Source organism: Eucalyptus grandis, chromosome 5 (assembly GCF_016545825.1).
Source record: "Eucalyptus grandis isolate ANBG69807.140 chromosome 5, ASM1654582v1, whole genome shotgun sequence".
NCBI classification, from domain to species: Eukaryota; Viridiplantae; Streptophyta; class Magnoliopsida; order Myrtales; family Myrtaceae; genus Eucalyptus; species Eucalyptus grandis.
In genome coordinates, this window is record NC_052616.1 from 1,492,165 (window position 1) to 1,560,530 (window position 68,366).

Sequence of the window (68,366 nt, forward strand, 5' to 3'; positions counted from 1 at the left end):
TTGCATTAGGTTTATAATTTTTTTAGTAATCTTTCCCCACCCACGATTGTGTCTCTAGACTTCTCAGCCATCACACGTTGAGCAAGAGCGGAAACCCTAGCCCCCATGTCCGAGGCCGTGACAGCCACATGATGCAAAAATTTAATACAACCAAAAGAAAAATTGTAGGGACTTAACTGAACACTTTGCAATAGTTTATACACTAGCGGTGCCCTTTTGTTTCTTTTTTGAATCATGCAATTCTCAACGCTTGTAATGCCCTGGCCACACAGAGTTCATGGTATTTAACAAAGAAAGAAGACGCACGCCACCTGAAAAGAACAATGACGATGTAGTCTTATTAAAAATCTTTGATGGACTGTATCGTGCCTTACAAGCAATTGAATCATTCAACGCACGGGCTGCACATGTTTGTAGTTTTCATTGACTTCAATTGAACCTGACAATATCACTTAGTAAATAAGCTTTAGTAAGATCTCTCCGTATCTCAAGTATTTCTCAAATAGGAAATCTGTTTTCTATCGCATTTTAGCATTGATTCCTCTAAACTACTTGATTTTTTTCCACTGATAAAAGTTTTCCTTACTCAGGATTTGTTTGTTTCGGAAAAAATGAATCATTTGGAAAACAATTTCCTAAAAATGATAACTTATATCTCTTACAAAAATGAATGAATAGGAAATATTTTCATCATCTACAAAAATATTTGAACATAAATTATTGATGATAATGAAAATATTTTTTATTAACTAATTATTTTAAGTAGTATAAGCAATTAATTTTAGAAAATATTTTTTAAATTATTCATTTCTTATGAAATAAATGGAGTCTTAAATAATAAACATTCTTGACAATAATAATAATAATAATAATAAACATTCAAACAACTTACAATCTTTTACGCATGAGTCTCACTTAATTCGAGACGGACATTCACAAATCCCGTCCATCCAATCCCGTCACCGCCGGCTGCCTACCTTTTTAAGGATAAGACTCATTCCAATCACCGCTAAAGGTTGACTTCATGAAAAGCTAAATTGGCGGGCAAGACGAGGGGAGAAGGTTCTCTTTTCAAGCGATCGTCATGCATGACGTGGCAAAAATGGACATTTAAGACAGCTAGATAAGCATTCTAAAGAAGAGAATCTGAATGCGTGACCGTGAAGCCAAAGAAATACAGCGTCCCCATCAGAACACTCTCGGGAACCAAAGTGAGACAGGGATTCGAAAGCTTAGAGGAGATTTCCTCGAGAGGAGAGGAAATGAGGAGGCTATTTCGTGCCATCTTCAGTGGCCCTACTCGGAGGGGGGCATGAATGTAGAGATGCACCCGAGAAGTCTTCCGAAAATGTGATTTGTGGGTCGTTGGAATGGTTGTAATTACTGCTTTCTAAGGGCCCCAATATTAATGGGCTAGTTTAAAAATATGATGGATTCTGAAATTTGGCAAGAGCGATCCACCTGGGTCGGCGTATCTAACAATGATTTTGTAAAATCAAGCCATTGTGCTATAGCTTGAACCACATCGAAGAGGTCTTGAACAGTTGTCGTGATTCAAACTCTAAATATGGTTACCGACATCCGAGGTTTGATCAAGTCTCGTGAACTTTTTAATCAAATCTTTTTCTGACAACTAGTCCTCCTGACGACTCCTAGTTTCGTGTTGTACTTTCGAAATTGAGAGGTCACACACTTTTTGAACAGCACCAGAAGCAGGTAGTTAGAGTCGAAGGTACACTGAGCCTACCGATTTAATGATCAAACGAGTATGAAAAGAGAGGTCTTGATGAATGAAGCTCCTCCATGAAGTTCAAAATATTGTTCGAACCATTTTAATGGTGGGTCAAGCTTTAGTCACAGTTTTGTTCAATCGACTTTTTGAATGTGGGAGAAATGAGATAAAAAGTCCTAAATTTATTGCAATTATGTTAATTCAATTATAAATATTTTAATTTAGCCAATTTAATCCTAAATCTTCTAATATTTACCAAGGTATTCCTTTCAACCAATTTTGACTACTAATTGCTAATGTGGATGTTAATAGTGTTGCCTAAGATAGTCATCGCTTACAAAACAATTTTTATAAATTTTAATTTTTTAAAAATATTTTTGTTTTTATTTTTCTTTTTCTTATCAAGTCACGCAAGGGTCGGCTGGCGCCTCGCCAAGCTCATAAGGAAGAAAAAGGAAAAGAGAAAGAGATGAAAACTAAATATAAGAAATTCTGAATTTTTTTTTATAAAATCATAAAATTTGTTTACATTAGTGTTGGTTACGCTATGTAAAACCATTGACGTTCACATCAGTGATTTCTATCTAAAATTTGTCGAAATAACTAAATTGGTAGTTTGTCAAAAAGTTTGAGATTCAATTGGGAAAAGTGAAAGATTTAATATTAAATCAATATAAATGCAATAAGTTTAAAACTCATTTGGTAATTTTCCCAATAAGATTTGTAACCTCTTCGCTAACTGTATTCTCTCAATTAGAATCGCCCATCTTTTACCAATCCCGAAGTCCTAAAGCTCTTATTTATACATCCAAAGGAAAGCTAGTTATCAATTGTCACGTAAACTGCTGGATTCACTGGACAACTTTTGGATACCTGGTTTGAGCCCTCAACCAGCGTTCGACAAACTAGGTTAGCCTGCGCCGCAAGGGAGGCAATGGTTGTCTTGTCACCGACGGGGGTGGTGACTTGAGAGAACGAGTGGAGAGAGATTTCAATTGGGGTCTCAAGGTTCTTTAGTAATTTGAGATTAAAACTCTAATTTCTTGGAGTGATGACTCAATTTTCTTATTGAGACAATTTAGGTGGGATATGCGATTTACAGCATGCTTGGTAACCTAGGTGAGCGCTAGCATATGGTAAAAACTTGGTGGGAGCATAAAAGTATGGTAGCTTGAAAGCCGGACCAACCAAACTCAATATTTTGGGGCCGGGCTTATTTATTTTATTTCGATCAGTTGGCCCTTTGATCTCAGGCTGATAATGACCCTAGCCGTCTCGAAATAATTTCAAAAAATGCAGGAGCATATTGAGAATATACATTATTTGTTCTCTAGAATACCTTAATAAAGTCATAAATAAGTTAAGACATAATTCAATTCAAATGACCAAGAAGTGATTTTCGAGGCCAAAAATGGCGCAAAATGCCTTTGGCAATTGGAATCATGGCGTTGAGTACTAAATAGGCTTTTGAATTGTGCTTACGCAGCTTATAACTCTACCATGATCAAAAGTTATGTTCTGTTATAGTTGAGGTACTTGGGGGTCCATTTTGTAAATTTGAAAATTGCAGTATGTTAATTACCTTATATTTAGATATTTATATTAGAAATATAATAAATACCCATTATTCATATTACAAATTCAACCATTAGCTTGAATTGGATCGGGTTAATCTCTTACAAGTCTTTTTCGTATGATCGGGCCGACCTTGGAAATTCCACGCACGATCTTTCTAGGCTGGGCCAAGAAATGCCTTGAGGCTCAACCATGCTCAATCTGGTAAAAATTATCATATCCAAGGTTCGTTTGCACACTAATGAGGAAATAAGTCCGAAAAGATGCCCCATAACTTGGGGTTAATGAGATGGAATAATGTTATCTGGTCAAGATAAAGTAAGGCCTAATTCCCTTAAATAAAATCCTCAACTTTCATTTAAGTTATATATTTATCATCATTGTCAAAGTCACTATTAGTCCTCTAACATGGCATGTCATCGTAGTCAACTCAAATGAAAAGAAAAAGAAAAACTGAAAGAGACAAAGAGGAAGGTAAGAAAAGGCAAAAGAAAAGAAAAACTGAGAGCGAGAAAGAGGCAACCATGGTTGCTCAAGCTCTAGGCTCCTGGCGGGCATGGTCGCTGGAGTTTCGAGCTACGAAGCTCACGGCAACCATGGTTGCTGGAGTTCTGAGCCACGAAGTTCACGGACGCCGTGGCCGCTCAAACTTCGGGCGCAACGGCCATGGCTGCTCAGCATGATAACTGAGAAGAGAACGTGACCAAACAAAAATCAGGTTTTGTTTACTACCTGGAGGAACGAGCTTTGTTTTTGTTGTGATTTGAGTTGGTGTGTTTCGAAATCTGATTTGCAGAATGCTCAAGAGGGTATCCCATCATATGGAGTTCAAATTCGATCCATGTTTGCGATATCTGGATTTTCGCTCGAGCCTTGAGTGCTTAACGATCCACGCTACGTCGACAAGCTCGTCATCTAACTATGCCGTTAGCATCCCCAACGGCACCACCTAGCACTACATTGCCTCACCCCACACGCTATCGTTCGGCACCACCTTGCCACGATCCCAAACCCACGCATGCCTCCCTTGAAATGCCACGAACGGGGTTAATGTGGCAGTCAAATATGACATGCCCAGAAGCTGAAAAAAGAAGTAAATGAAAGCCACGTCTGCATCTCTCTGTCAACATCCTAGGTCGCCACAAATTGAAGGATTGACCAAAGCAAATTTCAAAGACGGTGGAAGATTAAAAATATTCAGCCACATCCTTACATTAATTTGCAAGGTGTCATGAACATGTGAGAATTTCTCACCTCAAAGACACGAACCCTCGGAGCTGTCTTCTCCTCCTGCTGCCACAAAATTGAAGGATGCTGACCAAGAATTTCAAAAGCGGAGGAGTGAAAAGATAAAAAGGTTGCCTCACCAAATTTTCATTTTCCCGGACAGCCTCACCATCGTCATCTTCATTCATCTTCTCCTTTCCATTCCCTCACCAGAATGTCCGCCATTCTAAAGCCAAGACTCGACGCCATCCACTCGCGCCATTCCGCTGCTCCGCCACCAGCCTTCATCACCGAGAATTTGAGGCAAGTAGCCGTCTACTATTTGATAGCATGTGGATTCTATTATTGCTCGACAAGACATATTCCTTCGGATTTTCGTATTATTTTTACTATGCACATTGGTAGTATTGCCCAAGACCTTATTCGGGTTCCATCGCTCGCTTCGAAACGTCGCCAACTTGCGATGCGGTGGACGCCGTATCCATCTATACAAGACCTCCTTCTTTATCCCCTTTCCTTTCCGTTTGCAATGAGAAACTAGTCATGTTGACTTGGGGATTCATACTACACGTGACTTGAAATTGTCTTTCGGTTTTTAAGTATCGTTAGTTCAAATGTTGCGGATTTTGGTGCCATTAATTTTGGGGCTTTATTTACATCTAGCGTTACATTATACTACGACTTTGGACTTTGGAATTGGAAGTCTTTTATTTTGCATTAGCAATTAAAAATAAATAAATAATTCAAATTAAATTACTGAATTGCTACACCACGGTATGAATTTGATGGATGCTGTTGATCCTCATGATGATGACGCCTCGGGTGTTAGAATGCCTGGAGGGTGTAACACGGTGCCCTCGGATGCTTGGAGAATATAATAAGGATCCCCAAGGGTCCTTGCGATGCCAGGTGGGGTGTGAGATACTTGAAGGGGTGTAACATGATGCCCTCCAGATGCCTGGGGAATATGATAAGTGCCCCGGAGGTCCTTGCAATGCCAGTTGAGATGCGAGATGCTTGGAGGGGTGTAACATGGTTTCCTTCGAAAGATGGTGGTGGTTGAATCTAGACTAATTGAAGTTCGAAATTTCCATTTGCTTCCCGGTATACCGTTTTCGTGAATTTCTTTTAGAGTCGATGCAAGTTGAATTATTTCGATTTTGTGTATTTTATATTTGGGATTCCGTCGAATGGGTAGTGGTAGATTCGTGTAGTATAGTCTAGTAGACTTTTGCTTGTTGAGTGGTCGCACTCACCTTTAGTGGATTATCATTTTTCCAGATCCGCAGGTATGCCTTTGCAACCCGTGTCCTCCATGATGTATTATGGTGTCCCAATCGATCTCACGTGAAACCAAATGGAGCAGGTTGACCCCGACTTCCCAAAGGTCACATTTATTCGGATTACCGCGATCTTGACTGTCCATGCTGGCCTCCCATCGGACCCTGTGCTGATTGGGTTTGTTGCCCTCTATGCTCGGATTGGTGGGCGTACGGTGGGGCCTCTCCCACTTCTAAACGGTGATGACGATGGCGACAACGAGGTCAAATAGGAGGAGGACCTGGGGACGAGGGTGGCATTTTTGGCGAGACCAAACTTGTTACGTTGGTGGTTGTGTAAATAGGCAGTAGGATGGTCGAGGCAGTATTTTGGATGTAGCCAGGAGAAGGAACCTTTTGACCCTAATGTACCGATCTAGGTTGTCTAAAATATATAAATAAATAAAAGTGCATGGTTCTATATTTCTATGTGCATCGATTTAGATTATAATGTATCGAGTTGTTGTTACATGTTTTAGCATGCAAAGAAAAAAAAAACATTTATAATTTGAGCGTCACGGTAGTCGTGATGTGCTGGGAGTGTCACGGCTCTACCATGACGCTCCAATTATTTATTTATTTTTTGCATGCGGAAACATGTAATGGCAACTCAATGCATAATAATTTAAATTGACTCACATAGAAATATAGAACCGGGCACTTTTGTTTATTTATATATTGTAGACGACCTAAGTCAGTACATCAAGATCAAAAGGTTCATTCTCCATACTATATCCAAAATACTGCCTCAACCATCATATTGTCTATTTACATGACCGCCAACGTAACAAGTTATGGTCTCGCCAAAATGCCACCTTCATCCCCCTGTCCTCCTCCTATTTGACCCCGCTTCGCCATCGTCATCACCGTTTGAAAGTGGGAGAGGCCCCACTGTACGCCCACTGATTTAGACGTAGAGGGTGACAAACCCAATCAGCACGGGGCCCAATGGGAGGCCAGCATCAACATTCAAGATCGCGGTGATCCATATGAATGTGACCTCTGGGAAGTTGCGGTCGACCTGCTCCATCTGGTTCCATGTGAGGTTGGTTGGGACACCATAGAGCATCATGGAGGATGCGGGTTGCAAAGGCATACCTACGGGTTTGGAAAAATGATAATCCACTAAGGGTGAGTACGACCACTCGCAAGCATAAGTCTACTAGACTATACTACGCGAATCTACCACTACCCGTTCGACGGAATCTCAAAACTAAAATACATGAAATCAAAATAATTCAACTTGCATTGGCTCTAAAAGAAATTCATGAAAACGGTATACCACGAAGCAAATGGAAATTTGGGAACTTCAATTAGTCTAGATTCAACTACCACCATCTTCCGGAGAAACCATGTTACACCCCTCCGGGCATCTCGCACCCCAATTGGCATTGCGAGGACCTCCGAGGCCCTTATCATATTCCCTAGGCATCCGGAGGGCGTTGTGTTACACCTCTCTAGGCATCTCACACTTCACTTGGCATCATGAGGACCTCTTGGGGATCCTTATTATATCCCCCAAGCATCTGGAGGGCACCATGTTACACCCCTCTAGGGATCCCGACACCCGGGGCATTGTCGTTATGGGGGTCAACAACATTCACTACATTTATATCATGGCACAGTAATTAAGTAATTCAATTTAAAATATTTTTCATATTTCCAATACAAAAATGAAACATTTCACGTTTCAAAATCGAGGAGAATATGAAACCAAGTATAAGCAAAGTCCCAAAATTTGTAATATTAAAATCGGCAAGATTAGAATAATCATCTCTTCACCCCCAAAAATGATAAACTGAAGGACAAATCAAAAGTTAGTGTTAAGAGTGTCTTATTCTTAGTGCTCCCTGAAGGATATGAAAGATTATTTCATCAACACCACCAAACAAAATTCCTTCGAATCATCTACTACCCACCAACCTCACAAATCCCACGATGATTTCCAAAATCGAAGCACCCAAAGAAAAGAACCAAAAAAGAACATGTAACTAGCCCATTGAAAAGCCACGACCACAAGAACCCCAAAACATTGAAATCAAGTCAAGCAGAAGATCAACAAACTGGCACAGGGAATATCGGCATAGTCCCAACACGAACATATTAACTAATCCATCGCGACAATGGATGGTGTTAAGAAAATGAGGATACCAATAGCATCACCACCGGAATTGCTAGTCTTTAACCATGACCCACTCGATCATCTAGTCACGCCTCATTCCCAATTTCATGTTATACAAGCTGAAATGTATTCAAAATTCATAATTTAGTACCTCAACTGTACTTTCAATATCCATAGTAATCCTAGATGCAAGAAGTTCGGCTAGGCAAAATTTCCAGATTCACCAACGAGCACAATTTGCACAATCCTCTTCATCCTTCTCAATCCCTATAATTGATTCATTTCCTATTGCACCAGTAACTTTATCAATATTCATGGCTGATCCTTCAGACCTGGATATGGAAAATCCAACGGAATACACCTCCTCGAGCAATGATGAAATTCACAAAGTATAGAATAGTAGACATTTACTTGCCTTGTGTTCTTGTCGATGACGGTTGGAATAGCAAGACGGTGTGAGCAGATGGTGGCATGGGGTAGGGGTGTGCAAAAGAACCGGGACCCGCCTAGATCACCCGGAACCGGACTAGAACCGCCTGAAACCAATGGTTCTTAAGGGAACTGATCCGGTTCCCGATTCCAATTTATAGGAATCGATGGGTACTAGTCCGGTTCACGGTTCCATGGGTGGATCAGCCCACCCCCCACCCGGATCGGACCAGTTATATTATAATAATATAATAATTTTTAATATTAAAAAAATTCAAAATTAGCAAATATAAAATTTAGGGCTCTAATCACCTTTTTATCTCAATTCACTACTCTTCTACTCCATCTCGTCTCTTTTAATTCAAAATCTCCTCGAGTTCCCTCTTCCTCTTTGATTCACCTCTAGATCTACTCATCTCCTTTTGAGTTATAGTTCGAACTCGGCGAAACAAGAAGTTAATTCTCTTTTCCTCCCTCGAACTTGAACTCTCTCCCACGTCGTCACCACCTCCGCATTCACTATCACTATTGTCCTTTTCATAGTTGGGCTCGTCTCGCTTCTACCTCCCGTCTTCCTCCTCCCCCTCCTTAGGCTTCTCCCCATCATCCTCATCTTTAGGGATGGGCGAACTCTAGGTCTAAGAACGGCTCATCGTTCCCGTTGTCCTCCTCATTGTTAGTCTCGAGGGAGGAGTGGGAGACGACGGAAGTGGTGGCCAAGATGGTGGAGGTGGTTGAGACAGAAGTGAAGCGAGGGTCACAACCAGTTGAAGGCAAAAAGGGGAAGGCGTGGAGGTTGGACCGGTTATATGGATCCACCTAGGAACTGGACTGAACCGGCAGTCCGGTTCCTGGGTGGATCCATGCAACTAGCGAGTGGTTCCAGGTTTCTGGTTCCAATTTTTTGGAACCGGTTCTTAATGGGCGGTTCTCGATTCTAGGTCGGGAACCGCCTGCTCAAACCATGCACACCCCTAGCATAGGGTGTGTTACTTTGCAATCCTTTTGGGTGTGATGAAGAATCCGAGGTGAAGATGATGAAGTTGTAGGAAATGGTGTTGGTTTCTACTTATATTACCTTCTTCCACCTCCTCATGCATGCACCGTAGGAGATCAAATCACCACGTTTCTGTCAATGTTGGCAATTGAGGAAAAATTCTGCTAGGGGAAAAAAAAAACGTGGCTTTTTGGTGGTAATTTTTAATTTACCACTTGACAGCTCAAGGAGTTTGCTGTCCATTTAAGGAAGGGACCGCTGGAGGCAAACATTGGCATTGCTGAGCAATTTTCATTTACCCCTTTGACAGCTCAATGGACGTGTTCAACTTGAAATGGCCACACCACTCAACTCGTGGCCTTACAAGAAGAAGCTGGCTATGGGTTTGGGGATGTGGTGAGGTGGTGCCGCAGTGTTACGGCAGCATGGACCATTAAATATTTGAGGCTCGAGCAAAAATTCGATATCACAAATCTCCCCCACTTAACGAATTTCGTCCTTGAAATTGAGCACTTTTTACGTCTCATTGAAAAGATGGGGATATTATTGCCTCACTTCTTTCTCGCTTTCCCATGTGGCCTCTTCCACATCGTGGTGTAGCCACAAGACCTTGACTAGTGGGATTACCTTTGTTCGGAGGATTTGCTCTTTCCGATCCAGTATTCGCATCGGCTCTTCCATGTATTTCACTTTTTCATCCACTTTGATAACCTCATGATCTAGTATATGAGTAGGGTCTAGATGATACTTCCTCAATATCGACACGTGAAAGACATTATGTAGATTTGTCAACCTAAGAGGCAATACTAGTTGATAAGCCAAATCCCCAATCATTTCAAGGATTTCAAAGGGTCCAATAAATCTCATGCTCAACTTGTTGATTGGGTTTGTCGCCTTGTACGCCTGGATCGGTGGGCATACGGTGGGGCCTCTCCCACTTTCGGACAGTGATGACGATAGCGACAGTGGGGTCGAATAGGTGGAGGACTTGGGGGACGAGGGTGGCATTTTTGGCGAGACCATGACTTGTTATATTGGCGGCTGTGTAAATAGGCAATAGGATGGTTGGGGCAGTATTTTGGATATAGCTAGGAGAAGGAACCTTTTGACCTTAATGTACTGACCTAGGTTGTCTACAATATATAAATAAATAAAAGTGTCTGGTTCTATATTTCTATGTGCGTTGATTTAGATTATAATGCATTGAGTTGTTGTTACACGTTTCCGCATGCCAAAAAGAATTTAAAAAAAAAAAATTGAGCGTCACAGTAGTTGTGATGTGCTTTGGGAGTGTCACAACGTTAGCTAGTATCTTTCAAGCATGTGAATTGGATTTAGGGATTAACTTGTAATACAATGAAAGGATGGCATCGCTCTCGCTTGCTTATCCGCTACCCATTTTAACTGTCAAGAGAATTGCCCACAGCTGCTCTCACTTTTGGTGACTTCACTCTTACAAATTTAGGCTTGATGGAGAGGTCTCACCTTTGAAGTCTACTTGTAATTCTAAGCTAGCGTCTTCCCATTCTCAGGCAGCCTACTCAGAGCATCAATCAAGCTTGTAAGCTTTCGGGTAAATGGTGCCATATGGCCACAACTGCTATCACCCTTCTTTCTTCCCCCTAGCTCATCCCCATCTCCATTTGCTTGTGTGCTCCGCGTAATCATCATGTGCTTGCGGCTACCATGGCCATGGCTGGTCAAGTTTCGTGCTCACTAGGACTAGGAGCTTGGAACTTGAGTGGCCATAGCCGCTAGGAGCTTAAAGCTTGAGCATCCATGGTTGTGCTTCTTTCTCCCACCCCTCTCTAACACATTTTTTTTTTTTTTTGTTTTTTCTCTCTCTCTCTCTCTCTCTCTCTCTCTCTCTCTCTTTTTAATCTCTCTCTTAGTTTTCCTTTTCCTTATCATAAATTTTGTCGATGTGGCAATGGAAGTGGACAACGAAGATAGAATTGAAACTTAAATGAAAATTGGATATTTATTTTGGCACAAAAAATTCGAGATAGATTTAAGATTAAATTTAAAATTAGGATTTTTTTATGAAATTAAGCTAATATACTAATGAAAAATTTAGAAAAAAAGGAGAAAGAAGGAAAGAAAACATAATCGAATTGAGGAGAGAGAGAGAGAGAGGAGGAGGAGGAGAGAGCAATGACCACGATGAGAGGGCTGCAAACTCTAGGTTACAATGAACATATCATGGTGATGTGTAGGTGTACCTACGCCTTTTCTAATGTAAAGTCCCAACGTGCCAAGTGTCTGTGCTGCTTAATTTACTACATGACGAAAGCATTAAATACAACTTGGAAATTATCTAATTTTTGAAGGCCTTGTCATCCTAGACTAATCAAATTTGATCACAATCGACTATCTTATTTGGCTCGAGGTTCATGCCTAAGGCATAATCGGAGGAAGCAGACACAACCTAGCTTAACTGGTGAAACCAAGTTCGGACTTCTCTTTTACCATGTAAAGGGCTTGAAGTTAAGGATGTTACAATTAGCTATTCCAACGCATCATTGGATTGATATTTCTATGGATTTTGTGTTAGGTTTGTCTAGGTCTAAGCATGGTAGAGATTCTATTTATGTGGTCATTGATCAGTTTTCAAAGAAGGCTCATTTTATACCTTGTCATGAAACCGATGATGCATCTCATGTTGCTGATTTGTTCTTTAGGGAGGTTGTACATTTGCATGGGATGCCTAGATCGATCGTTTTAGATTGAGACTCTAAATTTCTTAACTACTTTTGGAAAATATTGTGGAAAAAAATAAGAACATAGTTGTTATTTTCTACTACTTGTTAGACACAGACCAATGGTCAAACTGATGTAGTTAATAAAACTCTATGGGTATTGTTGCATGCTATCATTAAAAAGAACGTAAAATCTTGGGAAGATTGTATACTATGTGTTGAGTTTGCATATAATAGGAGCATGCATTTTGCTGCTGAATTTACACCATTTGAGGTTGTCTATTGTTTTAATCCGTTAACTTCGTTAGATTTAACCCATTTACCTATTGATGAGCGTGTGGATTTAGATAGAGCAAATAAAGCCGAATTTGTCAAGGCGTTGCATGAGAAGATGTGCACGAATATTGAGCGCGAGACTGAGCAGTATGCAAGGCAAGCCAACAAAGGGCACAAGGAAGTGGTGTTTGAACCCGGCAATTGGGTTTAGGTTCATATGTGTAAGGAGCGATTTCCTGAGCAGCGACATTCTAAGTTATTACCATGAGGGGACGGATCGTTCATGGCGTTGGAAAGAGTTAACAATAACACCTACTAGCTTGATCTTCCATGTGAGTATGACATTAGTGTTACATTTAATGTTTCTAACTTGACTTTTTCGATGCAAGTGATAATTTGAGGGCAAATCCTTTGCACGGGGGAGGGAATGATGTGGACATTGAGTCATATTAAGGAGGAGGTGCTAAGGATCCGTTGTCTATTTTGACCGGTTCAATCACACGAGCACGTGCCAAGCAATTCAGGCAAGCTGTTGGCATTATGGTTCATGACCTTTGGCATGGAGATGACCTTGGATCAAATCTTGAATAATTTTGGAAATCTTGGCACAATTTGATTATTTGGTCACCAAATATTTGATCAAGACAATAAAATTATCTTCTTGTTTATGCATATTCTAGAATAGGAAGCATTAGATCTCTTAAATTGTAATAAAACTAAATTAGGGTTTTGGGGCTAGTTTGGCCAAACTCTAGGGCTGGTTTTAGGGTTTGTGTGGCAGCTATAAGGCTTATATCAAGAATTGGCCGAATTTCTTTGGAGGAGAGAGATTTTATTTTGAGGGAATAAAAATTGAGAGGTTTTTTTTTTTCTATTGTTCTTTTGAGGACTTGACCTTATTAAAGGTTCCATTGTGACGGTCGATTCAACTTATCGAGCGAGATAGCGAATTCTTTTGCTCATGGCATCTATAATGTTGGTTGGTTGACACGAATTCGTCAATAGGTCATGTTCATACCAAGGTTGTCAATCACAGGTTCGATTGGAGGTCGAGGTTCGCAATTCGCATCATCCGGGCCTTCATAGAACGATTTTTCTATAATGATTCACATTAGCATCCTTCTTGGATTATTAATATCCTGATCATCCTATGTGACTTTGAGAAGATTTGCGAATCCACTTGGACCCGCTCATTCTCCTTGTGTACTTTGATCCTGATCATCCACAATCTTGGTTCTTTGCAAAATTCGAACTTGCTGCATCTAACCCAAACCACCACTAGTGTTAGATTGGGGAAAAAAGGGACTGGCATTGATCTTGAAGTGACCTGGCCTTATGGCGCTGGAGTTGTTTGGTTTGGTGAACCAAAACTTGAAGCAAGTTTGGTAGCCAAATTTGTGAACAAAGGAGTAAGAATCCCAGATAAATGATTGGCCATGTGATTAGTCAAATCATTCTATTGCTCTTTGAACAACCTTCTCATGGTAGCCACCACTGTTGAATTAGGGCCATATCCCTCATTGGATCTTTGGTACAACTCCAAATGATATCGCTAGAATCACACCTATGTTGACATTATCAACCGAATTTGTTTCCTGGCTGGAACTTTAAGGACAAACAAGCCTCTCACCCACAAATTGCGAGGATTGATTATCCTAGCAAACGATGGTGCCCTTCTCCTGATTCATGGTTTTTACCATAAATAACTCCTAGAAATGGAACACAAAACATCCCACTGGGCGTGTCAAAAAGATGTTCGCTAGGAAAGTGTTCCCTTGTAGATATCTTTCACTGAAGCGGCGAGTCTTTGGTGTTTTTTATTGGGACAAGGTTTTGTGTAGTTTTGGAAAAGAAGTGAAAAGTTATATGTTATTTAAAATAAATTAAGGGATAGACAAGAGATAAACGTGCAATAAACAAAAAAGACAGCCAGAAGAAAATTGTTCTTGTGTTTGTGGATTTGTCAAAAGGTTCTTATAGCTTTGTTCTTCCGGCTATTTATAGGTTAATCTGTGAATAATCACTCATTGGTTGTTATTAGCTTTTCGAATTTAAATTGCTTATATAGTATAACATTCGCAATTTTCAACTTATAAGAAATGGTTATGAAGTCTGGTGTGCCAATGGTAAGGATTAGGCACGGATCGTTCCAAGAATCGGCCATAAATCGATTGGCCTAACCAGAAGGGTAACTAAGGGATTAACTATGTTCAATCAAAGAATTGGCCATGGGTTGATCAAGGAATCAACCATGGATTAGTCTAATGACCATGCAAGTGGACCTGAGTCATTTGGTCAATGGACGATTACTCGACCATAAAGGTTGATCGAGGGATGGTCATGTATCACCACGGATTGATGGATGATCATGAATCGATTCCAAACAGTCATGTTTCAGTCGTGAGTGATTTCGCTTAGTTATGCACCAACCATGGATCACCATGATTTGACCTGATACGACCGCATGTTGATTGCAGATTGATTGATCTCGAACGGCCACATGATAATTAGGAGTTGGCCTGGACCAAGCCTAGGGTTGGTCTAGGAGCCGGTTCGCTCAGCTAGAGCTAGTCGAAAGGCTGGCCATTAAGCCTATGCCCTGGGCCATTGACCTAATCGAAAAGGCAAATTTTGCCTACAATAACCACACCGAGAATGGCTTTGCAACAAACTTCAGACGTGTCGGATAGTTGATAAGGGATGTACAAGAAAAGTCCTTACCTGGTTCCAGTTACACTTCTAATGGTTATTTTTCCATGTTTGCCATATTCTTTGGAAATGGACAAAAGAGAATATTCTAGAACACCCCAGGTTATTAATGAAGGAAGATGACTTACCACCTTAGGTGCACATTTCTAGATTTGGTAATGATAAACAAACGATTCGCCTAGGGATTAAGTAAAGGACTCTCGACAAATGTACCAATAAGAATGAGATATTATAGGCAATTATTGCTATCCTATGGTCTAGGTGCCACATTATCCTTCATAATGATGACTTGTTCTTCAATAAAGAATCAAGTACTTATGTGGGTTAGTAAAAAAACAAAGAAGTCTCCAAATTATTACATTAGGCCATTAGATTTCCACCTCATAAGTCAAAGTGTGCCACCTTGCAATTTAGACTTGCCACCTCAATTCTATAGCCATGCCACTTCAAGAAAGATGATTGGGCCATTTGGATAAGTAATAATGAGGATGATGCCTATAAATAAGAAGAGCCCCTCACTCATTTCCTTGTCTTAAGGCCTCTTCTCCTCCTTGCCCGTTACACACTCACTTCCTCCTCTTTTGGCCTCACACATGCCTACCCTCTTCAAGCTGCTCTCTCTAGGATTCTTGAGATTTATTGAAGGAAGAAAGATCCCTATTTCTCCTCTAGGATGGTAGACTCCATTATTGAGTTTAATTAGGTGCTCACTCGTTCAAGCCGTGGGTAGGATGTAAGATCTTTTGTATAGTTTTGCTCATGTTTGTGCATGAATGTGTGCTTGAGTTGCTCATGCTCGAAATGATGCCAAAGTTCGCTTGGGTTGAGTTCAACGCAAGGCAAGGTTGCCAAGCCATAAAGCCTCGGATTGGCATTTAAGGCGTGCCAATTCTAAGTCTTGTTCGAAGTAGGGACCACCCAAGGCCGTAGGGTCTTGAATCGATATTAAGGTGTGCCAGTTTTAAGTCTTGATTGGTATGGGGCACCCATGCCCACGAGGTCTTGATAAGGAACTAAAGTGTGTCGGTTTTATGTCTTGATTGGTCCGGGGACATTGTGTTTGGCATTTGAAGCAAGTCACAAACCAAAGATCATTCATGGCATGAAGTATATTCACGCGGGGTCGAAGCTGAGGTCTGTCGAGCTTAGATTCTTCATGAAGCGAAGTGTAACCAAGCCTCGAGGTCTTGGATCAGTATTGAGGCATGCCGTTCCAAGTCTTGTTTGGTGTAGGGATCGATACTAAGTGTTCGATTAGATCAAGGATTGTTCCTAATATGTTTTATAGTGCAATACTAGGATTCATGACACACACATATGAATAAGCTTACCTTCGGGCCATGTATGAGTTGGCTAAGGAGAAAAGATAATAATCGACTTGTGTAAGGCCCTTGTGTGTGCACTTAAAGAGAAAAAAACGTTCATCGTCACATAGCGCTGTCGATGATACCTCATTCATTGAATATGATGTCCTCATTGAGCCAAGATGCTTGGGTTTTGAACTCAAAGGCCTCGGGAAGCTAGCCTTGAGAAGCTTTGGTTGAGCTAAGATACCCTAGTTGAATCAAGAAGCCCAGCAAAAAATTGAAAGCCCTAGTCGAGCTGGGAGAGCTTAGTCAAGCTAGAACAACAATAAAAGAATCATTTTATGAGTGCCGGTTGTGCATAATCATGATATGTTGATGTGCTCATTGTTAAGTCGATAGTAGTTTTGCATGGACATAATGTATTTAGTCAAGGCATAGTAAGTAATTTGCTACTAATATGTCGTTGACATTGTTTGCGAGTGTTGTACTCGCCAGGCTTCAATGATGAGATACTTTCCTAGTAGAGAACTAGAAAATTTACTTGCTAAGTTCTCAAAACTCACTCCCTCATCTTTCAATCTTGTAGGCATGGAGTTTTGGAAGCTGCAGTCATGTTAGAGGAGATAAGAATTTCCCCAGCCTATGTGAAAACTTGTAGTGTGACGTAAAAAGGAAAAATGATCCGTAGAAAAGGGATTTGTAAATGTACAATTGTAATATAAAGTAATGTGTTTTGTGTTATGTATGTCCCAATCTTCCAGTCATTGTTTGTCTGAGGATTTTGTTTGTCCACTCACGCTTCCACATGTATTTATTAACAAGATAAAAAGAATTGAGACGGCGATGAGCTTGGGATATTGCGAAAATAACTTTTTGCTAAAAGCCCTAGAGATGAAGTTGGGGTCATTGTAGTTTTTGGTATTAGAGTAGGGTTTATAATTGGGAATCATAAGGCATGCTAGGAGTCGTGTGATGGGTTAGTGAGGAAAAACGTTCCATGCATGTGATTGCTTCATGGTTTCTCTAGCAATAGATCGATATAAGGATATCTTTCTGACATAGAACCCTCATCCAATGACTAGTGGATTAGCGCAAATTCCTTGCCTTATATATATTGATTGACCTAGAAGGAAAGTTGATGATCATAATATGGGCAGCATAATCTAAGGGAGTCTCCATTCTCGAGAAGTCTTGAAGCAAAGATTTTCCAAGAACGTTAAGGCCCAATGGGTTGATTGGATGAATGATCATTTGAGGCTATGTCCAATGGTCAACTTAGACAATGAGGAGTTTAAAAGGACGTCGTGAAGCTGGAGAGACCAAGAGAGTTTTCCGAAGTCTTTGATTCCAAAGTTCAGAGAAATCCTTGTATTTGCAAGTTCGTCTTTGTGAGCTCAAAGCTATAATTTTTTAGAGGTTGTTAGAGCGTGAAATCAGAAGAATCAATCACATTTACTTGAGTCGGGAGTACTTAGTTCTTATAACCTTTGACATATTCATCTAGTGGAATCAAGCCAATTAATCATCAGCATCGAAAAGTGGACATAGGCTTGTTAAAGCCAAATCACTATAAACTTGTTTTGTGCATTTTTCTATCCCTTATACTCTCAATTGTTTCTTGTGATAGATTATTGCACACCGGTAAGATCTGAGCATTGCACGCTTTATCCCCAAACGTTGTCCAATTGCAATATTAGTTTCAATTTTCTTTAAATTCTGCATATTTACCTATTCACCCCACCTCTAGGTGAAAGTTCTAGTTCTAACGAAGTGAGTGTTGCACAAAAGTTATGACTCTTGTAGTGTTGTTTTTTCTGCAATATGTAGATTTGGAATGTTGATTCAAGTGAGGATCTATAGGATCAGGGCCGCTTACATTTTGCTCCGTCAAATTCCAAAAGTCGTGAGTTCTAAATAACCACAAAGTAAATTTGGCCACGTTGACATAAATTTTTGAGGTTAAATCTAATTATCAACGCTCTAAAAAATTTTTTCCCTTAAACCCCGTTTGTTTCACAAACAATATTATCTAGAAAAACATTTTACGGCATTTGGTTCGCTTAAAAAATAAGTCAACAAAAAATATTTCTTAATTATCCAAAAACATATATTTAAATTCAAGGAAAATAGGAAATCGGTTTCCAAAATATAATTAGCTATTAGCGAGGCATAGAAACCCCAACGCTAGTTCTAAGGTCCTCGGCATTCCTGATTAGATCTTCAGTACTTGAGCTTGCATCCAACGAGGTTAGACAAGTGACCCCAGTGCCCATCCTCATGACCTTGGTACCTAGGCCGAGGTTGTGGTAAAGTCCTAATGCTCGAGTCCACTAAGGTCGAGCGCGGGATCTTAATACTCAAGCTCAAATCCCTAACATTCAAGCCGGGTCCACAAAGGCCATGTTTGGATCCATGAAGATCATGTGTGGGTCTATCAAGGTAGGCCCGAGAACCTAATGCCCTTGCTCAAGTCCATCGAGGTCAGACCCAAGACCAAGGTATCATGCCCCAAACCCCAACACTAGGGTCGAGCTTCGTTGTGATGTGACACAGATACTCTAGTGCCCAAATCTAGTTCTTCGCTAGCCATGCACATGTTATTAGGGCCTGAATAGCATCTATTTAAGAAAATTAAATTATATTTTTCCTATCAAATGATGAAAATTGACCGAACATTGGAAAATATTGGCATTTTCCTGAAAAATGGCTTCCTAGAAAAAAATTTCTAGAAATGTTTCCGCGAAACAAGCGAAACCTAATTATTTTTTTAAGATCCATTTGTTTTGAGAATTTAAAAAAAAAAAAAAAAAAAACTAATTGGTTATATCGCTCAAAAAAATAGTTAATGAAAATTGTTTTTTTACCATTGATGATAATTTATGTCTAAGCAATTTCACATATAAAATTATTTTCATCTATTTATTTTTATAAACAATAAAATCGATTTTTTTTAAATATCTTTTCAATTATAAGTTTTTCGTGAAACAAGCACACTTTTACTATGATATTTCCTCCGCAAATTGTTAAGATTTGGAGCCCAAATTGGAATGAGTGTGAATTAAAATCAAGTTGAATTGGGTAATGTATTGATAAAATTATATTTCATAAGAATGGGTAAATATAAATCAAATGAGTAATTTTTTGATCCGTCGAAATCCGACCTGATCAAGCCGTCTAATGCCTCCCTAGCAAGCAACCCTCCCAGTCTCCGACCGTCTACAAGCTCAACTTCAACTGCCGTCTTCTTCAAACGAACACTCCATTTTTGACAAGACCGCCCTTTCAAAATTCTCTCGATCGGCCCCTGAAACCTTCCCTTGACCCAACCCCTATTTTTGACGTACGCTGATTCCCATTTCATTTTCCCCCCTCTCTGATGACGACGTACCGTCTCAGAACCTTCATGCGCAACACCGCGCCGTTCCGGACCCGCCGCCTCGCCCCTCCCTCCCCTCCGCCGCCGCCGCCGCCGCCCTCGCCCTCCGCCGCTGGCCCCGGGCCGCGGGAAGGCGAGCCCGGCGCCGGGAGCGCCGTGTACCGGCACGCCCTCCGGTTCCAGAGGCCGACCACCATCCGATGGCAAGAGCAGCTGGCGAACTCCGGGAGCTTCATCGGGTCGGTCCTTTTCCCGCCGCGGCGGGTCTCGACGAGCGACGGCCGGTTCGGCGTCTTCACGGTGCTCCGCGTGCACAAGCCTCGCGATTCGGGGCGCGGGTTTAGGTGAGAAGGTTGCGGTTGTTTGATTCGGTGTTGACCCAGATCATTGCGTTGCCGAGGTTTTGCGTAGAATCCTAGGATAGGTCGTTGATTGGTCGTAATTCATCTTACCTTTTATCATTCCTCTGCGTGTCCGGTTTTCACCCTCTTGTTACTGGTGAATTACAAAGCGTTGTCACCGAAGAGCTTGAAGTTTGTGTGCGGTTTGTGAACAGGATATCGCTGAAGATGTGGGACGAGATGGCTGAGATATCGTGGAAGCATTTGAGGCCAGAGGATTTCGTTTATGTTTCAGGTCAATTAGGGAGCTACGAGAAGGCTTCGGAGGGTGGACAAATGAGAACTTATTATGAGGTAGCTATTCAAAGTATGATGACATTCTGTGACCAATTTGTTGGTTGATGATCGATGCTTTTGGATTATCACGTTAATAATGTGAAGCTAGATATCAGAACATGGAGGGACAAGAAAGAGGGTTCTTTCAAGTTCTTACTTCTTGAGTGGAATAATGGTTTGATTCTAATGGTTTAGCTTAAGTATTTCTGCAATTTAAGGGACAACAGATAGAAACATGCATGATTCCTGGCATTTCTCTATCATTTCACATGCTCGTTCTTATTTATGATGTCATCATAGAAAACCTTTGGAGTCTTTTGCTTTTGCACAGACACATTAGGACTAGCAGCAGAAGGTCGTTTTGAGAGAGCATGTTTGACTAATAAAACTGTCCTTTTTGTCTGCTTTCTATAGGTAATTGTGAAAGAGTGGAACTATGTTGCTCAAACTTGTAGAGACCAATGTTTACCCACATCTGCAGAATCGAAATCAGGTTAAGTAATGTCTCTCTACTTTTTGTTTGATACTTTCTTTTATGGTGGATCAAAGGTCAAGTTCTGGTTTTGAGGGATTATTAATTTGGCCAGGACAAAAGGTGAGTAGAATGTTCTGCAGCGATTTAGCTTTTGTTGGTACAGTGTAAGCAAAATATCCTGATTTTTGGGCTTCAGTAACGAATGTATGGACCTGACTTGCTTGATTACTGAGGAAACTGGGTACTGAACATCTTATATATGAAACTTTTATCTGCACCAAATATCAGTTCTGCAATTGACAATGGGCAGTTTTTCTGTCTTGGGGGATTGTTACTAATTTCTGCTATTGGAGTTGTTTGTTCACAGATTTCTCAGTTTCTTACCCTCTGGATTGGAACTGGGTCTGGGAAATAGAAATTCTAACTTGATTTAGCTGGGGCCTTAGCAACTTTTTAATCCTCTGGTTTGGATTTGGGTCTGGGAAATAGTAGTTGCTCATTTTAACTGGGGCTTATAACATTATCATGCTGGCCTACTCAATAAACCACATCATAAAGTGTCTGACCAAACAGTTTTTTTTTTTTTTTGGTGAACAGTAATTGTATTAAGCTCAGCCAATATGTCTGACCAAACAGTTTATACTTTCAGAATTGAGAGTTCTTTGTTATTGTCAGTTGACATTGTACTTCTCTATTCATTTGTGCACTGACCTATCTTCGATTACGAATATAGGATCTTTATCTGAGAAGCGCAAAGATCGCCTGCAATTGTGGCAGATCTTTTTTGCCAATCCATATGAATGGTGGGATAACAGGACTAGCAAGGTTAACCCAAGGCAACCTGATTTTAAGCACAAGGATACAGGTGAAACACTGTGGCTGTGCTCAGACGATCCTCCGTGGATTCAAAGACAACTGGAATTGCTTGATTCACGAATGGGAGGAAAAGGCCTCCTAGGGAATCAATTTCCTCGCCATATCTCTCCATGGGTGTATGATGAATAGGGATTCTTTTGTTGGCCAAGCCAAAGTGTTAACAGGGACTTGAGAGGTTTTCCACCATTCAACTGAGTGGGTAATGTCTCCTAGAAATTCTCCTGTGGCCCTGAAGCAAGGCCTGTCCTTGGAAGCAATGTTATAGGAGCGGCAAATTGCCATTCCCTTATGGAAGGAGGTACATCTATACATTTGACATTACTTCTTATAAAGTCATTATTAGCATATCCGTTGCCCTTGAAGAGACTTCCAGTTACTCATTTCCAGTTTTATACATATACTTTATGTTCATATAAACTTGTTATAGCGATATATTAATCATTTGGAAAGTTCTGTTTTGCCATAGCGTATAACTTTTGCAGGTCATAAGTATCTCCCGAAAGTTGAATGATGATTCAGCGTCTCCTTATTTCTTGTGGACATAATTGGACTGGACTGGTCAGATGATATTTTCTGAAAGATGTATCTGGAAGCACTGAAGGTGTCTAATATGGAGCTCATGATGGTGGTCACGGAAGAAGCGAAGAAACTCAATTATGAGTGGTGATAATCTCTGCATTTCTCTGATTCCCCAAATTTTGTCTTTACTAATCTTCAATAGATAGTTTCCTCTGTTGATTAATTCCTCTGTAGTGCTTGTGATGTCTATGCAATTTACTATCTCGACAGATGAAAACTCGTATTAATTTTTGCTAGTCATACATGAAATTTGGTCATCAAGTACCTAGAGTATGTGAGAATTTCGTCCTTTTCATGTTGAATGTTGAGTTATTGTTAAATGAAAAAGGAGTACCATATTGGTAGACGGAGTGTACCATAAGAAAGATTTGGAAAAGGAAGAAACTAGGAAAGGGACGGGAAGATGAGACTAAAAGCCAGCATTTAGGGATGAGCATCAGTTTAGGGTCGACCTTGAGCTAACCCTAGATTGGCCCAACCCTATCGGTCTTGGTCCGATTCCTAGGAAGATTGGGTCAGTCCTTGGTCCTAGGATTCCTGAATCAACATTGTGCGAGTTGGTTCTTGGTCTTAGGAGTTTAGGTTCGGTCTAACTCGAACCAACCTTGACTATATATATAATTTTATTTATAATTTTTTATATAGAAATCATAAAATAAATGGCGTCAACAATATTAGACAACTTCTTAGTGAGGAGTTTAAGTAATTTTACATTATTCTTTAATAACTTAGATTTTTAATGTTTTTTACATCATTAATAGTCATAATTTACAAATGAGGAAAGTGTTTTTGTTAGAAGTCCTCGCGGCGTCCAAAATGGTGTAAACAACTTCTCACGGCATCCTCCTTTAGTACTCGTTCTTTTCTATCTTATTTGTCCTCTTAACTTCTCCGCTCGCCACTCGCCTTACTTGCTTTGGATCATTTGTGCCGCTTGTCGCTCGATGTTCTCGTGGCTTGTTACTCCCCACTCAACACTCGATGCTCACTATACTCGACACTCACCCCACTTAACGCCACTTGCCTCTCTTAACTGATCTCGCTTGTTACTGAATCCATCGAATTAGTCTAGTCCTTGATTGTCTTTTAAAGGAGTACAAAAAATAAAATAAAAAACTATTGGATGGTCTCGGGTTGACCCTGGAGCTGGATCGAATCCATTGGGTCGGTTTGCTCCTCGATCATTTTTTCAAAGACTACAAAAAATAAAAGAAAAAAATTATTGGTTGGTCCCGAATTGATCTTGGAATTGGAGCAAAACTACTAGGTTGGTCTAGTCATTGGTTCCAAGCTCAATAGGATCGGTTTTTAGTCCCAAAAATTAAGAATCAATACTGTGCGAGTTGATCCTAAGGTTAGGGGGTGAACCGGCTCAACTTAGACCATGCTCACCCCTACTAGCATTAACCAATTCAGACAGCCGCTTTAGTCTCCATTAGATGCTTGTATCAATAAATGCATACATCTAGGAAAATTTCAAAATGGCAACCACGATGATTCTCTGTCGTTATGAGATTCGTGAAGCTGACTAAATGGAGTGGAAGTTTCAGGTGGATCCCAGCTGTCGCATGTAACCGCTGGTGGCCTCCCTGTGATACTCCATTTGGTCATCTTCGGACGGACTCAAGTTATTGAAATCATTTTTCATTCCGATTTGAAGTAACTCTTCCAAAATATTATCCTTTATGCTAAACTTGTGATTCCTATTAGCTAGACATTGCCTTGGGAAGGGAATCCAAAGCAATGTCATCTAAGGGTTCCGACAGATCACTTTGGTCTCTCGTTTGGAGACTCGTATGGCATTGCGCATGCATGACTCGGCAATACCCCGAAGCCGGAAAGATTTGGTTGGAAGCATATTCCTAGGTCTTGAACGGGAGTACAAGGCAGTGTTAAGGAGGCTATCATCAATCTTTGGCACCTCTTCTATCCTACACGGTTTCGAATTAGATACATAATTGAGAAAATGATCTAAAATCTCTAAAATTTATTGTATTTTTGTCAATTCAATTTTAAACCTATTAATTTTATAAATTGAGTTGGAAACCTTTTCGTGTTTGAGCTAATCCAACTAATTTTGGCTGAAAATCTTTAATGACATGTACACAATTTTTAATAATATCTTATTTTTTAATTTTTTAATTTTAATTTATTTTTTTCCTCTTCCTTCTAATGGGTTGCCCAATTTAGGGACCAATGAGGGTGACCTTACCCGGTTGTTTCCTTTAGCTAGTTGCCAGCCATCACCCAAGCCAGGTGACTTATTGGAGGAAGAAGAAGAGAGAAAAAAATTGAAAAAAAAATGTGTTTTTTTGGTAACCTGGGAACTCCCGTAGCCCGGCAGCCAGTGAGGTAAACCCTGGAGCAAGTAGAGTCACCACAACCCTTGCCTGCCGGGTAAGTCATGGGTTTCTTTCCAACAATGCAGACGACACAGTGAGTCGAACACTGGATCTCTAGCGAAAGGAACAAGTGCTCAACCAACTACGCCGCCACCACAGGTGGTTAAAATTGAAAAAAATGTTAAAATGTTAAAACATTATTAAAAATTGTTCACATCAATGTCAATCGTGTCATATAAGGTGCGTTTGGAAATACTTTTGAGGAAAATCTTTGGAGAAATGCAAAGGTCGTTGAGTTAAAATCATTTTTCAAAATACAAATTGTGTTTGGTAAATTGTATTGTAAAAGTTCATTGCAAAGTATCTTTGAGTAAAATGGTGTTTGGAAGAATTATATTTGCAAAAGGCTTTTGTTATTCATTAAAAAAAAAAAAAGTTGGCCGGCTAAGAACAAGTAGTTGCCGGCGAGGAGCAGGCGATTTGGCGAAGGGCAGGCAGTCCGATGCAAGCCGTCTGGCAGACGTAGGTAGTCCGGCGAGGGTTGCACAACCCTTCGGCCAGTGTCGCCGCGACCAATGTGGTCGCTCCGACCCTCACCAAAAGGTCGGCCAAATTTGGTTGCCGCGACCCTCGCCGGAGGGTTGCAAGACCCAGATTGTGCGGCCTCGTTGAAGGTCGCGGCGCGTCAGGCAATCCTTCGGCGAGAGTCGCAATGACCTAGATCTAGGTCCACCGGAGGTCGCATGACCTCACGGCAACCAGATTTGGGTTGCGTCGGTCGCCGTGAGGTTGTGCGACCTCCGGCGACCCAAATCTGGGTCACGCCTAAGGTCGCGCGACCCAAAGCTAGGTCATAGCGACGCGACTCGTGGGCGATCGACGCGACTCGCAAGCGGTCGCCGCGACCTCGCGGACCTCAGCCATGATCTCGCCGGCCTCTCGAGCTCGTCTTTGATCAGCCATGCCACTAGGGAAGAATATGATGAACAATAGACATGAGGCTTCCTTCCGAGAATGCTAAAAGCCCAAGGTAGCCTAGACCTGCCTTGGGCTTTTAGCCTTACAAATGCCAGCTTTACCTTAATGAGACTTCCAAAGCAGTTCCCAAACACCTTCATTTTGGCCCAAAGGCCTTTAGCCCCCCAAAAATACTTGGCAAAGTGGTTCCCAAACGCAGCCATAGGATGACATCCATATCATTGATTTGTAGCCAAAATTAAGCTTTATGCAACAATTAATGCAAAATTGCTTATAGGTTAAGTTCATCTATTACGACAGATTTTTTTCTTATGAGATTTGATGATGGTTTCCTGCTCCAATGTGGTCTCATAATATATGGATGGAGAGCCTTAGGTCTCTAGTCTCAAACGAGTCAAGTTTCATGGAATATGAAGTCTTCCAGAGGAAATTATGCCCCGATTACTTAGCAAAAACCGAGAAGAGTCTTTTACTTTACATGTTCGTATTGAGTCAGAACCATTTACTTTGTTTCTGTAGTCATTTGCGTCAAGAGTCAATGTTGGTAGGTATGCTTTTTTTACGTGATCTTTATCTTGGAAAGTGACAGGTTGGTGTCTGTAATTGAAAGGTTGTTCCAAGTTGTGTCTATATAAACCCCTCTAAAGTTTTCTTAAGGGTAAGTTTGTGTTTTAATGATTGTTTTAATTAGTTTCTTGACTTAAAAGTTTAACTTGACTCCGTATCATTTTTGTGGATTCCAATCAATGGTAACCTAATGCGGATTCTTTACATGATTATCATCCGCCCTATTCCACGCCCTATATTGGGATTCCTTATGTGATGAGCTTTCATTTTTTTTTTCCGCTTTCATGCTACCTTTTAAATTTTTGAGTTAATACCATGAAAATCCCAAATTGATATACCTTTGACAAATTTACCTCAAACTAATTTTTTAGTCATCAAAACCATCAAAATGGTATACCTTGACAAATTTACATTTCATTAGTTTCCATTAAATTTTATTATCAAGTTGCTGAGTTAGATGATATATGGCAGTTTACAAGTGTTTTAACTTAGGGTTTTAACCTCCATTTGTTCTAGTTTGTGGATTTTTGTGATAGCACACTTTAATAGAAACTAACAAAGGTAAATTTGTCTTGGGATTTTAGTTAGTCAAAAAATTAGTTTAAAATAAATTAATCACAGGTTTATCGATTTAGGATTTTTTCGATAAAAAAATTAGTTTTTAGTAAATTTGTCATATGTAAACTAGTTTAAGATTTTTGTGATATTAATCCTAAATTTTTTACCACTCTAGTGTTAGCATAGTAAGATATGGGTAGAAATGAAGAGGGGGGACCCCTCCTTAAAGTAGCGTGGTCAGCGGTCTCCTTGCCCCATGAAATGGATCAAAATAAAATAAGCCAAATTGGATTGTTGTGCGGGTTGTATCTCATGCAGCGATGCGGCATCCTTGCAGTTCAACAGAAGCAGATTGTAGGAACCTGAAATGAGCAAGACAGAAGCAGGATGTAGCATCCTCACACGGGCGACCCAGGCTGGTTGTTTCCTTTGGCCAGCTGCTAGCCATCACCCAAGTCCAACGACTGGCTGGAGGAAGAAAAAGGGAGAAATAAAAAGAATAAAAATTGAAAAAATATTTAAATATTATTAAAAATTATTCACGTTAGTGTCGGTTATGCCACGTAAGATGGTTGACATCCATGTTATCGATTTGTGATCAAAATTGATTAGATTGACTCAATTGGCAAACGTTAAAAAGATTTAGAACTCAATTAGCAAAATTAAAAGTGTATAACTAATTTGGCAAAAGTGTAATAAGTTTAGAACTTTTTGGACTCAAGCTTTAGCACATCTTATGTTCTACTTGATTTCGAATTAGATACATGACTAGCGTGTATGGTGGACACTCACTTTAAAACCTATCTACCCTATGCTAGTTCTGCAAAATGAGATGGATGGCTAAAAGCAGTTCACGCAAATGGTGATATGGGTTAAATCTAGATTCTAAATGAGTATGATGAAGGATCATCTCGAGAAAATTAAGCTTTATGCAACAATTAATGCAATATTGCTTAGAGGTTAGGTTCATCTACTCCAACAGAATTTCATGGTCACTTTCTTATGATATTTGATGATGGTTTCGTACTCCAATGTGGTCTCATAATATATGGATAGAAAGCCCTAGTCTCTAATTTCAAACGAGACAAGTTTCATAAAATATGGAGTCTTCCAGAGGAAATTATGCCCCCATTACTCAGCAAAATCCGAGAAGAGTCTTTTAGTCATTATTTGTACTTATTGAGTCATCACCATTTCACTTTCTTTCTAGAGTCATTTGAGTAAAGAGTCAATGTTGGTATATATCCTTTGTTTATCTGATCTTTATCTTGGAATAACAGGCCGGTGTCTTAGTATTTGCCTGTATTTGAAGAGCTGTTCCAAGTTGTGTCCATATAAACAAACGCCTTTAAGGTTTTATTGGGGGTAAGTTTGTGTTTTAATGAATGTTTTTGTTACTTTCTTGACTTAAAAATTTAACTCAACTCCTTGTCATTTTGGTGGATTCCACTTAGGGATAACCTAATGCGGATTCTTTACGTGATGATCATCCGCCCTATTCCATGCCCTATGTTGGGATTTCTTATGTGATGAGCTTTCATTTTTTTTTTTCCGCTTTTGTGCTACTTTTTAAAATTTTGAATTAATACCATCAAAATTCCCAAATTATATATCTTTGACAAATTTATCGTAAACTATTTTTTTGACTACAAAAAATCTCAAATTGATACAATTATAACAAATTTACTCTCCGTTAGTTTTTATTAAATTCTACCATCAAATTGCCGAATTTGATGACATGTGGTAGTTTACGAATACATCAATTTGGGGTTTTAACCTATGTTCGTAATGGTTTTAATTTTTCATGGTATTAATCCAATTTAATGGAAACTAACATAGGAAATTTGTCACACATGTACAAGTATAGGATTTTTAATAGTAAAAAAATTAGTTTAGGATAAATTTGTTACGTGTATATTAGTTTATGACTTTTTGTGATATTAACCCTATATTTTTTTATCACTCCGGTGTTAGCATATCAATGTATGGGGAGAAATGAAGAGGGGGACCCCATCCTGAAGTGGCATGCTCAGTGGTCTCCTCACCCCATGAAATGGATCAGAATTAAGTAAAGCCAGATTGGAATGCTGAGGGATGAATTACGTGTGCAGGTTATATCTCATGCAGCGATGCAACTCCCTGCAGTTCAGCAGAAGCAAAAATGTAGGAACATGGAATGAGCAAGTATAAAGGTAGAATGTAGCATTGCCGCGCAGGCGGCTTCAGGGTTTGAATCTCGACGCCTTATCGGCACTTCTATTCTGTGCTTCAGAAAGGTTTCGACCGGTGGTATATTCACATAGGTGCACCACTTTTGTCCCGCTCCTAAGTACAGAAACTTTTTAGCCTTCCTTGACCTTTGTTCTCGGGCCTTTCTGTATCACTTGTTTCAGCTTCGTCACTGTTCAAGATTTGCCTTCGTGTGTCATCAGGCCTGCGGATTTTGTTAGTTCAGGATGTTGTTGGACGTTTACTTGCGTTTTGAGTTAATGAACTCATGTCACGGAGGGGGGTGAGAAGGAAAAATGGCTCTGAAAGTCAAACGGATTGTGCAACAATTTGACCATTTCCGTACTTTAAGTATGGTTCGGGTCATTAAAAAATGTAGATATCATTTGTTTTGAAGGAAAAACAAAAGTGTTTCACTTTTTCTTTCAAAAATAAGTAAAAATTACGTTTTGGCAAAAATTTATGCATGGACAGGTTAAAATTACAAAACTGCCCTCTGAGGCGTGATCTTCGGCTTGTAGGCCAAAACTTTTATTTGAGGCTGTAAAACCTCGGAAATTACATATTTATCTAAAAATTCTTTTTTTTTTTTTTTTTGCTTTTTTCTGGAAGATCCCATCGAAAGTGACTTTTTCTGATTATTACGGGACTATTCAATTAAAATTTGAGGTAATGCTCGCTTGTACGGATCACCTTGCTAAACTTGTTCCAATGAGCAGAGGACAAATTTGACTAGTTTTGGCATCTTCCTTTTCAATGCATACGATCGCTCTCTACAATATTCTGAATAAAAACCGAACCGAACCGAACCGAACCGAACCGAAAAATCTTCCGAACCGAACCGAAACCGAACCGAAATTCGGTTCGTATTCGGTTCGGTTCGGTTTTTCGGTTTTTCGGTTTTTAACTTTTGGTTTTCGGTTTTTTTTTTTTTTTTTTTTTGGGGTGGGGACGGCTTACCTTCTGTATATGCTCCTTAAAAAATTATTAGATTAAACAAGAGCTTTGTCTTCTCTCAAAGTCTGCGTACAATCACCAAGGAAATAGTTAGCTGTAGCTGAGCAAATGTCGCTGAAGCTCATCACTGCTACAATGTTAAACGAGGATGAACTACACTGAACATGAAAGAGGACCTAAAAATTCCCACCAAGAAAACCAGAAAACAACCCCTCTTCATCGGCCCAGAACTTCCATTAGAAATCCCACATACAACAACTGAATCGGCAAGTACCGACCTTTTCAGTTTCTATCATCTCAGAAGGTGATTAAAACCAGAAACTCCACGTAGATTCATCACATTCCAATACAGAAATTAGGGGGAAACAATCAATAGCTGTAAACAGAGATACAGTCAATGATAACCCTTTGACATCAGCACCCATGTATGAGAAGCAAACACAAAAAGTAAAACCTCCTAATAAGAATGTTCAGCAGGCGTTTTAATCAACCATGGCCATCTAAAGGAGCCTAGAAAGTCAACAATGGAGCCGAGCATTTAACGAAATATTTCTTCATTTTCTCATCAATTTTGCATATCAGCCAAACAACATAGGACAGAAGTAGAAGCTTAAATCGACATTCCAGCTGCAACAACATCCCCCTCCTCCAATGTTCCAGCTTAAGCAACACGTAAATCACTTCACTTCCACAGATTGGCAAACTAAACAGATAATCATGCCTAAATAAAAACCCGAACTTTGTTGGAAACAAGAACTCAACCTGAAGATTGAACATCTGGCTAAATCTATTTTCAATATTTCCCCCAAAAACAGATAAAGCATCCATCTTCATTGTGTACCACTCAGCACAACAACAAAATTAACACTCGTCACACCAATGGAAGCGAAACAACAATGAGGATCTCACCTAAATCCACAGAAAATCCTTCTGTACAGGAAAAAAGAAGAGCCGAAGCAGAAAAACAAAAACCCACAAAAAGAAAAAATAGCAAAAATGGTAGACGGACAGAGTGTTCCTCGGAACCAACGCAGCAGCACAAATCAGAGTTCGCGTTGCAACAGAAAAACAAAACCTTCGCCTCAACACCCACCAAGAAAACGTCTCAAAGAACAGAACAAATGGAGCAAAGCAAGAAAAAAGGAAAAAACCCAGATACCCTCTGCATGCGACCCAGCGACAGCACTGAGAAAAAGAGCAAAAGAGATCTTTGCAGAGGAAGATGTAGGCAGAGCGATCAAAGGAGAATCTTAGCGATTTGAACTAGCGCAGTTCACTGAGCAAGCAAGAGGCGTCGCAGATCTAAAGCCACTAGCGGCCCCTCAGTCCAGAGCAGAGCGCGCGCAAGACATGCTCGGCCCCTCAGTCGCCGTCGCCGTCACTGAAGGAAGAGGGACGAAGGAGAGATTTGCAGAAGAAAGGGGCCCCTGTCCCTCAATCGGTCGCCGTCGCAGTCGCCGTCGCCGTTGGGAGAACTCAGACGGGAACTGATAAAACCAAGACGAGACATGACGAGAGGACTCAGAGACGGGAGTCGGGAGAGAACCGATAAAAAAAAAATTCGGTTTTCTGTTCGTGCCTTTGTGGTTGGGTTTTCGGTTCGGTTAACCGATAAAAACCGAACCGATAAAAAATTTCGGTTTTTGATGAAAACCGAACCGAAAAACCGATTTTTCGGTTCGGTTCGGTTTGCGGTTTTCGGTTCGGGTCTTGACACCCTTAGTTGTGCTACTAATAAAATAAAATAAAAATGTCGCCAAAACCCAAACATGTACAAGTATAACAAAAGTACCCTTCATCTACAACCCAAAAATAAAAATAAAAATAGTAACACTTTAGCATCAAATCCCAAACTTTTTTTCTTGTGTCATTGATATCCCGAACTCATACTAGGGACAAATGTTATTTTGTTAGAATCCATTGGAATTTTTTTAGAGTCCAAAGTATAGGGTTTTCGTTGGGAGACTGATGATATCTTATTTAATGTTTTCTTATTCTTCTTTTCCTTAATAAAAAATTTCATTTGTATTATCATAACTCAAGTTGAGTGATTCTAAAATAGCTTAAAAGAAAATCGTTATTTGATCACATTGGTATAAGTTTGGTGGTAATGATAACATACAAAAAAAAATGATGTATTGGTACTACAATTGACATAATCGTTAAAAAAAAAGGTTTACAATATTGTCATCATGGTGGGCATATTTTAAAGTTTTCACTCACGCAGAAAGAGTTTGGAGTATGCATTGAAATGTGAAACCCTACTTATTCAAGAAACGTGGACATACGTTATTAATAATTTGCCATCATATATCTAAGGTTCCGTTGAGTTTGCGAAAAATAAAAGATTTAGAAAATATTCCTGAAAATACATGTTTGTATTGCCTACAAAAATTACTATATGAAAAATATTTTTATCATCTACGAAAATATCATATAAAAATTATTATTGATAATAAAATTATTTTTTATAAATTAATTATTTCAAACGATTATTTTTAGAAATATATTATTTTAATCTTTCGAGTCTACAAAACAGACGAAGCTCGAAATTTCGTACGAAGGGCTTTATTCAATTGGGCTACGGCGTGCCGTGTACTTAACCTATCAAAAGGAAAGGAGAAAAGATCCTCCGAAACGCCACCAATAATTTCTCCGCGCGTGCGGAAACAGCCGAACGCTGTCCCCACCAACGTGAACGTGCGAGCACTCCACCACCACCACCCGACTCCAATGTCGAGAAACCTCCAAAAGCAGGAATCTCCACATGGTTGCTGACGTCAGGCCCATTACGTCATGGTGGTCCAGGACACGTGGTCAACCCTGCACGTCAACGTCAAGGGTCTTTGCTTTAAAACTCCCACTCAACCACGTAAAAAGCACTCATGTTCGCAAAGTCTTCCCCCACGTCAACCACCAATTGCCAAGGTAAGGATAACCGGCCCCCTAACCCCGTCTCCCGGCGTCCACGGCGACTCCAAAACATGGCTTGGTGACCTTGTCCTTTACTATCCTCGTCGATCTTTTCATCCAACCATGCCAACATGAAATGGGCAAAACGATGTTGGAGTGTTGGATTTTACTTACCAAGTGCCATCGATTTTTTGAGATTAGGATAGGTTGAATTGGGTGAAAGAGTTTGGAATTTCTTTTCGTTTATTGACGGGGGATCATAGCCTAGATAGGAACATGAATTAGGCTTAAAGAGTGATACGGAGTTAAAAAGCTCAAATCAAACTCAAAAAGTGAGAGTTTGGTAAGATTAAGAAGAATGAACGGAAACTTTGATGATACAAATAAATCTTGAGTGTGCATGTCCTTCTTTACACTTCATAAGTTTCTTTTTCCACATCAATGAGCCTCTAGGTTTTTACTTCTACATTCGTAAACTTGTTCATTAAGTTCTAGACATGTTCTCAAAGTTTTGATTGTACTCTCGAAGTTTTGCCAACTGTTTTTACCATGTGTATGCCAACTACTTTTGCCATGTGTATTTCAACTACTTTTAACATCAATCTTCGTTCGCCTGTTTGGTATCGATCGTCCATACGAAACATGTTAAATTTTGGTGTTAATAGTGGCCAATGCCAATCTCGCACGTGTCAATCCTCTCATTGGCCAAACCTATGCCAATCAATAATTTGCATGCAATTATTTATAGAGTCGATATCTTGCTTAATAAGGTAAATGCCTCGCAAAATTAATGTCTCTTTTGTGAGATATTATAGGACCATCACTAATTATTTTCAAAATTTAGTTTGTCAAATGAATATATGATTTATTATTTAAATATTCTAATATTCCTCCTTACACTTGGCCTAGTCTCTTGCCTAGTGCTAAGTGTGAAGATTTAATTGGGGAGGCAAATGGAGCATGGAATGATTGGAACTCAAGAACTTTAACTTTGATATTATGTAAGATTTTATAGGATCACTGTCAACCATTCTCAAAACTTAAACTGTCATATGAAGGCATGATTTATTATTTAAATATTTTAACATCTCTCAAAATGACCAATACCTATTATGGCTGTTTCTAGGTGCGAACAAAATTCTAAAAAATTAGTAAATTTAAAGTGTGAGAGAGAAATGGATGATAGGAAGATTGACAAGCCACCTTCAAAAGATTAGTTGAGTCGACTATATTCCTTTCGTATATGTTTAGATGTAGTCAAGCTATTTCAACGTAATTTCCGTGCTCAGCAAAAATGAGCCCTCTTCCTCCCGTCAAGTTCATGATGTCATCTTTCAGGCAGAACCGCTAACCACTGTGTGTTACTTACAGAAAATGACCCTTAAACAGGTGGCCCCATTATCCCACATCACGCTGCTAGATTGATGTAAAGCTTTTTTCTTTTGGAAAAGAAGAGGGAGAAAACTTAGAAAACGGGGGGAAATAATGTGACTAACTTTACAACTTGCAAGAAATTACATTCGATACATACAAATGAAAGTACCTCTCTTCATTTGAATTTTAAGAACACCCGCCTATCGTTAACTTATTTCATCACAAGCTCTTGTTGCAAAGCAGTCAATGAAAGTTCTCCTTTGCCCCCTTAACCTTCAGGGTGTAGGTCACCAAATTGAGATCTATTCAAGCCCCTTAAGATGCCGTTTCAGTGCTTTGAGCTTCTTCGCCACTATGAACATCCTTGATCCTCTAGCTTCCTATTGCCAACAAGTATAGACCATTGGCAAGAACTCAGGGTTGGTAGTCTAGAAATTGAAGAATTTGAAAGAACTTTTCCTTCTCCTATATGTGGTGTCCAGTCGCTTCAAGCATGGGGAAGATGGAAAATGAGTCGTTTTCTACGAACGAAAATGAGTCGTTTCTTTGGTTAGAACTAATTTAATCCATCGACAATCTTTCATGTTTGATTCTATCTAATAATGTGCATATTTAACGTGGGAAGATGGAGCTGTCAATTGTGCGACACGTGGCGCAAACCTCAACACATTATCCTACATAATTTTCAAACTTTGATGTAGCAAAACCTAAGAGAGAGGTATATTTGCTTATGTGGAATTTTCTGAAAACTCCATAAGTCTCCAGATTAGCCCATGAATCAAAAGATGCTTCCGGTTCTACAAAGTCGTGTAGAAATATAGAAAGAGGCTACAAGTTTCACTTACAACATGTGGTTCTTACATTCTGTAGTCGCGAGAGTGAGCAAAAGGTGATTCCCCATTTTGGATAGAACACATCTACATGTATACGTACATATGTACATGTACATGTTGGCAGTCGTGAAATAAGGTCAACGGAAATATGTACCTCACCTAACAACGCGGGATCTGATAAACTGATCCCACCTTCTATTTTTGACCTTTGTTTAGTTGGCCGGGACGAATGGTTACGGTGTCGTCATCGCCGATGCTAATAATCAAAATAAAAGGATGGAAGAAACAAGGAAATCACGCCGGCTTAAAAAAAACAAGGTCCCATGCGCCCACCAATGGGCAAGCATTTAATAAATTAAGAAATAAATAAAACATACAAGATTAGATACTGAAACAAACTAGCCAATGAGCAATCTTCCATGGCTGCCAAACGTAGCGGCACCAGCAGCGAAGGTCTCAGAGTCGAGTCTGAACTCAACACCCAGTCATCGTCTGAGTCTCTCTCTCTCTCTCTCTCTGGAAGAGCTACAGTAACGCGGCCTTGACGCAAGCAACCGCCGGAACATGGCGGTGACGGACTTCTTCGCCGGCGAGATCGCGACGGAGCTCCTGAAGCAGCTCGTACAGACAACCCGCAAGTCCTGCCTCAGCAAGGAGAGGGCCCCCAGCTCACCCGCATCATCGAGGACCTCCAACCGATCATCCGCGAGATCCAGTACTCGGGTGTCGAGCTCCTTGGCCACCGACAAACCCAGCTTGACCACTTCTCAAGGACCCTCACGGATGGCCTCGAGCTCTCCAGGAAGGTCCTCGGCACCAACCGCTGGAACCTCTACAAGAACCTCCAGTTGACGAGGAAGATGGAGAAGCTTGACAAGAAGATCAATCATTTCATTCAGGTCCCGATGCAGGCCCACACCCTAGCCGACGTGCACCACATGCGGGTGGAGACGGGGAGCGACTGGACCGGATCGAGGGGTCGGCGCGGCGGCTGGAGCAGAGCCTGTCGGAGATGAGGATCGGCGGTGGCGGGTGGGTGGGGAGGCGCTGAAGCAGAGGGAGGAGACCGAGGCGGAGTCTGACGCCTTCGGCAGCGGCGTGCTGAGTTTTGGGCCCTCGGTGGAGGTGGGGAGAAGGAAAGTGAGGGAGATGATTAGGGACAGTAAGGATATGGGGGTGATTGGGATATGTGGGATTGGTGGGTCTGGGAAGACCACTTTGGCTAAGGAAGTTGCTAAGGATGATGCTATCAGAAGTAAGCTCCTTTTCATGGGTTTTCTGCTGCTGCCTTTTATTTTAGCAGTAATTTTTCTTTTGTTTCTCATTTCTCTGGGTTCTATTTTTTGATTCATGCTCTTTCTGGTCGAATTTGCTCTGATTGCACTACTGCAGTTTTTGACAGGAGGCTTTTGTGAACCTTTAATTGCATTAAGTGCTCTAAATTTAGCATGTTAGTAAGTGATAGGTCATGATAGCTTGACCTCAGTATCTTTGGATAGCTCTGAGATGTGGCTTTAAAACAGTTGTCTAACAAATCTGTATTTTGTGTAAAATATATATCCAAATAATTTGTGAGCTCCTTTCTTTCCATTATGTTTTAGGTGGATCTTCACTTGTTTCAGAATGAAAAGTTCGTATGTTTAGATTCAAAGCTACCAACTGACCATTTTTGTGCTTTTTCCAGATGATTTCAACGGCAGGGTCCTGTTCCAAACAGTATCTCAGTCCCCTAATATAGATGTATTGAAGAAACAGATTAAGGCATACATAATGGGGAATGAAGGGGTCAGTCCATTCGATCGGGTTCCTCAGTGGAATATGCAATGGAGACCAGAAGGCATAGATAATTTGGGGGCCACAAGACGAAAGACCCTGATCGTGCTGGATGATGTGTGGTCGTTCTCGGATCTTGAGCCATTGGTTGCCATTTCCAGGACACCCGGTTGCACAACTCTTGTGGTCTCGAGATTCAAATTCCCAGAAGTAACTACAGATACTTATGAAGTAGAATTGCTGAGGGAACAAGAAGCCATGACCCTGTTCTGCCACTCGGCCTTTGGTCAAAAATCCATCCCTCCTGGTGCTGATAAAGATTTGGTCAAGCAGGTAGTTTAGAAAACACTCTCTCTCTCTCTGGTGTACCGTTATACTCATGTAAAAGCAAGTAACTTAGTTTGAAGTTTCATTTTAATCTGCTGCCTTAGTCCTTTAATTTTATATGTCATGAAAACGTTGTGGATAGGTGGTCAACGAATGTAAAGGGCTTCCTTTGGCTCTCAAAGTGATTGGAGCTTCACTAAGGGACCAATTACCGATGTTCTGGGTGAGTGCCCGAAAGAGATTGGCAAGGGGAGAGCCGATATCCGACTCTCATGGAAGCAAACTGTTGGATAGGATGGCGATCAGTGTCGAGCACTTGAAGAAAAAGGTCAAAGAATGCTTCTCGGATTTGGGATCGTTCCCAGAGGACACAAAGATTCCTCTGGATGTTCTTATCAACATGTGGGTCGAAATACATGACATCGATGAAGAAGAAGGTTTTGCAATCGTTGTTGAGCTCTCCAACAAAAATCTAATTACTTTGGTTAAGGATGTCCGGTATGTTCATATTCCGCAGGTCTTTTTGCCATGGCTCTTAGATTTGGAAGAACTAATCAAAATGAATCCTTCTAACTTCATGAGATCTGTGGCAGAGCTGGAGAAATATACAGCAGTTATTTCGAGGTGTCGGTGACCCAACATGATGTGCTAAGGGACCTCGCCCTTCATCTCAACAACCAGGAGGAAGTCAACAAGCGCAAGCGACTGCTTATGCCTAGAAGAGAAAATGAGTTTCCTAAAGAGTGGGAAAGGAATTCAGGCATACCGTTCGATGCTCAAATTGTTTCAGTTCACACAGGTATTGACTGAAATTTTGTGAGTCTTGTACACTGAACTCTCTCTTCCAATTTGTTTTCACTAATTTCTGTTGTGCAAAGCTAGGTAAAATGGATGAAATGGACTGGCCAAGAATGGAATTCCCCAAGGCTGAAGTGCTTATCCTCAACTTCTCTTCCGACAGTTACTTCTTACCTCCTTTTGTTGAGAACATGCCAAGCTCCGTGCTCTGATTGTCATAAATCACAGCACTTCCAATGCTGTCCTCCGAAACTTTTCGGTTTTCTCTAGTTTGACCAAGTTGCGAAGCCTCTGGCTTGAAAGAGTTTGTGTCCCCCATTTATCTGAAAGCACAACACCCCTCAATGACATGAGGAAGGTATTTCTAGTCCTGTGCAAGATCAATGACAGCCTAGATCCATCAATCGTCAACCTCCCCAGATTTTCCACGCCTATCGGAGCTCACTATTGACCATTGCGATGACTTATTGGAGCTTCCTTCAAGCATTTGCCTGGCCCAATCCCTCAAGAGCCTGAGCATCACGAACTGCCACAGCCTCCAAAGTCTACCGGCCGACTTGCACAATCTGTCATCTCTAGAGATACTGAGAATGTATGCTTGCCCGAATCTTAGGACGCTTCCTCCGGAATTTGTCAACTTGGTTGCTTGAAGTATCTTGACATCTCTCAATGTGTTAATTTGATGGACCTTCCTAAAGAAATTGGAAACCTGGAGAAACTTGAGAAGATCGATATGAGGGAATGTGCGCAAATAAGGGGGGTGCCGAGGTCTGCCTCATTGATGAAGACTCTTAAAACCGTGATCTGTGATGAGGAGGTGTCTTGGGGGTGGAAAGATGCTGTGAAGCCGAGGGAGGATGTTCTAGTTCAAGTCGCGGACAAGTGCTTCTCTCTGGACTGGCTCGACGATTGACCGCATCTCTTATGAAAGCTTGCCACATCACTCAGCATTCAATATTAAGCAACAAGTTCTAGTCAAGCTATTCTCGCATCTGTAACTTTCATATTTTTACATTTTAATTTGGTCCTCCATGTCTCGAAAACTTATTAAGTTTTGCGTTCTGTTCAATGTTATTTTGCTCTGTATATCTGTGTGGTGGACACCGATGAGTTCTCCGAAGACCATCTTGCATTTTTTTGTTTCTGGCCCCGTTTCTCCATCTTGACTTTCGTTAAACTGACCGGATTGTTATGTGTGCAATGCTGCCTGTAATGAATTTTGTTTATTAAATGACTTGATGCTTAGGCAGAACATTTATGGCATTTCTGAGAGTTCGAAGTCCAGTTGTTGACTATTGTTTCTATCTAACTCTCTATGCTGAGTACAGAAGTTCCTAGTCATTTGTGCTGTCAAATTCATGCTTTGGTTTAAATCCGCCCTGCCTCCCCGGCTCGCTCTGTCTCTCATCTTAAAAGGCAGAACATCAATGAACTTAAAATGCTAAAAAGGAGTCAAAAGTTCTAGCATGGGGGAAGGAAGAGTGGCAATTTGGGCGACTATGAGCTGCTATTGTGCTGTGACTAATTTGAAAATTTATATCAATATTATGAGGAAGTTGATTAAAGATCAAGTTCTGGGTACTTTGATTATATCATTGTCCGATTTGGTATTCTCAAACTATTCTCATAACTCGATTTTTTCTTAAGCGTGATCTCGTGTCACATCAAAGTTATCAATGTAGTGATGGTTTTGTTTTGTTTTTCACTTTCTCATGATCGTCTTTATAAAGTGTTTTTGAAGCTTAGGATCGGACAAAACTTCGTACCTCGTGAGTAATCTTAGATGGGTCCGAAGAATCTGAAGTCGGCAAGCTTTATAAGCAATATTATGAACATGATGGAAGTGTGACTCGGCAAAAGCTAGGAACCAATCTTCATATATCTCAACAAGAGTTCGAAATTCAGCATTTCGAATTTGGAGTATTAGGCGACATTTTGGTACCACAGTGTCTTCAATCATGAACTTCGAGGGGCCCCACAGATTATTAGTGAATTTTTTTCAATGGGGCTTTAGATGGAGACATTGACTGATTACTGGGTTGATTTCTTGGTCATTGCTCGGTGCCTTGTTATGTCACTTTCTTTTTGCTTGTAGTTTAGTGCACGACCACACTTTTTCTAGTCTTCTGATCACATTGTCTTGATCTTTGATTAAACATACTTTTCGATGGGACCTCGCTTTTGATCTCCTCATCACGTGTATCGGTCGGTCTTGGCATATTCCTTTGGGGGGTGTTTGGTGAAATGCAGAGTTTACTCATGCGAGGACGAAGTAGATAAGGATAGTGGTACACTTCGTCCTTCGCACTACGTTTCATGTTCATCCTCTCAAAATTTTGTTTTGCTTTTGATTTGATCCCTAACATTCATTAGTTAGCCCTGAGATTTCATTATCGAAACTCTACTTCTCATTTTACGTCCGCTACGGATTATCCGCTTTAGCAGTGGCACTCATGCCTATACGGCTTTAAAGCGCATCATTCTAATTTGTGGTCGCTTGGCACTTGTTTACCGTAGCAATAGCTCAAGTCCAGGCGATGTAGGATCAAAAACATGTCTGAAACCAAAATTCCCACGCTGGCTCTTATACCACAAAAGCTCGCCCCACTTGTGCCTCCCGCCTGCATGATATTATTCGACCAGGTTATGGTTTATTTGCTTTGCCATGGCCTTAAAAGGAGACGTGTTAGTTTTAGGTTGTGCACGACTTACCTCTCATCACAAGAATCCACATCTAGGTGATTTATGATTGATGCATATCTAAACCCAACAATCTAGTTGAACAAATTTACGGTAGTTGCTATTGAAGGAGTGAATTATGACAGAAACTTGGGTTCAAAGGTAGGTTTGGTTGAATGCTATTGTTGCTATCATCACCATTTTTGGGTTTGTTGCCTAGGCCGAGTCCACTTAAATGAGTGTAACTTATTCACCTCGTTCCCCCTTGAGAGTAGCAGCGTGCTCCATGTCACGACGAGCCTGTTGGTACACGATGTGTATATTACCTTGCCTCTATTGATAATACATAGATTAGTGATTTTTTATTATTTTGTCATCTTAAACTCTCATGGGAGTTTCTTCAACAAGAATCCAATACTATGACATCTAACCCCCGACATAAATCTAGACAAACCGTCAAGGGATGGTTCAAGTTAACAAAACAAGGAATCCAATACCTCAAAGATCAATAAAATGTAAGTTCAAAAAAATAAAACAATGATCAAAATAATAATTCCAAACTTTCAATAAGTAGTTCAAAGTATGAGATAGCCAATTTCTAAATCTCAATCATGTGGAAACCAATGCTAATGTTTTAGTAATCGAAGTTGACAGCCACAAGCTAAGAAATGGGAAATACCAAAGTCATCTCTGAATTTTGGCTTAATGTGCAACTTCATTCTTGGATATTTAATTTGTTTATTATGGTCCCTAAACTATTTCCAAAAGTTCAATACAGTCTGTCAGTTTACTCAAACGACAAATTAGACTTTATTTGATGACATGGATTACTATATACCGAGTTAGATTTTTATAACACTGAGTCAACATATCCATCTTTTCTTTCATTTACTTTAGAAAAGCCAAAAAGAAGAAGAAGGTGTTAACATGTTAATCGTTATTTGATGGCATGGATTACTAAATCACAATTGACATGAACATCTTACTTGGATAATCCACGTGTACCTTCTTGTGTTGTCCACTTTTCAAATTTAACAATTGGTAGTCATATCAATAAATTCCACTTACTTGAATTAACGAAAGGAATGCATTGAATATTTTGATATATTCTAGGGACTAGATTGAACATCCACCACTAGTTCAGGGACAATATTGAATGTAATGCGGAGACAACATTGTATATTAAATCAAAGTTCATGAATCAATTAAATCATTTTCCCTTAAGAAATTAGACTTCTTATAACCTTACGAACCCAAAGTTTTTGTAAGCCCATGTAAGCACTTGTCAAGACATAGGCCCATAAATGGTAACGCCACTCCAAAGCATCCTATAACTGCCCAATGACGAGTGGATAGTTCACACGATTCAATCCTACATCAGAGACTGGATTCACATAGAAGACTATGACTCCTGCGCGCATGTTCTTCCATAGGTGTCGCCCCTTCGAGAAAATCAGTCAAGTTCCAAGCTCAATGTTTCGATCGTCAACGGTAAGGATGAGTGGTTTCGGGTTTCATACAGGTTCCCACTTGATCCAAGACTGTCATCGGAAGTACGGGTTACCGTTTTCGTGCATTTTAACTTACCCGTTGAAATCTTGAACCTTAAACCTACTTCTGTCACATGTTCCAAGGTCGATGCCAGAGGATCCAATGGTTTTTTTTTTTTTTTTTTTTTTTTTCCTTTTTGGTTTCATTTTTAGTTAAACAAAACGAAAATAAACATAACAATAATAAACAAGCTTGTCGTTCATCAAAGAGAATATAAAATGAGCAAAACTAAACAGCACTAGCGTCGTCGACACGGGGGACTCTTTTCCATGGTGGCTCGTCGACAAGCGGGCTGCTCATGGTTGAAGTCTAAACAGTAGCGGCATCATCACGCAGTTGAGCCCACTGGTAATAGGAAGACATCACTCAACTTATCCAGACAAACTAATATAGACACCATGCATTGTCCTTTCTTTCCACCTATTTTACATTTATCCTCATGTAAGCTCTCAAATTAAACTCGATGTAAGCTTCTTAAAATCTCAAAATCTGAAAGTATACGCATGAAGATTTCGATTTCATCCTGCACTTCCTTCTAGGCTTTTGTTTTTGCGCAAAGACAACATCAATGAGGAGCTTCTTTCAGAGCACTAAGAATATTGCATACATAAGTAACACCGTGTCATCATGCTGCACCAACTCATTGGGTAATTTAATAAAGCAACCTTTAAGGTGCTCTACAAAGGTTTTCCTTATTAAGTCTAAGGTTGAAGCAATAAACTAATACTAACAGTGTTTCACACCATCAATAAGTAGATACCTTCAATAGCCATAAGATATTCCTTTGTCAGAGTTCATCACAAATTGTCAATCTGTCAAAGAAGATAACAAGCAGGGCTAAGAATAACATTCAAAAGCACTCCATCTGAGAATAAGGACTCAATTTTTTTCCTTTTTTCCTCTCTTTTTGTTTTTTTTTTTTTTTCTGTCTTCCCCCCTTCTTATGGTGATCGGCCGGAGAGGAGGGTCGGTTGTTGGACTCGGGTAGCAGGCTCAACCCGATTGGGGTGAGCTCACCCCGTTGTTGTCGGGTGAGGGCCTAGCCACTAGCAAGCAAGCCCTCGCCGGATCTAGACAAGGGCAAGCTCGCTAATCCCTCGTTGGATTTGGGCAAGGATGAGACTTGCTAGTGGATTGGCGGGCTCACCCTTGCCATCGCTGGAAGAGCCTTATCCATCCACTGCAGGCGAGCCCTCTTCAAATGCTGGGCAGGGAGAGCTCACTGATCCCTCGCTTGTGGATCCAACAAGGGCTGGTTGGGCAACCCTCTCCCGACAACGGCAGGGTGAGCTCGCGTTCAGTTGGGCCTAACTAGCCACCTTAGTCTAGCGATTGGCCCTCCCCTTCAGCCGGTCGCCGAAAGGAGGGAGGAGAGCAAAAAACAAAAAAAGAGAAAACAAAAAAAAAGAAGAAGAAGAAAGATTAAAAAATTCAAAATAATAAATTAAATTAAAATATTATCTACTGATGCTGCTCGACGTCCACATTAGCGTCGGCCAAATTTGGCCGGAAGAACTGAATTAGCACAATTATAAAATGTTTAAGACTTAACTGGTAAAAAAAAATTAGAATTGAATTGATACAATTGCAATAAATTTATGACTTTTTGATAATTTTCCTCAGCAATAACAATACAAAATTAGTGACGTTTCACCACAACTCAAGTAACACCGCCGAGTCCTTTCACCTGAGCGTCTTTAAAAATCTTTTGGCTTCTGCTCGATACCTTTGAATTGACGTTCATCAAAGGGTGCATTGATCATCAAGCTTTGCCAGGTAGCACTCGCACAGGAAAAGTGTATGTCAATCTCATAGTGAAATAGAAAGGCCAATTCAGTGCAGCTTCATCCCTGCTTTTCTTGAGGCTGTTTCCCACAATCGCAACCTGTCAACTCCAGGTTCCAGTGGACTAATCATCAAAGGTTGCATCGATCATCAAGCTTTACCATGTAGCACTCGCGCAGGAAAAGTATGTCAATTTCATAGTGAAATAGAAGGCGAATGCCAGTGCAGCCTCATCCATGCTTCTCTTGAGAAGCCTTTTCCATAATCGCAGCCTGTCACCTCCAGGCTCCAGTGGACTAACCTTACTATTACCCTAAAGGCTCAATCCACAATCTCATCATGGATGCCAGAAACAAAAACCTCATTGTGACTCTTCATTTACTTTACAAATATTATTTACACAAGCAAATGAGAGGCACTTATACAATTGAGATGTATTCCTAATCCCTGCAAACAAGATGAAATGGAACATCGTGCCTCAATTTTTACACCAAAATTTCCAGAACAAACACTATGTTACAAGAGAGGCAAGTGTTGATGTTTACCATTTCACATCCAAAGTGAGGGCATCTGGAGGGACTAAAATGGATGGGAACTTAGTGAATGAGATGTTAGACAATAAGCTACTCCATGCAACGGTATCTGCTCCACTAAAAGGCCTCACTTTATTTACAATAGGGGCGTCAGCCCCTCTGCATCTACTCTGGCCACCACCTGGAACCAGACTCGTTCAACAGTAGGCCTCGTTCTCCACTGCTCCCACTTTACTAGGTGAGTCTCATTACCCGTAACATTCCGCTCCAATTGTATCTGAGACGAATAACCATTACTGCTTTTATTTTAGCTTTTACAAATCCTAAAACCCATATTGACGCATCCGATCGCCCATTAAACCCCCAGAACTCTTTCAAGTGGCTATCCTTGAACTCAAGGAATCGATGGGGCATGAAGGTCTCTTATACAGAAAATTGCCATAACATTTCTCTGGCAGCAACTCAATGGTACCCGTGGACAGGAAATTAGTCTCTATGTAAGTACTTGGATTTCGAGTTCTGTAGGCAATAAGTGATGCAGATCCTGTAACACAGATGGGCAACAAAAGGAGTACACAGTGATTGCCAATAGGGCCAAAATCCACTTTTCACCTTGGTGACGTTGCCTGAAGAATTGAACTGTGGTCCATAAAGCAGAGAAACTTCTTGAGCTCCATTCACTTCCACAGTTATGCCTTTCCTAGTTTGCTTTTTCAGAACAGGAACAAACAAACTGGCGAAGTACACGGAGAACCAACCTTTGGCGAGCTGAATCAGATGGAGTACAAACATGGTCAAAACTCAAAAGCCCATCGCTGTGTTTAACTCTAATTGCTAAATTGGACAAAAGCTCATGCAGATGATCACCTGTCAGGAGCCAAGAAATGAATACTAAAATTAACCCTTATTTTCCCTTAAAACACTCTCTCCCAGTCACCTCCCCCTCTTTCCCTCACACATTGACCTCCACAATACACCATATTTATATATCTGGGGGTCTCTTTGTTCGTTGTTTTTCGGTCTCTCCATCTTTCGCTTTTCTGCTTCTCACTTCTCATCAGGATCATCTCTCATTGGCAGGCATCAACATGGTACTGCTTTGACCCTATTCTCCTCCTTCTAGTAAAGCCCTTCTTTCATTTTCTTTCATTATGCACGTTTGAGTGCACGTTTTGATGTTTTTCATGGCTTAGACAAGATCAGTCCGCATAAATAATGATGTGCATTTTCTGCAAACTAGAATCATCTTTTGCAATGCCAGATCAACCCGCATTTGTGAATTATCTGATTTGGAGATTGCAGATTCTATGGATTTAAAAAGAAATAAAATCCATGTTGGTGATTTGGTATCTTATATAAGTTTTGACAATGTTGATATAATTCTCATGTTGAGCAATTGTATAACGACCATATAACCTGCTTCTGCCATTGAATATATGCATGTTAGTTTCATTTTAATGGTCGCTAGCATGCAATGATCGTTTGATTGTTCAACAATATATGTATAGGCGAATTCGTCATCCGGAATGGCAGTGGATGACGAGTGCAAGCTTAAGTTCTTGGAGCTAAAACAAAGGATTTACAGATTCATCGTGTTCAAGATCGAAGAGAGATCCAACGGGTGACCATAGAGAAACTCGGTAGTCCAGAGGAAACCTATGACGATTTCTCCTCCAGTTTGCCCCGCCGATGAGTGCCGATATGCTGTGTTTGACTTTGATTTCACGACTGATGAGAATTGCCAGAAAAGCAAGATTTTCTTCATTGCGTGGTGAGAACAATATTTGTCATTTTATCCTATGATTGATTGAAACTAGATTAGGATCATAATCTTAAGAGACACTGACGGTAACTACGTGAATAAAACAATTCTCTGGAATTAATGTTTCTTGTCAGAGAAAATAGAATTGGATGAGTATCTTATCCATGATAATCATCCATTCCTGGTCCAAATTGTAGATTCTAATGCAGTACCCGATTGATTTCATCCATTAACTCATCAAATTCAACTTGTCTTAGGGCGCCCGAAACATCGAGGGTGAGGAGCAAGATGCTCTATGCCAGCTCAAAGGACAGATTCAAGAGAGAATTGGACGGTATTCAAGTTGAGCTGCAAGCTACTGATCCTAGCGAGATGAGCATCGATATCATAAGAGGACGAGCGCTTTAATCAGTTAAACCTCCAATGCCTACCTCGATGATCTTGAGCCCCGCCACATCATTTTTCTTTGTAGCGTGCTCGTTTTCTTCTATGATGGTCTGTCACGCATGTACCATTCTACTGAAGGGAAACTAGCATCCATTTAGTCATGTTCGGCCCTTCCATAAATGTCGTTTCTTTCTTTTTTCTGGCTTAACAAATAACGTGTACGATGACCTGCCATAAGAAATTCAACTCAGTGGAAACATTCTTATGTAGTGTGTTCTGATGCTGTCAGTTTGACCAGACCAATCTTTCAGTGTTGTATATATATAGACCTAGCTTTCAGGGTATTGAAGTCAGAGAGGACAAGACAAATTCCAGGTAGAGAATCGATATTTATTCATATTCACTGCAACCTATGTGTTACTCATGTTTCCATGTCTAATCCATAGGAAACTTCTTCCAGCAGCCTAGAAACTGGAACATAAAAATATGCAGTTTGAAAAAAAAAAGAAGTACAAAGGCTTGACTGAAAATTATCCTGAGAATGCCAAACAAAGTTAATGTAGCATCCGTCAGTTCTTGTTCATTTTCTCCCAGTATTCGGCTTCCCACCGCTCCACTTGTCTTGAGACACTCTCTTTCCTCCCCGAGAAATGCTTGAAATTCTCCCGGCTCATAAGGCGGTGGCAGTGTGCATGGAGGCGAATCACTGGGGACTTAACCATTGATTCGAGCATGTTCTTTCTAAACAACCCTTGAGCAGGGCATGCCATTGTCTCTGAACAGTATTCGATTGCTCCTGGAGGTATCTCTGGCTTGTAAGTGATAAGTTTGCCGTATCCGCTGAAAGATGAAACATGTAATCATATACGTTCTTCATCTTCAGACCCTCCTCCATGAATTTGCTTCCACTCTCCCCAATAACCTGGGCCTGTTTAATCATGCAATCCACAATATCATTTGCTGAGAAAAAGAACAAAATCAGAGAGGGCAGAACAATTAACTCGAAATGATTTTCCTTACCTCTTGAGGGTGATTGTTGCCCCATTCAACTGCAAACTTGATATCTCTGCACTTGTTGTCTGGCCTAATGGGCCAGTAATGCTCCAAAGGGATCATCCCTCTTGTGAAGAAATCGAGGAATTCAGGCTTTACCATCAATGTCATCGAGTTACATGCCATAATGTACTTCTCGCTCACCGACAGGCCTCTCCTTCCACGTATATCTTGTACCTTTTACACAAATATTGTTGAAACAGCGAGATAAATCAGTCAGTCAATTTGTGGGGAAGGATGAAGGAAAAACTCGGAAGGGTCCATTTGCCTACCTGTGGGTGCACTGGTCTTCTAACTTTGATTGCTTGAATCCTTGACTAACTTCACGAGACCATTCCTGGTTGTGAACCAGCTTGTCATTTTCGCATTCTCAATCATCACTATATACTTCTTTGTAACCTCCTAAAACGAGGATTCATGCAACGCGATCCAGTTTAGTGGAAAAAAAGGTTGTGTTATTTTTATCAGAATTTTATATGAGGCACACGGTCCTCCTTGCATTTCGCATTTAGACATTATACTCTAGCCCCTTTCAAGTTACTCTAATCTCCCTCGGCTTGAATTACTTTCAAGTAAACAGGCTAACTTTGGCTCGTGTACTACCCAACCTGACGAGTGAGTGCTACCAATATCTTCTGTTTTTTGCAGAATCCCATAAACGAGTCCCTTACATATGCTAAAGCCAGGGTGTTTCAAGAATCTCCTGGATTATCTTTCAAGTGCGATAGACTGACTGGCTGAAGTGAATTTACCTGGTGATACAGATGAGTTTTCCAGTCCTGTCCACTGGTTGCATTGCACTTCATTAGGTCTCTCCTAGTGGCTGCGACACCTGTGTTCCCTTTCCAGTAAGCATAAGGTACTTTATCGTTCCACTCAATTTTCTCAGGAGTTCTGTCTAATGGCTCTCCACAGTACTTTCCACGGCCCTATGTTGATCTCAGCCCTATATTGGACAAAATGAAACGAAATAAACCACAAATTCTTGACAATATTCCTAAAGCAAGTTGGTTTTCCAAAATATATTCAAAACAACCTATGGATCAATTTCATAACTAGATAGTCAGTGTAAGGCATTACCATCCCCAGAATGACCAATCAGGAAACGTGATGTCGAAGGCTGACTGATTTCCACAGAAGCGGAATAGCGGGGAGGCAACGTGGGCATTCGGCCCTGGTAGTCGTTCTTCATGATTACTGGCTGGTCATTGCAATAAAACATCAACTCAAGATCTGGTATTTTTCCTGGGTACAACCTCAGGAGCTGCACAATCCCCCATATTGTTCCCACATCTCTTGTTTGGTAGGGCTTCCTAAAGTGCTCCACATAGACCCTCCCCTTGAGAATCACTAGCCTATAGTGTGCAAAGTCTCTTGTCCTCTCCACCATTTCCTTCGTGATTCCCGTGCTTTTCCAGGCCCGGAGATCCTCGTGGATCCACCGGAAGTACTCTGGACACTCTCTGGCGGGCAAGTCCGTGGGTTGGAACATCGTTAGATAATCTATTGGGCATGTTTGTGGCTTGGTTTGCATTGGTGCAGTTGAGAAGATACTCGATCTTTTGGGATGACCGCAACGAATCTTCTGGAATTTTATTGACATTAAATACTTCCCTCAATGACCCACCTGGAAAATAAACTGCAATGCAGAGAAACCAAGACAGATGCAAAATTTAGACTAGGAGCATAAGAAATAAGAATGTTAATTCCAAATCTAAGTTCCGTCGGTACTTTCAGTATGCAATAACAGAGTGCAAACTTTTGTTTTTAAGAAGTTTGCAAGCTGATCTGGATCTGCTAGAAAAGACACAAACATGTGCAGCATCTAAAATTAGCTAATTTGCAACTTATTTTCTGGACACCAGATCATACTTCACAACTTAGTGGCTATGTGCTAACTTAATCCATGGCAATCATCATTTTATTCATGTCTGATTGATCAGGAAATCAGTGAATAAAACGAGTTCAATAGCAGATAATGAAAAGTTAGATACGGGAAAGAAGGTAAGTGGCGCTGAACTTACAATATCTAGCCCTGAAATGATGCAGCCGCTGAGAACTATGATCAAGAACAAGACGAAAACAGCAGCTGAAGCCGGCACCTTGAGCGACCGAGGGGAGTTCTTTTGGATGAGGGCAAACCGTGGAGCTTTTCCTCCTCCATTTGATCTTAGCTAACGCCTCACTCGGTCTGCCAACTTTACTTCATGCTCGTCAAACCAAGAATGTCACATTCCTACTAAGCATTCATCACTCATTTACAGATTACTACGACTAATCAACTCCATCTGAACCGAAGGCTATCTAATAATAAACTAGAATTCGTTTTGAAGCCACGTGATTAGCCCATGTTGAAGCAAAATCCCCTAGTAATACTGCCTTGCTTGGAGTCTACTGTTTCATTCTCTTCCTGGAAATTAGATCGGTGCTTTAAAGTCTAGTTTGACTGAATTAGCGCGAAAGAAAAGTTGGTCTTATCAGAATTTAACACGGCCATGCATCTTAATCAAAGTCAATGCCTCTCCATTAAGGAAGCCCCATCACATGTCTGGTCTGGTTATGCTTTTTCTTGGAAACCACTGCACAGGTGGAGACATTTTTTGGGGTTCTGCACCTAGAGGACACCTGTAGACTTGTCAAGTCTTGTCTCCCCATTTCTGGCTTAATGCCAAGTAAAGAGAACCATTTATTTTAGGTCATTTGCTAAGCAAGACTTGAAGTAGAAGTGGTTGACTTTCCAGTCACCCTTTTGCCCCCGGAAGGAACACAAGAAGTGTAATTTGTGCAAGTGTGATTAAACAGATCCACATGGCACATCTTCTTACCAGATCTTTTAGGACGAAGATGGAGTGATTATTCATCCACTGTACATGAAACAGCTTGCCGCAAAGTCGGTCCAAAGTTTTAATGCCAGCTTGGTGGTGCTTGAAGTTTTCGAGCAGGTCTGTTTGGCTCGCCAGATCTTTGAACTAGTCAGTTTGGAAAAACGTTACAAATCACATGGACCAAAAGAGCATCATTTCCATCAACGTTTCGTCCCTAGTGACTGACTATAGTCCAAATCCGTGGTCATTGATCGAATGAATAACGGTCAATGTCAAGAAAGTCCACACCGAAATTGCGGAGACTGGTCCATGGTGACCAGGTTTGGGCCTAACTCCTCTCTTTTCCAATGAATGGCCTAAATTTCTCGTTTTCAAGGGTTCTTTTTTTCCGATTTTAGAGTGATAATGCATCTAAGCCTAACCCTTTTTTGGCCAAGTTAAAAGCTATTCTCTCTCTGTATAATAATACAAAATGGATAGGTGGTTTCAATTACCTGTTAAATTCCATGAAAAGCCCGTTTCTTATTGTTTAATGGATGGGTCCCTTTTAATTTTCTCGAGCAGTCTAGACGTGCGCCAAGTTTACTTCATAATTAAGATATTTTTTCAAAAGAAATTCCTAGCTTTTCCTTTTTTTATTGAAAGAAGATTGTAGTTGTTACTTAAAATGATACATCATAAGAAAATAGATCTCATAACAAAGCGAATCGAAATAGAACAAAGTTCAGAATACTGCAATACAAATCCACATCTAGAAAACAAAGAGCATTGACAGAGTACTAGTAGAGTTAAGCATATGCATGTTCCACAATAATGGATTGGTCAAGCAAAATAATCAGTGGTTGATCACTAGATTATCTTTATCGGTGATGAGCACAACCGAAAACTCTCTCTCCAATAACCAATAACTACGATGTTGCAGTGTGCACCTAAATTCGGCTTCCTCTGCACCATCGCCGTACAAAGACAACTAAAACTGGTTGAGCGAACACAGATTTAATTTTTCGGAAGAGCAAATCTTTGTAGTTCCATGAGACACCAAAGTTATTGCAATCACTATTGAAACCGAAGGCAGAGGACTTGTATATTGACAGAGCATAGAGGTATTGAATCTTGAAAGCATATTTATTATATTCCCAAATCTAGATCGGGAGAGTTCAAACTCTCCAATTTTAAAGTAAATCAAGAGAAGAGAGCTCTCAAATCTAAATTGGGAGAGAAGAAGAAATAAGAAAACAAACATCCATCTTTTAGCCAACAACCACAAAATTTACATCGAAACACGATCTTTTTCTCCCTTTGATGGGAGACTTCTCAATTTGATGGCAAAATAAGCCTTTTTGATACATTTACAGGCGATAAGGCGAGGGCGCAATTGCTTGATTCCTCAAGGTACATGGAAAATATGTAAAATTAGAGTTGTCTTCTCAAGATTCTCAAGATATAAAGTGAAATGGGAAACAAATGTAAAGTGATAAATTTAGAGTTGCTTCTCAAGATTCTTCCAAAACTCAGCCTCCAACATCTCCACCTGCCTAGTTACACTCTCTTTTCTCTCTATAAGAGCTTTGAACTCAACAGGGTCATAAAAAGGCGGCAACGAGCACGGAAGCGCATCGCTAGGTGACTCCACCATCGACTCGACCATAAACGTCCTCATAAGCCATCAGCTGGGCACGCCATCATTTCCGAGCACAGACCGGTCATTACCGGAGTCACCTTTACCTCGAAGCCTCTCATTTCCGAGCACAGCTCGGTAATTCCCCGGGCACCTTTACCTCCAACTTGAGAAGCTTCGCGTACTCGCTAAGCAGGTGAAACGTGCAGTCGAACTTCAGTTTTGAGCTCTCCTCGACGAACTTGGTCCTGCTACCGCTGATCCTCTGCGCCTGTTTCAATTGTCAAGTCATAACAAATTTGAGGAAAGAATGTAACGAAGGCCTAGGGCAAGATTGGGAATGCTGCTAACCTCTTCAGTTTGATTGTTTCCCCATTCAACAGCAAATTTGATATCTCTGCACTTACTGTTCGGCCTAATTGGCCAGTAATGCTCCATCGGCATCATCCCTCCTACGAAGTAATCGTAGAACTCTGGCTTTATCAGCAAGGTCATGGAATCACATGCCAAATGTACTTCTCGCTCACCGACCAGCCAATTCCTTCTATGTAGATCTTGTACCTTTCCATGTTTCAAGTTCATGCAGCCAAATGCAGATTTTGTTTTATAAGTGCAAGCTATTACAGATTGTGCATGAGTAATCTGAAGTTCTGTTATTTTGCCAGTTTTAAATCCCACAACGAAATATTTTTTACCAAGTGTTATATTTTGATTTTTATTAGAGGGGACTTAGGTTTTGTGCTAGTAGTAGATAGAAATGATCAAAAGCTATAAATAAATAAATATATATATATATATATATATATATATATATATGCTAGTATTAGATAGAAATGATCAAAAGCTATATATATATATGTATATGGTCCCGAATCTAAAGGAGTCACTTAATACAAGCTTATAATTAATGAGAACCAATGTCGAAATCTAATGAACAGTTTAATCCAAAATCACTTCAACATACTAATGAAAACTCATTAAAATCAAAGTGATTCGTACAATATCGAAGCTGATTCGACAACATTGGACATTGACAAAAATACCGGGAAAGCACTGTTCCTAATTGGGCTAGAGGACACAATGTTAGAACCTAATCAAAGACCTTAGATAGTGAAAACAACACCGAGTTTGCTCCTAAATGGTTATAAGGACACAACATCGGAATCTAATCGACGACGCTGGACAATGAATAACACGCCCCAATCCTCAAGCGCGCGTCCATCCATCAATGGTCGATACAAATGCGACGTTCCCAGGACACATTGCCGACCCATTTATTTTAATACGCATGCGGAAGCTAAACAATAAAACCTTGACAATAAATAACATAGAATAGGAAAGTAGGGCAACGTTTCATAAAAGCCAACTTTATATAAACAACTAGGTTTAGGTACAAAAGAGTCTGGGCAAAAGTTTACAAAATATCGGCTTTAAAAAAGAAGCTGTCCTAAGACAAACTAGTCGGACACAAACGCCGATCCTTCAGACTCCACCTCCGCAGACTCCGGGGTTTCAGTTCTCCACAACCACCAACTATGGAGATAAAAAGATAAGCCCATGATGGAGTGAGACAATATCTCAGCAAGTTCACCCCCTAAACTCCTATCAGGAAATACACTTAAGGCTGGCCTAGTCACACAATACATATTACTTACCTCGCCTCAGTTCCTTCTTGCACGTTAGTACAGTTCATATCACTCAATCATATCCAGTAATAAGAACTCAAACAATTGAAATGCAAATACTTTCATCTCAAACAACCACATGGGTCTAGATTATAAAACCAAACCGTTATGCCACGTCACATATCATGTCACACAGTTTTGTCTCATAATACAGCGCATCTAACTCAATCAATCATGCGTTCCAATTGTTAATTTCGCCCCTCTAGGGTACGGCCTACTTGAAGTTTGGTGGTCTACTAGCGTAGCCAAGTATTGTCTCTTCCCCATTGAGCACGGCTATGTCTCTCAAAGACGGCTTTCCTGAAGGAGCGTAGGTTTAGAATCTATTGCGACCCAAAGCTATTGTCTAGGTATCCCATATAGGGTAACGTCCATCCAACTCAATTCGGGGACAGATTCTCTTAACCAACACACGATCATTCAACCTCGGTCTAGGACATCGTGCATTGCACTCAAATGCCTCAATTAAAATAGTGATTCTGGTCTATTTTCTTCGTATTAAAAACATCTGGAAAATAGTCGTGTGTGGGTACACGGTCAATTTGAACCAGAAAAACTAATACATTTCATTTTCAAACCCCACTATTTGATATAGTACTTAAAATTAATTTTCAGTGTCAAAACCCGACACCCAAGATTTTCTGAATAAATATCATATTTACACAATCATCACTCAATTTGCACAATCCAACAATCAATTGTATAACCTGAACACACCAATGCAATCAATACAAAATCCCGATCACCGACTATCCCGATCTAATTTCTAGAAAATAATAAATAATTAAATATATTCCGAAAATAAATAAATAAATAAATAAATTGATATAATTTAATAAATCATATTTATAAATTCGAAATAATTAATTAATTTAAAATAATTAATTAAGGGCCTAATCAAGATTACACTAATTTAATCACCTAATTAGGCATTAATTAATTGTCCACCAAACTAATCACATTCGGTCGCTTCTCCATTGCTTCTGCCTGGGATTTGATCCGTCCGAAGCATAATGTCATCTCGTGGGCTTCTTTTGTTTGGAATACTGCCTTGTCTCCAAGATATCAAACGCATCTTTGGCTTATTTCGCGCAATCGGCTACCGACTCAGGTTTTGCTCATCTCTTATGGTAGGATCCCCCCTACAAATTGCCCCCTTTGTTCATGCAGACCTGATTCTATAGATCATTTGTTCTTTGCGTGCCGTGCTTCGGATAGTCTTATTTCATTTTGGGCGGCAAGATTCAACCTAGTGTGGCGAAACAAGCGTTGGGTGGATAATTTGGCCTGGGCTTCCAAGCGGTTTATGGGGAAGAGTTTTTATCGGATCCCGGCTTGGTTTAGTTTCGGTGCAATGTGTTATATCATTTGGAAAGAGCGGAACAATGTGCTTTTTCGGAATCGTACTCTCTTTCTTCCAAAATGATGAAAATGCATCTTCGTAAGGCTATCAAAGATAAGGCTATGACCTTTAAGCATGTTCCCGATGTGCCCATGAATAGAAGACTTCAACGAAGCTGGAACATCCATCCTTCTATTTTTGATTGATGGAGGTTTTCTAGTTTTTGTTGTCTTTTGTTTCCTTTTGTTGTTGTTGCTCCTTTTTTCTAGGAACCATGGCACCCTTACACTCGTTCTAGACTTTTGTCTTCTTTAGTGTCTGTTTTTGTTGGTGCCAGCCTCCCTCTTGTCTTCTTTTTCTTGCAAAATCAATTTATTACTTACCTTTACCAAAAAAAAAAAAAATAACATCCCTTATTTTAATTAACAATTAACTAAGCTAATCTAACCACATAATCATACTTAGCTTAATCTAAACACCACTTAAGTATAATTAACCTCACAAGTAAGGTTTAGTGAGTAAACTTATCAGTTTAGCATTCCGGTGAGTTCACGGCGACGGCGACGCCAAGGCGAGCGACAAACCTCCAAGCGGAGACACCAACCAAGGCTGGGAAGGGCTTGAAAATGGGCCACGAAGACCTCACGGCTTGTTGGAACTTTGGCTACTGATCTTGAGCTGCAAGGACTAAACCGGCAGCTGAAACAGTGAGGAAGGACTAATCGGAGCTCCAGCAAGCGGGTGGCCAGCAACCGGCGGCACCTGGGGGTCAAGAGGGACTTGCTAATGGTTGGGATGGGCGGAGGTAGGGTCGAAATGGGAGGAAAATCGCAAAACATTGTAGGAGGGCGGAGCTCCAGGTGGTCCGACGAGCGGCAACTTCCGGTCGGCAGCTCCGTTCAACGAGCAGTGACCACCATACGTACGGACTGGATGTCCTGAGCACGGTGGTGGGTGGCACGAGAGCCGATTCGCATGGGAAGACAACTTTTAACTCGGGTTTTTGGAGAAAGGTCAGCTAGAGCAAAAACATGAATAAGAGAAAACATAGGGGGAAAAGAGGTCGACGATGGCTTTGCGGGTGTGTGACAATGGAGGGGAAGTTGTTGCTCAGTTTCCTGGTTCTCTCAAGCTCCAAAAGTGAACAACCATGGGGAAAGCAAGTCTCAAGGAGGAAGAAGGCTTCAGCTGAAGCAAAGGGGTCCCCAAAGGCCTCTTAAGCCTTCAACACTTGGCCAAACACTCAAGTGGCTGCCCCCACCACTTGCTCAGCCATCCTTAGCCACTTTGACAGCCCCAAGCTGCCCCCCAACAAGCTTCTCCACATGGCTGAAATGTTGCACCCCCAGGCCTACAAATTTTGTACACTTGTTGTTGACACCTAATTTTGGAAAAATAAAATTGCATTTTGAACAAATAAAAAGAAGAAAAATAAAAATGGGGAAGATTGATTTGATTGATTATGCATGGAAGTTTGAAATTCTGATGAGTATTCAGATTTTGATAAATGTAGAAACAATTGAAAAATCTGGCAAACAAAGGGCAAGAATTTTGCAAAATGGAAGAAATCTGAGCAGGATCGAGCTGATTGCGAAATCATGCTCTGATTTACAGTTTTGATTTAATGCGATCGAAGATGGAAACTCGAAAAATGCCATACAAAGCGGCCGTTCGGAATTAGTATAAAAGAGAGTTTCATTTTTCGTATGACGGGAGGGATTCAGAAAAATTTTCAGAGGTGCGAAAAAAATTGAGAGAGATTTCGTGAAAAGAGTGCCGAAGAAAGTGAAAAGAGAGAAAGAGAGAAAAAAAAAGCTTTCTCCCTTGTCTATCTTCGCAAAAAAGAAGTCTTTTTCTTTTCCGACAAATTGCAAAAAAAGGAAAAGTCAGCAGAGAGGGTACGGGAAACGTGAGTGAGACGTGAGGGAAGAGAAAAAAAGAAAAAGAAAAAAAAAAGGAAAACGCTACAATGTCGTCTTCCCAAAGGGGCCTCCCCGACCGCGCCCGGTGTGCCCTCGCTGTACACCGCGCCAGCACCGCCCGCCGAGCGCCACCGCCGTCCACCGCGCCAAAGACCGCCTCCGCCAAACGCCACCGCTGTTCAGCCACCGCTGCTTCGCCGGTCTCTCCGGATCCGCTGCCCGACAACCACCAGACCACACCGCCCCGCCGCCTCCGCCCGACGCTTCAGCCGCTGCCGCACCGTTGTCGAAATAAAAGAGAAAGGTACCGAAAGGGCGTTAGAGAAATCTAGCGTAACCAAGTCCCCGAACTCATAAATCTCTCGGTTCGTAGGAGTAAAGTAAATCTCCCGTTACTTTGCTTGGGTTTCTAATCGACCCACCAAAAATAGATTAGTGGCGACTCCTAATTGAAAATCAATTGCATGTTAAAAACTTGAACCTAAGTCGCGAATTGGTATAGGCTTGGGAGAGCCCGAGTTAAGTCTAGGCTTAACAATCCATTAGCCAAACCTTAGGTGGTTTAAACCCCGAAAAAAATTGGTCGCGACAGCTTGGCGACTCCGCTGGGGAATTGTGTTAAAACACTTAGTGGACTTAGGCCAATTTTCTTCTTTTTGAAAAATGATTTTTGTTTGGCAGCAAGAATCCTAGGTACGTTCCTAACATTTAAGGTGTTAAATGTTTTTGCAGATGAGGAGATATAAGGGGAGTAGTCTTTGCTAACCCTTGTCTTGCATGTTGGAGTTGGAAATGAATGTTTTAAATTCAAGTTATTGAAGTGCTGCTTAATATAAACTGTAGTGCATGCTTTGCATTTTCACTACACTTTTGCACACACAACCCGCCGCCGGACCTGGGCCGCACTAGGACACTTAGGATGGTATTGAGTTGGATACGACTTCGACCGCGAGGCCGCGTAGTAGAGGTTGCCCAACTCAATCCCGAAAGTCTTTCTTGGTGTCAAGAATGTTTACCTTTGCCCGCGAGGCTGCGTTGCATCGGGGTATCATTCTTGGATCGAGCCGGAGTTAGGAGGACTTGACTTAGTATGCGAGGCTGCAACTAAGTCATCCCACCCTTTTAACTCCACTTTGCTAAGCCGTCTAGATAGAAATCGAGCCTCACATTTCATGCGTTTGTCTATGTGGTTGCTTAATCGTATGGTAAAGTAAGCTCACTATCCTTTACTCTTGCAATTTATTTATTTACGTATTTGGTTGGTCCATGACATTAGGTTGGTCGAGTCCTGGTCTATAAACAATGGGAAAATCCAACATTCAATTTGTGCCAGCACCAAAGGTTGAACTCAAATCATGGTGGGATCGTCTAGGCCACGAGGGCCAAAGCTATGTTGAGAGCAGACTTGGTCGCCTTGTTCCCCTCCTAGACGTTGATGTCCAGAGTGGCGTCATGTAAGCACTTGCTCATTTCTGGAGCCCCCAAACATCAACGTTTATATTTGGTAAGCATGAGCTGACTCCGACTCTCGAAGAATACAACATTGCCATAGGAAAACCCTTGGAATTGGAATTAATAAATCCACCCATCGGACTAGAACCAGAATCAATTTTGTCGATTTTCTTAAGATGGATAAGAATTTGATAAAAAGAGTGCTGAAAGGTAATTGTCTTGCATGTCCTTTTTCTTTCCTAGATCAGATTTTTGCTAGTGCTAACACTCTCTTAAAAAGTAGGATTTTTCTCCTAGCTTTTTTCGGATTTGTTATTTTCCCTCTTCGTAAGGGCTCCATTAATCCTTCTATCGCATGGGTGGTCAAACAAGTATGTGCTAGGATTAGTTTTGTCAATACCATTCTAGCTGAAACATTTTTGTCACTCACTCGATTTAAGGAAGATGAAGATAAAACCTTTCGTGCACCAATTGAGCTTTTACAAATCTGGTTCTTTTCTCACATGAGTAAGATCAATATTCGCATGAATATTATTAATGTCACTGATTTCCATCATCCCATCGAAATATTTAAAAATCATCAGGATCGAACTCCAAATCTTTCTTACTCAAAATGGGTCAAATGATTGAAAAATCCGAATACCAAGATTTTCCTATGGCATGCTAAATGGTTCAAAGTCTCCAAAGCACGTCTCTCTCATGGGGATGATGAACCGATCCCGCTATTGGGGATCACCAGTGTCACTTCCTACTACCCACTCCGAGTGGCTCGTCAATATCGAGTTGTGCAAGATCTACCGCCCCCTCTCAAGCTGGGTTTGTTCCAAGTCCAATTCACTGCTAAGGATGGCAATCACAAGAAGGAACTCCGATGTATCGAACAAGCTTGGATTGCATGTCGTGAACAAAAGTTGAGCTTACCTGAAGATGAGCTCGAGGGGAAGGAAAAGACTTACTATGCCACGGCTCAATACATCCGTCAGCACAAGATTCCGACCGAGTATCTCCCAAAGGTGCCAGATGTGACCGAGAAGCCCACTCGACAAGCGGAGCTTAATCATCACAAGAGGAAGATTGAAGAGCTTGAAGAGCAAGCCAAGAAAGACGCTAAGGAGAAGAGGCAATTACGTCAAGCGTTGGCTTCCCATATGTTTATAGATCAGGCCAAATAAAGTGGCTTGAATCTATTCGGTCTTTTTACTTTAACTTAATGTTTAGGAAGTTGAGTCATTTACTTGATTAGTTTAAGATTTTGCAAGCTCTTTACATTATTAATGTCAAACAATTTCAATAATGAATAAAAGCGGTTAGACTTTCGTCATGGACCGGCATTGTTTTATATGAAGTACTTATGTGTATTCATTTATTCCATCAGGTAATAACGGATCCTCCGCGCTCTCCTATTATTACGCGATCAAAGGCTAAGATGGCTGACCAAAACGAGATGCGCGATCGCATGTCCTCTGTGGAAGATCAACTCAAACAGTTAGCCGCTTCCTTGCAGCTTGTAACAGCTCAACTCCAATCCCTCCAAATGAACCCGATTCCTCCACCCGCTCTCCTCGAGATAATAGTCTCGAGGCAAGCAAATAGGGCCCAAATGAGTGATGACGAAATGCCCGAGCTGGAAGATGACATGGTTCCCAAGACAAATCAGGATGAGCGCGTTGCAAAGTTGGAAGAGAAAGTGAGACAGCTGCAGGAGTCTCAAAGCTCACTCCCGTTTGACCTCTCAGTCTATGAGAAGGTTAAAATGCCGAGTAAGTTCAAAATGCCGGAGTTTGAGAAGTATGACGGGACATCTTGTCCAAAGTCTCATTTGCAGATGTACCATGTGAGCATGGGCCAGCATGTCAAAAATGAGCCCCTTATGATCCAATCGTTTCATGCGAGTTTGACCGGGCCCGCACTGAATTGGTACGTGATGAAGAACGTAAATCTCCTCGAAACCTGGAACGAAATGGCGGACACATTCCTCAAACAGTACAAGTTCAACATGGACATCGCGCCTTCCCGAGAAGACCTGGAGCGGATGGAAAAGAAAAGGAGTGAGTCATTTAAAGAATATGCTGTGAGGTGGAGAAACTTGGCAGCTCAAATTACTCTTGAACCTACCAATAAGGAGTTGATGAAGTTGTTCGTGAAGACCCTTCCATCTGAGTTCCGTAATCAAATGGCCAGTACGTATGTTGAGAGCTTCAATCAGCTTATTCCTATAGGAGAACAGATCGAGATGGGGATAAGGGAAGGATGGTTTTTTGAACCATCTACCAAAAAGTTCTCTGCCAAGAAGGAGAAGGAAGCGGCCGTGGATGTGAACGTGGCTTATAGCCAAGAAAATGCCAAACGTGCCCCGACTATACAGGTGAACCCAAGACAGCAACAACCTACTGGCCGTCAATCATTCGCCCAAGCGAATAATAGAAGGCAGTTCTCCCCTCTCCCTGGGTCTCCATCCCAAGTGCTGATAGTCCTCCGAAAGAAGGATTTGCTTACTAGTGAACCAAAGCGCCCTAACCGTGAAGGCATTCGTGGTTACGACCCAACGAAGAAGTGTGACTACCATAACGGTGAGTCAGGGCATTCAACCGATGAATGTTTCACCCTCAAGCACAAGATCCAACCTCCTGGATACAAAGGCCTTTTCATTTCAGACTGCTCGGCCGAACGTTTAAAAAAATCCGCTACCAGAGCATGAGGGTACAATGAATGCTATCCTGGAACCTGAAGTTGGACGGATCAGGAATTCAAAGGTGCACGTGGCAGATGCCTACAACGGGCTAGTGAGAGATGGGTATTACCAAGGTCAGGAAGATGTCCCTCTATCGGTGATGAGAGAAAGAATTGCCAAAATGGTGGATGATGGCATCATTGTGTATGCTGATCATAACTGCATAGTTTCTACTATCTCCCACCTCATCATCGATTGGGAGGAGGAGCAGGCTACACTTGATGCCGACAAGAAAGAGGTTGATCCTTCACTTGTAGACATGCTCCCATTAGAGGATGCATCTGACGAAGAGATAGTGATAGAGGTGCCTCAGCCGTATAAGTATGTCAATAATAAGGCAGTGCCTTGGTCCTATGACTTGGATGTGGACCTTGTTACAAGATCTGGACGGACTTATGGTCAAGCCAGTACTCAACCTGCAAAGTCGGTCACGCGATGAAGAGGCTAAGGAGTTTCGGCCGTAATCAAAGCAAGCGAGTATAACGTGGTTGACCAACTACGAAAGATGCCTCGCCGTATCTCCCTACTCGAGCTCTTGATGACATCCCCCGTGCATCAAAAGTCACTAATGAAGGTATTGAGTGAAATCCGTGTGCCAGAGATTGTGGAAGCTGACAAGCTAGAAGAATTCGTGGGATCAGTCCTTCTCAAGGATTTGATTGCCTTCTCCGATGAGGAATTCCCTCTTGAAGGCAGGGGACATAACAAAGCACTCTACATATCCGTTAAGCACAAGTCTTCTCATATGTCCCGAGTGCTCATCGATAATGGGTCCGCTCTGAACATTTGTCCGTTGGCCACTCTTCACCGCCTTAAGGTAGACCCGTCAAGGATACATGCTGCGAAGACTTCGGTGCGAGCTTTCGATGGAACAAAAAGGAGGTGATCGGGAAATCCATCTCGATGTCCAAATAGGGCCGGTCCGTCTTCAACATTCCCTTCCAAGTGCCGGACATCCCTACGCATTCAATTTCTTGCTAGGTCGTCCCTGGATACACACTGGGCTGAGCAAGACCTTCAAGTCTACATCAAGCTGTGAAATTTGTGATCGAAAAGAAGTTGGTCACTGTGTATGGTGAGGAAGACCACCGGATCTATCATGAGACGGCTATCCCCTATGTAGAACCGGATTCCCAGTTTGAATCAAGTTACCACTCATTCGAATTGGTGTCCACCATACATGCTTCTCGTGGTTCATCACCACCTACCCCTGAAATATCAGATGCTACTCTCATGGTGGGAAGAGTAATGGTTGGGAATGGCTTCGTCCCTGGCAATGGTCTTAGGAGAAATGGTCGGGGCATTCGAAGCCCCATTGAAGCCCCTCGGAGGTCCCGTTCTGCTGGTTTAGGGTACCATAGACGAGGTGGAGGAAGTTACAAGGACGAAGACAAGAAAGGCGGAGCTCACCACGACCAAGGGCGAGAGAGGCAAAACCCACTACCCCGAGCATTCACGAGACATTCCCGGTCCTCCAAGAATGATGCATGAAGAAGCGGAAGTGATAGACACTTTGGGGCAGCCTAGTGGCAAGTTTGATTACTCGGTGAAGTATTCAACCCTCCTAGCTACTACATTGATCCTAGTGAGATAGTCCCAGATGGATGGGGTGGCATGGATGATCCGACACCCCCGAAAGCAGAGAACCCTAATGATGAGCTGGAAGGAGTTGCAAGCTTATTCGACAACCTCATCATAGGAGCCATTAATGAAGGACCCCCTGAAGAGATGGGCCTTGGCCCTCGAGAGAACAATCCTATGGCACGCAAAGATCTAGAAATGGTCCAATCCACTGCAACAAGTGCTAATGATGATGATCCTGAAGACTCGATCAAAGACTCCATTGAAGTACAATATAGCTGGGAACAACATGAAAAAGCTAAGGCTCTCACATCTGAGCAGACCGTCACTATTAATTTGAGTGACATTGAAGAAGCCAAAGAAGTAAAAATTGGGGTGAGTCTCCCCAAGAATGAGGTTGAGCGCCTAATTCAATTACTGAAGGAATATCAAGACATTTTTGCATGGACCTACGCTAACATGCCTGGACTAGACCCGTCAATCGTGGAGCATTGCCTACCTACTAATCCAGATGTGCCACCTAAGAAGCAAAGGCTGCGGAGGACTAAGCCCGAACTCTCAAAGAAGATAGAAGAGGAGGTGATGAAGCTTTTGAATGTGGGGTTTATTGAAGTCTCACAATACCCTGAATGGGTGGCTAATATCGTGCCGGTGATGAAGAATGACGGTCGAGTTCGAGTTTGTGTTGACTATCGGGATCTGAATAAGGCTAGTCCAAAAGATGATTTCCCATTACCACACATAGATGTCCTTGTGGATAGTACTGCTGGCTTTGAACTATTCTTATTTATGGATGGTTTTTCTGGGTACAATTAGATAAGGATGAAGGAGGAAGACAAGGAGAAGATTGCATTTATTACCCCATGGGGAACCTTTCATTATAAGGTCATGCCCTTCGGACTCAAGAATGCGGGGCAACCTACCGAGCCATGGTCGCCTTATTTCATGACATTATGCACTAGGAGATTGAAGTCTATGTTGATGATATGATTGCAAAGACTCGACCAGGAAGAAGCCACATCGAAACATTGAAGAAGTTGTTCGATCGACTTCGTGAGTTCAAGCTTCGTCTAAATCCCGCTAAATGCGTATTCGGAGCAATATTCGGTAAATTACTCGGATTTATTGTGAGCAGTAAAGGAATTGAGATCGACCCTTCCAAGGCCAAGGCCATATGTGAATTGCAACCTCCGTCAACGGTGAAAGAAGTCCGGAGCCTTTTAGGGAGATTGAATTACATAGCGAGGTTCATTTCTCAACTCTCTGAAACTGCCAAGCCATTCTTCAAGCTTCTAAAGAAGAATGCACAAGTCAACTGGGATGATGAGTGTCGAGAAGCGTTCAACAAGCTAAAGCAATACTTGATGAATCCACCAGTTCTTGTCCCACCCTCACCGGGGCATCCTTTGATTCTCTACCTCACTATTCATAGTGAGTCATTGGGCGCAATGTTGGCTCAAGAAAGTCCTTTGATAGAAAAGAACGGGCCATTTATTACCTCAGCAAGAAGTTTACCGTATCAGAGTTGAAGTATTCTGAGGTTGAAAAGACTTGTGTGGCATTGGTGTGGGTGTTGCATAGGTTGCAACAATACACACTACATTATCAGACATTCCTCGTAACTGAGAACAACCCTATCAAGTACTTACTTGATCGACCAGCTTTGGTGGGTAAGTTAGCCAAATGGCAAATCTTGATCTCTGAATTTGATGTGCAATTCATGCCACAAAATTCGGTTAAGGGCCGAGCGATCGCTGATCTATTGGCCGAGAATTCAGGAGTCCCTAATGATGATGACAGTTTCCTTGATGACCATGTCTTGAGTGTAAATGAAGACTCATGGAAGATATTCTTTGATGGAGCTGTAAACCTATCCGGTTCGGGTACTAGAGCAGTTCTGATATCTCCAGATGGACAACACCATCCGGTAGCTGCAAAATTGATATTTCCGTGCACTAACAATGTGGCCGAGTATGAAGCTTGCATCCTTGGGCTTCAAGCAGCAATTGAGATGGGTGTGGCTAAGTTAACAATGTGTTCGGAGATTCCGCACTAATCATACTGCAGACCGTGGGAGAATGGAAGACCAAGGATGCCAAGTTACTCCCATACCACAAGTATTTAGAAAATCTGGTGAAAGAATTCGAGGAAGTTTCGTTTCAATACTTGCCGAGGTCTCATAATCAATTTGCAGATGCACTCGCAACGTTGTCCTCTATGCTGCAAGTCACTGATGGGTTGAAGGTTGAACCCCTGAAAATAGAAATTTTGCCAAAGCCAGCTTATTGTATGATTGTGACTGAAGAACCTGATGGAAAACCATGGTATTACGATACCATGAATTACATTAAAAAACAAGAATTTCCCGAAGGAAGCACTCAGGCTGATAGGAAGTACATCATGAAGATGGCCTCGAAATTTTTCGTCGGTGGTGAGAATTTGTACAAGAGGTCTTACGATTCTGTCTTGTTGCGATGTATAGATGCAGTCGAAGCCACTGAGATCATGCAAGAAGTGCACGAAGGAGTATGTGGCCCCCATATGAATGGACATATGTTAGCCAAGAAGATTATGAGGTTGGGCTATTACTGGCTCACACTGGAAAGTGATTGCATCCGGCATGTTCGGAGTTGTCACCGCCGCGATTCATGGAAATAAGATAAATGCTCCTCCAACCGAGCCGCACGGTTTTCGAGCCATGGCCTTTCTTGATGTGGGGTATTGATGTGATTGGCCCAATTAATCCCAAGGCTTCAAATGGACATCGATTCATTTTGGTGGCGATAGACTATCCAAATGGATCGAAGCTACATCCTTTGCAAGTGTCACTGCTCGTAATGTTGTGAAGTTTGTCAAACATGACATAATTGCTCGCTATGGTGTCCCTAAAGCAATCATCACTGATAATGGGACCAATTTGAACAACAAACTTGTTGATGAGTTATTCGGAGAGTTCAAAATCAAGCATCTGAATTCATCTCATTACCGCCCTCAAATGAATGGGGCTGTTGAAGCGGCCAATAAAAATATTAAGAAGATTTTGGCTAAGACAACCGTGAATTATCGAGATTGGCATGACAGGCTACCCTTCGCACTAATGGCGTACCGGACGTCGATCCGCACTTCCACTGGGGCAACCCCGTTTGCTTTGGTGTACGGCATGGAGGCAGTTCTACCTGTAGAAATGGAGATTCCTTCTCTGAGGGTTTTATCCCAAGTGGAGTTGTCTGAGGCAGAATGGTCACAACAAAGATTCGAGCAGTTAAACTTGATCGACGAGAAAAGACTGAAAGCTCTCTGTCATGGCCAAGCATATCAACAGAGAGTAACCAGATCTTTCGACCGGAAGGTGTGGCCAAGGCATTTTGAGATAAATGACCTAGTCCTAAGGAAGCTGTTGCCGATCTTTCCAGATCCTGGAGGCAAGTTTGCTCCAAACTACAGCGGCCCATATGTGGTAAAGAAGATATTTCCCGGCGGTGCCTTGATATTGGCAGAAATAGATGGTCGTGAGTTTTCCACTCCTGTTAATTTAGATACTGTCAAGAAGTATTATCCATGATAGAATTTGCCATGTCATGTTTTGAATCGCAAGCATTTCAATGATCAATAAATTGCTTCAATGAGTTCAAATGTTCAAATTTATTGTAAATCTTGCATTTTTTTCCCTTGATGAATTGTGTGAGATAAATTGAATGTGTCAAATGGGATACTTTGGAATGATGAAAGGCAAGCCTTGTTCCATACACTGTTTCATACACTAACCCCCAGTGAGTTGTGTGAAAAATTCCATGCCCACAAGGAAGAGGGCTATCTCGCAAAAGGTACGTCAACCAAAGTGATGAGAGGCATTCGTTTCTTTATCCCAAACACTACAGGTGATCCATTGCTCAACCCCTTTGAGCCCCATACACTTATGAGATTTTTTAAAAAATTATCCCTGTCAAGAATCATCCCACATTGGGACAAATTTGAAATGAATGGTAGGAATCTTCTTGCTCCCACTTGCATCAATCTTCGAATATTGCTTTTGCAGTGTAACTCGTACGGTAATTTGAAGTGCCTTAGGATGACGAAGAGCAGTTCTTTCTTTATCCTATACACTTTTATCCATTGCATAGCCCACTTGAACCTATGAATTCATTTCATATTAAACTCAGTTGGTGATCATCCCCCACACTGGGGCAAGGCAAAAAGAACCATTCAAGTAACATGGTTTAGAATACTGCAAAGGATGGTTGTGCAAGTCAAAAAAAATAAGTGCAAAATAATGGGGCATGAAAAGCAAAGTGTGCCTGGTAAGAGTAAGGCCAATGCCAAAAAAAAAAAAAAAACTCTTGGTATAGTAAGTTGTATCCCCAACAAGGTGATACCAAAAACTCTCAAATGTTGTTGCAATCAATGGAGTTATGATAAAAAATCTTCGACAGTGGAGAAGGAAAGTAGTGGAAATGTCAAGATGATCACCAACTTTCACCCTCCCCTAAACACTTTTTGAGCCTAATGATCCTTTCATTTCTCAACCCATGAACCAAGTCTACGTTACGTCCCTTACAAAGTCTCTTTTGATTAGGGCACTTGAATTAACCTAGGGGTTCATATGTTTTAAGCATTGCTCGAAGAAGTGCGAGCAAGATTATTTATTTCTCATTTTGCAGGGTTCTTGACTTGTAAACCCAGAGATGATTACAGAATATCACTCATTCTTTCAAAAGCATCGACTCAAAGAGTCCCTTTTGTTAAGCCGTTGACTAAGCCCACATTACGGTCCTTGTTCAAGACCTCTCAGATTGGTAAGGTCGTATCACTTGCGAGATTGCACAAAACCTTGTTTGACATGATGACATTGAGATAGAGCGGTTGCCAAAATCCTGCGTCAAAGGTCAGGATGAAACAACTCTTTTGATGAGGATGAGTGTAAAGCCCTTTCAGACCAAAAGATCCCTCATTTGACACATCCATGACACTCATGTGTTCAGATTGGAATATTCTTTTGAGATACTTCCCAATGGAAATTAGGTGATGCAGGATTAATGGAAATCATCATGAACCTCCATTACATTTATGCATGTTTATGATTACAAATGCATGTTGCCTCTCCTTTGACCATGTTTTGCAGGAGACGTATCCTTGAAGATCGGAGATGTTACCAGGTAAGTATATCTCTATCCATACCTTGAATATTTGTCATTGCACAGGTATTCCCTTTTAAGCATACCGACACTCAATTGAGTTGTCCCCCAAAGATTTTTCCTCCAGATTCAATCTGATTAAGGCGACCGAAGAATGGTTCGGGTCCCGGTCGGATGATTTCGTCGCAAGGTCCGGGCGACCGAAGAATGGTTCGAGTCCTAGCCAAGCAAAACCTTAGTCCAGGCGACCGTAGAATGGTACGGGTCCTAGACAACATTTATTGCTCTAACTGGGCGACCGTAG

The 68,366-nt window shown here is 41.1% G+C and overlaps 2 protein-coding genes and 3 pseudogenes across 3 annotated transcripts; 3 read left to right on the forward strand and 2 right to left on the reverse strand.

The window, feature by feature from the left end:
* The first annotated feature begins 19,689 nt into the window (after positions 1–19,689).
* LOC104449353 (protein OSB1, mitochondrial) lies at positions 19,690–22,670 on the forward strand. Of its 2 annotated transcripts, XR_726533.3 has the most exons (5): positions 19,690–20,112; positions 20,325–20,463; positions 20,860–20,938; positions 21,654–22,094; positions 22,279–22,670. XR_726533.3 is itself a non-coding variant. In XM_039312123.1 (4 exons), exons 1-4 carry the CDS (start codon positions 19,769–19,771, stop codon positions 21,923–21,925), a joined length of 834 nt encoding a protein of 277 aa, XP_039168057.1. In that variant the 5' UTR covers positions 19,690–19,768; the 3' UTR covers positions 21,926–22,670. The 2 variants fall into 2 exon arrangements, 1 of the variants encoding a protein (XP_039168057.1); XM_039312123.1 differs by having other exon boundaries at positions 21,654–22,670.
* Positions 22,671–35,690: 13,020 nt separating this feature from the next.
* LOC104449354 (probable disease resistance protein At4g33300) lies at positions 35,691–39,258 on the forward strand. Its single transcript, XM_010063488.3, is given in 11 exon segments — positions 35,691–35,805; positions 35,808–36,077; positions 36,080–36,163; positions 36,166–36,381; positions 36,811–37,232; positions 37,369–37,724; positions 37,820–38,025; positions 38,109–38,219; positions 38,222–38,444; positions 38,446–38,648; positions 38,651–39,258. Coding segments are annotated over 11 exon segments (2,493 nt in total). The 3' UTR covers positions 38,938–39,258.
* Positions 39,259–44,537: 5,279 nt separating this feature from the next.
* On the reverse strand, positions 44,538–45,364 carry LOC120293457 (annotated as a pseudogene).
* A 722-nt stretch (positions 45,365–46,086) lies between these two features.
* Positions 46,087–46,742, forward strand: LOC120293102 (annotated as a pseudogene).
* Positions 46,743–47,244: 502 nt separating this feature from the next.
* Positions 47,245–49,289, reverse strand: LOC120293139 (annotated as a pseudogene).
* Between the last annotated feature and the right edge of the window lie 19,077 nt (positions 49,290–68,366).

Excerpts from the sequence above, each read along its gene's own strand:
- LOC104449353 (XM_039312123.1), top strand. The coding sequence starts at position 19,769 with ATGACGACGTACCGTCTCAGAACCTTCATGCGCAACACCGCGCCGTTC. Across the intron at positions 20,464-20,859 it reads AAATGAGAACTTATTATGAG|GTAATTGTGAAAGAGTGGAA; the intron begins GTAGCTATTCAA and ends TGCTTTCTATAG. Across the intron at positions 20,939-21,653 it reads ATCTGCAGAATCGAAATCAG|GATCTTTATCTGAGAAGCGC; the intron begins GTTAAGTAATGT and ends TTACGAATATAG.